This window comes from Talpa europaea (assembly GCF_964194135.1).
Source record: "Talpa europaea genome assembly, chromosome: 2".
In the NCBI taxonomy this organism is placed as follows: domain Eukaryota; kingdom Metazoa; phylum Chordata; class Mammalia; order Eulipotyphla; family Talpidae; genus Talpa; species Talpa europaea.
In genome coordinates, this window is record NC_140068.1 from 90,679,876 (window position 1) to 90,751,565 (window position 71,690).

General features: G+C 47.8%; 1 protein-coding gene across 1 annotated transcript; it reads left to right on the forward strand.

The window, feature by feature from the left end:
• Positions 1-5,475: 5,475 nt before the first annotated feature.
• On the forward strand, positions 5,476-43,866 carry LRFN2 (leucine rich repeat and fibronectin type III domain containing 2). Its single transcript, XM_084227850.1, has 2 exons — positions 5,476-6,887; positions 42,765-43,866. Exons 1-2 carry the CDS (start codon positions 5,488-5,490, stop codon positions 43,759-43,761), a joined length of 2,397 nt encoding a protein of 798 aa, XP_084083976.1. The 5' UTR covers positions 5,476-5,487; the 3' UTR covers positions 43,762-43,866.
• The last annotated feature ends 27,824 nt before the right edge of the window (positions 43,867-71,690 follow it).

Genomic DNA, 71,690 nt, shown 5'->3' on the forward strand with positions numbered 1-71,690 from the left:
GGGCCATTTCTTTTTACCTGAAGAGGAGACAGCCTTCTCACTTGATTTACAGGCTCCAGGGGCAGATGGCTCCTTGGCTGGTTGCTAAGGTATCTTTTAAATGGAAATCAGGGTGGGGAGATATCATATATATTGTGCCAGTCATCTGCTAAATGTTGCCTCTTCTGTCTGGAATAGCTCCAGGTGGTTCTGACTGGGAAGCAAGGCCCAGGGACTGAGGGGTGTGAGGGGGAATCTGTGGTCTTAACATCAAGTGAAGGAAGGGAACTTTCCTTTTTCTGCCACCATGTCCACTTATTTTCCACTCTGTCCTCATCTTTTTTTTTTTTTAACTTTTGTTTTAAATATAAAATCCCATCTGGACATTCAGATTACAAACCATCATCCTAGTTCCACAACTCTATATTTATTGCCAGTATATTTAAGAGTGTGTGTGTGTGTGTGTGTGTGTGTGTGTGTGTGAGGGCGGGGGCTGGGGGCAGAGAAAGACTCACCATCAAGTTTTTCTGAGCCAATTAGGCCTCTAGTTCTGAGAATACCAGTGTTTCTTCCAGGTTCATCCTCAAATAGGAAATACAAGTGTCCAAATTTAGTGGAACAGTTGAGCTGTCACAGGTTACTAAGCAATCCCATAGTGGAGGCAGTGAGTTTTTGAATACAAAGGCACATGGAAGCTTCCGGAGGGCCTCCTCTATTCCAAAGATGGGCTGGAATTAGCCAACTCTCATTTGAAATTGTGGGTTCTTCTCCTGGGGGAGTGGGGAGAATTAGAGCAGGTCCAAGCCTCTTTACTCACTTCCTAGTGGCTAAAATGGGAATAGCAGGAGATGGGGCCACAAGGAATGGGGGTGCAAGTTGCTCACTGCACCAGGTTGTTCAGCTAGAAGTTCTTCCACATCTTTCTACTTGCACGAGAGCCCCTGATGGCCTAGTGGCAGCACTCACCTTGCAGAGTGAAGGCCACATGAAAAACCTGGGGACTGGCCCTCCCTAGGTAAGCTCCCAGCACTGCTCTGATTCTCTGGTCACTGCAGATTCAGGGAGAGAGTGCTCCTTCCTCTCCCAGTGCCTGGTTTCTTCCTCTCCCAGCAATGCCTCCCTCTCCCTGCCCCAGACCGGCTCATAGACATTCTGAGCAGACAAGCTCTTGCTCCTTTGCAGATGGATTCCTCCTCTGAAGGCTGATCCTGACATTTGATACCAGCATCCATTTCACAGCCATGCTCCTGATCCCCACACACCTCTCTCAGTTTTGCCCACAAATAAATAATCCTGTGGCCCCTCCTGCCTGCTTTCATCGGTTTCTTTGTTCCCAATGCCAGCCCTCTCCTCCTAGTTGTCCCCTCGCCTTGCTCCCCCCCCCCCCCAGCACCTACACCATTCCAAGATGCTCACAGGGACCCAGAATGCTCCTTCCAGGATTTTTTCAAATCCCTGCTCAAACCGGAGAGCCCCCTTCACTTTGCGTATGCAGTAATTACATGTATCCACCAGCCCCTCTCCTCCCCTCGCTTAAACTTGGGGTTTAAGCAGCTTTTTGTTTGGCTGTTAGAGTAATATATTAAGTGACAGTTCTCAGAATACAATTTTAATTAAGATTCGATAGTCACTTCTCTGTCAGTAATCTTCCATGCTGATTGCTTAAAATATATTTACCCAGCTCTATTATGTCACAGATTTGAATTCATTAGACGTTTGTTAATCCTCAACAAACTATTTTTTTTTTAAACGTGATTTGTTTAGCAAAATTCACAAGGACAAAAACTGTTGGAAACAATGGGCCCTTTAGGATGGGTAGCGTACAGTGCATGGGTCTTCCCCTGGGGTGCTGCCATCACCCGTCTCCCAGGGGGCAGATGACAGAGCCAAGGACTGAAAGGCCTAAAGGTTGACTGCCCTAAGTTGGGGCAGACTGTCCACACCAAGCTGAGGCAGCCCCTGTAGGGCAGCCTTGATTGAAGGACACATGGCAGGAGGATGGGAGGGAGAGTGGAGAGGGCATGTAAAGGGATAAAGGGACAATTTCCAGCACAGCCACCAAAGCCTGGCCCTGGGCTTGGGTGCACCCTGCAAGTCTGACCATTTGTCTTGTGTGCCATGTTGTGAGGATATGGGGAAGTTCCGCTGAGCCCAGGGGCACTGCAGTGTTTCCATAAGGAAGACACCTTTCTCTTAGGCCTGTCAGCTTTCAAAACTCTCTCCCTCTTACACACATCATGCATACTTTCACACAGCCACCTCCAGCTTACTGAGCAAGGGACATCCTTGGTCCTTGTGTCCTCCCCTCTACTTAAATCATTACCACGTGGGTCATGCTGGAAAGCATGGTTGATGGTTGCCAAAATACTTTTCTGCTATGAGCAGGCCACTGTGTAAAGATGGTCTTTTCAACTGATTAGCTAAATGAACCCTGGACATTGTTGGTACAGAGCTCATAATCTCAGGGCCAATGCCAGAAACTGACTTTGCTCCGGGCCATATTTCATCATGCATTCATTCATCCAATTAGTATTCATTGGGCACTTGTGATGAGTCAGGAGTGGTGCTGGGAAGAGAGTGATGGGTGGACAAGACTTTTAGAGTTAGAGTTTATAGTCTAGGAAGGCAGACAGGGATATAACTAAGGAATTACATTAATGGTAAATGAGCAATTGTGCTCAGTAGGGCAGAGCTGGTGGACCTAATTTGATCTAGGTTATAGAGGCACTTCCTGGAGTAGGCAGTGTTTAATAGACTAAGAGCTTAGTGAAGTGGGAGTGAGGGCGGGGGAAAAGCTAGGAAGAAACCAGAGAATGTGGGAACCTGGGAGGAAGCTCAATCAAGCATGGCAGTTATAAACGGGAGAGGCTGGATATGCCTATGCCTGGGACATGAGGACAGGGGGAGGAGAAGGGGAAGAGAGAAACTGGGGTAGTGGCAGGACCAGCTCTTGCAAGGATTTATTTTTGTGATGAAAAAGAAGAGGGTCAGTGCAGATGGAGAAGATTCCTGCTCATTTGATCAGGCCCCAACTAAGGATGGACCTAGAAAACCAAAGCACATGGGAGCAGGGAAAAGGTGGCAGGTAGAAAGTTGCCACATATAGACACCTCTGAGGTGGACATTCTGGATGGGTCGGGTTGGGGGAGTGCCCAAGAGGTTGGGACATCAGGGACTGACTCACGGGGATCCCAGAGTAGAACTTATGTGGCAGAGGTATTTAACAAGGGTGACCACAATGAAGAAGATGAAAAGGAAAAAAAAGAATCCTTTAGAACAAAGTTCAGCAAGCTTTTACTGCAAACAACAAGAAAGACAGTAAATAATTTAGACTTTGCTGGCCATGTTTCTGCTGCAGTTACACACCTCTGCCAATGTAGCATGAAAAAAAAAAAGTCATACAATATGTAAATGATGTGCATGACTGTGTCCTAATAAAACTTTATTTATAAAAACAGGTGGCAGGCTGGATTTGGCCCTCTGGCTATAGTTAACTAACACCTGTTCTAACAGCCACGTCCAATATGGTAGCTAACAGCCACATATGGCCAGTGAGCACTTGAAATGCACTCTAAGTGCTAAATACACACCAGATTTGAAGACTTAGTACAAATAAAAGAAACTCAAACATCTCATTAATAATTGTATCGATTACATGTTGAAAAATATTTTGTATATAGTGGATTAAATAAAATATATTATCAAAATTGAGTTCACCTGTTTGTTTTAATGATTTTTAATATGGCCACATGTAAAGTTCAATTTTATATTTATATTGGACAGTGGTGCTCAAGAATATCACTGTGTCCAAATGAAATATAGGATAAATCTCTTCCCTCAAGGGTCTTGGTTGGGAGATTAACCCTTAAAGAAACATAATAATGGAATTCAAATCTTCAAAGTAAAGTAATATGTGATTGGTTTGGGTTTTTAAATGTATTATCTATGGTCTTTTAATCAGCTAGTTGTCTTGTCTGTATCTGTGTTCCTTAAACTGGGAGCTATAGAACTCTATTTCCTCAAGCTATTAATAGGCTTTACTTTTTTTTTTTTTTTCAAAAAAGGGAGCAATTCAGTTTTAACATTCATCCAGTTTCTTTACTGCAGCAAAATTTCTCGACCTTGTGAACTTGCTAATGTGTGTAGAGCTTTTGCAAGAGCAAGCAAGAGGAGGCAGTGATTCCCCATCTCTTTGGCCTTAGAAGCCTCCTTGCAGAACCCTAATTAGTGCTCTTCGAAGGCAATTTGAGAGCTGCTGGGCTGAGTGATGCTACACAACCAGTATGCTTGATTTTCTAAAAGTCCAACTCCATGGAGGTTTTTAGCGCTACATAAACAGAGCCACCGTGAGTACAATGCGGAATAGAGGGAAAACTGTAGGATTGGGAGGCACCGAGACCTGAGCCAAAGTCTTGTTCTTTCCTTTCCTAGATATTCATTCATGTAAAACTACTATGTTCCAAGCAGAACTTTAGGCTTTGCATATATAAGGGTGAGTAACGAGTCCCTACTTCTTGGGTCTCTGTTGCTGGTGCAGACGACAAAGAACAAACAAGTAGGTGAAACTTACAGTAAGTTTGAGAGTGATCAATTTCAAGGAGACAAACACAAATTGGGGAAGAGGGAGATGTACAGTCTGGGAACTTGGTGAGAAGGTGACTTTGGAATAAAAACCTGAGGGAGGGAATAAGGCCAAGCATAACCCTCATCTATTTACAGAGAAACCTTTCTTGGGAAGGGTGTTCCCAAAGCCCTAATGACATGGGGTCTTGAAGTTCCAGGCAGAAAACCCAGCGATTACTAAATGCACAAAAGTTCATGCTTTCGCTTTTGATTTCACTCATTTCTCCACTTCCCTAAACTCCCATAGATTCAACTACTATGTGGGTTCTCCACAGTGAAGAATTTATCCAAAGCCAGTTTTCTGGTAATCCTGGTGTTTCTTGGGGCCAGCTCTCTCCTTGTCCACACCCTTTTTCTTAAGGAATGCTGGTCCCATTTAATTTCATGCTGAATTTAAAGCAATTAAGTAAAACTACTTCAAAATAAAGCCACAATGTGCTTTTTAAACCCAATGATTTTTAAGATGAGCCACTGGAAAGGAATTACCCACCCATTCAACAAACATTTCTTGAGCACCTACTGTGTCCCAGACATTGCACTTGAAGGTTGGGACACAGCAATTAACAAAACAGGTAAAATTACCTGCCCTCTTGGGGTTGACATTCCAGTGGGGAAGAGAGGGAATATTCCATATACATAGTCACTATGTAAATTAATCTGTTATAAAATGAGAACTAAAAAACTAAAAAGTGGAATTGTATTGGAGGGGCTGGGAGAAGAGATTACACCTGGCAGGAGCAGGTGCCCTTCTTTGCTGCTCCTCAAGGCAGGGGGTTAGTGTGAGTGAGGGAGGAAGCTCTGGGTGAGCAAGTTAGGAAGTCACCTCCTGACCCCGATCTTGTGTTCCTTCCTTCCAGGCACCTCGGCGGCCTGAGTGACCAGACCATGGAGACCCTGCTTGGTGGTCTGCTGGCGTTTGGCATGGCGTTTGCCGTGGTCGACGCCTGCCCCAAGTACTGTGTCTGTCAGAATCTGTCTGAGTCACTGGGAACCCTGTGCCCCTCCAAGGGGCTTCTCTTTGTGCCTCCTGACATCGACAGGAGGACAGTGGAGCTGCGTCTGGGTGGCAACTTCATCATCCACATTGGTCGCCAGGACTTCGCCAACATGACGGGGCTGGTGGACCTGACCCTTTCCAGAAACACCATCAGCCACATCCAGCCCTTCTCCTTCCTAGACCTAGAGAGCCTGCGCTCCCTGCACCTGGACAGTAACCGGCTGCCCAGCCTTGGGGAGGATACCCTGAGGGGCCTGGTCAACCTGCAGCACCTCATCGTGAACAACAACCAGCTGGGCGGCATCGCCAACGAGGCCTTTGAGGACTTTCTGCTTACGCTGGAGGACCTGGACCTGTCCTACAACAACCTCCATGGCCTGCCCTGGGGCTCTGTGAGGCGCATGGTCAACCTCCACCAGCTGAGCCTGGACCACAACCTGCTGGACCACATTGCTGAGGGCACCTTTGCCGACTTGCAGAAGCTGGCCCGCCTCGATCTCACCTCCAACCGGCTGCAGAAGCTGCCCCCAGACCCCATCTTTGCCCGCTCCCAGGCCTCTGTTCTGACTGCAACACCCTTTGCTCCACCCCTGTCCTTCAGTTTTGGGGGGAACCCACTGCACTGTAATTGTGAGCTTCTCTGGCTGCGGAGGCTTGAGCGGGATGATGACCTGGAAACCTGTGGCTCTCCCGGGGGGCTCAAGGGGCGCTACTTCTGGCATGTGCGAGAGGAGGAGTTTGTGTGTGAGCCACCGCTCATCACCCAGCACACACACAAGCTGCTGGTTCTGGAGGGCCAGGCAGCCACGCTCAAGTGCAAGGCCATTGGGGACCCAAGCCCCCTCATCCACTGGGTGGCCCCTGATGACCGCCTGGTGGGGAACTCCTCACGGACCGCAGTGTATGACAATGGCACCCTGGACATCCTCATCACCACATCTCAGGACAGTGGGGCCTTCACCTGCATCGCTGCCAACGCCGCAGGGGAGGCCACAGCCACCGTGGAGGTCTCCATCGTGCAGCTGCCACACCTCAGCAACAGCACCAGCCGCACTGCACCCCCCAAGTCCCGCCTCTCAGATATCACTGGCTCCAGCAAGACCAGTCGAGGAGGTGGAGGCAGTGGGGCTGGGGAGCCTCCCAAAAGCTCCCCAGAAAGGGCTGTGCTGGTGTCAGATGTGACCACCACCTCAGCCCTGGTCAAGTGGTCAGTCAGCAAGTCAGCGCCCAGAGTGAAGATGTACCAGCTGCAGTACAACTGCTCCGACGATGAGGTACTGATTTACAGGTGAGCCGGGGCTGCGGCACAGGCAGGGAGGTGACTGGCTGGGGAAGGAGGAGGTGATGGGAGGGCTTTGAGTTATTCCCACCTGTACCCCTCCTCCCTGAAGATGCCTGTGCAGGTAAGAGAAATAGAACAGCAACCACAAGTTTACAAAAAAGGAACCCTCACATATGTAGACACTATGCCTCCACAGGTGTGGCTGTGGGAGGGGTTCTTGTGGCATTGAACCCCCAACTTCTTGTTTGATCCCCACTGGAGGACACATCAGAACAATGAACAGACCTCTTGGTCAGATGATCTGACTCCTCCAGGGAGAAGGGAATCTGCCTTTATCTGCTTGATTTTGCAGTCTGGTTAAGGTGTCGGGGTCAGGAAGTATAGAACTCCGTTCACGGGACTGCCAAGATCTGGCCTGCCTCAGATTTCCTGCTCAGTCAAATGGACATAATCCATTCTGGACACTTAGCTGTAGGTAACTGAACCCAACTCAAACTGGCTGAATAAAGAAAAAGGGAGAGGTGGTGGGCAGGTTTACATAACTGGAAAGTCAGGAACTGGCCTCAGCCTCAGAATTTCTTGCCTTCGCTAAAGTTCCATTTCTTTCTGGATTGGCCACATCCCCAGGCAGTGTCTTTCCTCTGAGCACACCTAGAGGAAGAAGAGCCTTCCTTCCCCATTTGTTCCCAGGGAAGTCTTGGGTGAGGTCTGATTAGCCAGAGTGGTCACGTGAGCCTCCCAATACTAAGGGTGGGGTCATCCTGCCCACCTGTACTGACCTCTTGGGGCTTCAAGAGTCACCTCATCTGGAATGGTAACATGACATGGACCTTGTAAATGTACTGTGAAGATCTAGGGATCCTTCCCTAGGTCATGTGGAAAGGGAGGTTTGAGACTGAAAAGCTGCAGTAGGATTGCATTTGCCATTCAGAGGGAGGGATAGGCAGAGGCCAGAGGGCTGGACCATCTGCCCTGAGATGAGAGCCTTTTCAGCCAGCCTCAAAAATAATTCAAATCAGGTTTGGTTAAACATGGGGGGCATGGCCTAGAATCTTCCCATAGCTCAAGGAATGCATGGTTTCCCCTGAAATCCTTTGCATTTTATACATTTAAAATGATTTTTCTGAGAGGGAATCCAAGACTTCACCAGACAGTGAAGGGTCCATGGTGCATGAGAGGTCAAGGCCCTGATTCATCCACAAGTTTCCTTCCAGCTCCAGCCTGAGCTAATGAGTCTGAATGGGAAGCTGTAGCGGAGAAGAGCACATAAAAAAGGTATTTATTCACCAATCAAAGTGCATGAGCTTGGGGCTGGATCACATGGAAGCTGGTGGAGACAGGGAAATACCCTTACCTGGGCAGCAGCTTGGCTAATCTGGAGATCAATGTCATTTCTCAGGCTGTAGAGAGAGCCACGTTAGAATTTAACATACATGGATGGATACACACAGACAGAGCTACTTCGATATAGATACATAATGAAACCTAAACGCATTAAGTATTCTCATCATAAAAGTCATAAATAGTCTTTGTAGAAAGTTTGGAACATAGAGAAAATGATAAAGAGGAGAATAAAACATACCTATAACTCTACCACCCAAAGTTAACCAGAAGCATTTGGTCTCTCCGTTTTCTTTCCATTCAAAACAATATTTATAATCAACCTAGTGTGTTATTTTGTTTTTACTGTTTTGTTTCTTAATTCCTTCCATTCAACATTATAGCTTGCTTAGTTCTCATGGGATGAAAGTATGTTTTCATTTGGCTGCAGATTAGTTTATGTAACCCGTCTTCTACTATTGGACATTTAGGTTGTTTTCCATTTTTCAGTACTTGAAGTCATGCAGCAATGGATCTCTTTGTACAAAGGATATTTGTGTGACTTCAGTGATCTCCTTAGCATATTCGCTGAGGAGTTTGAGTTATGGATTTAATGAGTAAATTATCATGTTCACATTTTGCATATATTTGTCTATCTTCTGGCAAGTGGAAGGTGACGACAGAGTCCGTGTTGACCACACCTTGGCCAATTATTGAATAGATGATGAGTTTCATCTTTGCCAGTTTTATTGGTGAAAAATGGAACTTGTTTTCATTTGCATTTCTCTGATAACTTGCGAGGTTGACCTTTAGAAAAAGAAATATATTTCTTCTTGTGAATTTATTATATGGTTTTGACTTTGATTTAAAAAGTGTAAAGGTGAAAAGCTACCACCTCCTCAGAGGCTTGCATAGGCCAGGGTGAAGGAAAATACAGTCTGTGAGAGAAAGAGGTGCTGGCATCATGGAGGAAGAGCAAGGAGGTTGCCAAAGTGGCAAACTCCATGGGTGGGGGTGAGGAGGCCAGGGGGCTTGGGTCTGTACTTCTGATCACTCAAGGTGGGAGTTATTTGGTGATTGACAGCTTGGAGCTAGCAGGTTTCTGAATATAAATAAAATGGAGGCACCAAAAAGCTTGGAATCAAAATCAGCAGATAACATTGCTGCCTTCCTCTTAGGACTGTCATGAGAATAAGAGGCACAGCATGGAAAGTTCTCCAGACAGCCTGGCACAAGGGAGGTGTTCAAGGAATACAAAGTACTCTGGGTGGCAGTGGTAATAGTAAGAATGATGATGAGAGTAAGACCATCATCTAGGAAGGTTAGATATGCAATGCAAATTTCCAAAATTCTAAATTAAAAAATCGGTGTGAATCTGTAGCCAGATCACTAATCCACATGATTGCCAGCTTCCGAGGTGTTTGACACTTGGCTTCATGGGCAGTATCTCATTTAATTCTCCTGGTCATACATAAAAGGGACTACACAGCTCTTCCAAGTTCACAAAGCCAGGAAGAGGCAGGACTTACTTGAATCCTGGCCTTCTGCCCTCCACGCCTACACTCAGCTCTGTGCCTGGTGTCTTATCAGTGCATTCAGCTTGGGAGAAACAGGAGATCAGAGAAAGAAACTGGGTGTTTAGAAAATGAATGGTCCCTTGAGAAAGCAAAGACACCAGCAGGCTGTACAGTGGCTCTCTGATGCTCGACAACTTTATAAAAATAAGGGAAGAAAGACATATGTCCAAAGATGAATATTAAAGAGGCGCAGACACCATACAGAGAGCAAGCTAACGACAGCCAAAAAAGGCTTTTAAATCCATGTTCATAGCAAGAAGTAAAAAACAACAAAGTTCTGCTGGTGGAAAAGAGGTTGCAATGAATTCAGACCAGAGCCAGTCGGCAAAGCCTGGAAGTTTCGTTTGCCTCCACCTTCCCCAGCAAGAAAAGCAGCAGCAGCGACAATCATATAAACCTGTACAGAAAGCTTACCTATGCAGGGTGTTATTCTCAGGGCCTTGTGTGTGCTGACTCATTTAGTGTCCTCAAAATGCCAGGAAGTAAGGATTCCACTTGCCGTATGAGAAACTTGCCCATAGTGGTACAATGGGGTTAGTAGCAGCAGTGACAGGATTTGAACCCAGGCAATCTGGAAAGGACCTGATCAATAATGTAGCAAGGGAACCACAGCCCAGCTGCTGAGAAGGGATCTCATAGACTTCCCAGGACGTTGAGTCCTGGGCCCCAGGCCCAGAAGTCATGCCCCAGAATGTCCAAGCTAGTGAGTATGATCATGACACAGCATGGATGGAAAGAGAATTGCCGAAAATCCAAAGGGGAAGTTTCCAGTTTGCCTCCATTTAAAAGATGCCTCTATTCAAAGAATAGACCCAATAAAATAGGCTGCTAGGCTGGGGATGGGCATTCCAAATTCTAGAAAGGATTTCTCAATTGATGGCTGAAAGGCTGAAAGGCAAATCACACTGATTGCCACAACCCTACATGGGTTCACGGGGTGAGGGGTGGCAAATCCTGCCCAATTATTGTCATTAGGAGACACCACAGACCTGTTGTTTTCAACCTTCTCATCGGCCTCCTTGTCATTCACGATGCAACGCTCCCCAGTGACATCCCTCCTGGCATGGCGATTCTCCCCCTGCCCATCTCCCCAGGGAAGTGAATCAGAAGCTGAGGGTTCTAGGACCCTTGGAGAGCATCTTGGAGTTCCCTTGGGCTGTGAGTCACTACATAAACAGATACATCACAACTGTGTGGCACTGTTAGTTAAAATCTCACTTAGTTGGGTACAAAGTGAAAAAATGGGAACTGGCAAGGTGGACCTGTAACTGTCCACTGTATCGACCAATAAAGTGATGTTAATGTGGAAGAAAGTCTCTGTCTTGTGCCTCAACATCTGTCTCCATTTCTGTACTGCTTGATGTGTTTTCTTATTTAGTTGGATAAGAGCATAAATATGCATGTCTTCTGGTTCAAGGACTCAATTCCATGAGATGGATGTGAGGGAAATCTGGCTTACTAGTTTTTTGTGTGACATGGGCTTAAAATGTTGGTTTAACTCAAGGACATCAGGGTCATAAAGTGATGGAAGTGTAAAAGTCTCTTACAGTTTTTGGTTTTATTAATTGTAGTATAGTACTCAGATCATGGGAGGTTACAAGTCTACTGACTCATTGAAATTGGTCAGAGCACAATTATAATATGTTTAATCAAGATGGCAAAGTTTTAAGAGTCATTTTTGCAAGCTGCAAAATTAATTGATTAATTGATTAATTGATCCAGAGATCAATTAATGGAAATGGATCTGGAAGATCACTTGCGATTGGCAAAGTTTACCTTGGAGGTGAGAGGACTTAGAAAAGAAGTTCAAGTTTCCTTATTCAAAGAACTGACTTATAGAAGAGAGAGAAACACACACATACACACAAAGGCACACATACACACATATGAAAGTAGGCATTAGTCCATTACAAGAAAAGATTCCAAAAGCAACAGCTTTACATACCTCTCTCATTGCTCTCCATCTGGACACCCATGGTTTGGCTTGTATTTTTCTTTCTCTCCAATGTGTGTTATTCATGCATCCTCATCTCTGTACCCCAGCTCCTAGTAAGTCCTGGCCCACAACAGCTGTTGAGTCAACATTTGGTAAACCAAACAGAATAGAAATGAGCAACAGAGGCACCCAACAACAGAATAAGTAAGAGTTGCCACCAAGCAGCGTGCTCACCATCAGAGAAGGGTTGGAACAGAATCTGAGTGACGCTGTGCCAGGGATGCCATGTGGGCAGCCTGACTTCAGGTGGAGGGTGTTACCTTTGACCTAACTGATCACTGCCCTGATAGTCTATGATGCCATTTAAGATAGTTATTATCCTATGACCAAGACAATATGATTACCACTTGCTAAATCCATCTGCTTGCTAAATCCATCTGGGGTCACTCTGGCATCTTCCCTCCCCCCCCCCCAGGCCCTAGGGCTCAAGCCCTGATAGATAGGCCACCATAAAGGCTATTAGGGCTTGAGCCCTAGGGCCTGGGGTCACAGACAGACTTTGGTGAGGTTCTTTTGGTCCAACCAGGTCTGGACACAAGTCCTTTATGGGTCACCACTGACCCATGCTAAAGCCCTGCAGAAGCCCCAGGGGTTGTGAGTGTGAACATATCAGGTTCTGTTCTTCATAGCAAGAAACTGGAGCAGCAGCATGGGTAATTCCAAGTCATGGATAACTCAGGATCTGAGTTTGGCTAAGAAATAGCATCTTGCTCTTTTATCAGATAATTAGTCCCCTAATTATTTACTGGTTTCCGCTGACCTCCCAAGGCATTTGCCTTCGCTGAGGACACAAAAGTGAGCCCTGCAGGCAGATCTGGGATATGCTGGACACAGACAGCACACAAATGGGGCCTTTGACCAGGGAGGGGTTTACTGTCTCATTTCTCAGCCCCAGTACCTGCCATTTCACCAAGTACCTAATATTTGTGGGGAGAGTGTTGGGGTGGTGGCAGTCAGCAAGGGGAAGAGGAAGGGTAGTGAGAGGGGCATCAAAAAGAAGGGGTTCTCTGCTCCCCCTGGAAAAAGCAGGAGCTCATCCCAGCTTGCTTTCATCCCTGGTATGACATGGAAAGTTAAGTGCCCTGCATGTCATTATCAGCCCAAGTGACATTCACAAACACTTGTCTCCAAGAATCATCAAGAACATCTGTCACCAGGCGTGATGTTGGAACGGTCCCCAGGAGGGCCAGGGGAGCAGCAAGCATACTTCTAAAACAGAGTGTGGAATTAGGCAGGATGCAGCCTCTCCTCCGTGTTGCTTGTTATGCAGCCATCATCTCCATGTAGGGGAAGCGAGGGATGGTGAGGAGAGACCCTGAAGGTGTGGAGATAGCAGCATTTCCTGCCCCACCCTTGCTCTATCTGTAGGCTCTCCTTTCCATGCCATATTTTCCCATGATTGTCAGACACACTCCCCTTTCTGGAAAGTCTGGAACAGCCCACTGGGTTTTGCAGTGTGGGGGTTCGGCGTCTTTCTCTATTGCTCTGTTATCCATCTGGGGAAAGGATAAGAGGGCAGATTCAATCAATTCCCAACCCATCAGGATCTTATCAACCAACACTTGAGTGAAGATCTCCTTCCCCATGAAAATACAACCATCTCTACCACAGTTGGAGGGAAATTTATTAATGAACCTGGGGTCTTGTGGCTATGCGGAGAAACTGGCAGGACAGGTGCTCCCTAAAGGAAAAGGCGTGTCAGGTACAGACCTGCCACCTATGCAGGGGGATGCTTCCTTGACTCAGCTGCTTCTCTACATAGCCCACCAGCTCATGAAAGGTTGGACTGAACCCCCACAGGCATAAGAGGGAAAAATGAAAAGGAAGAAATTGGGGTAGATGGAGGAGGGCATGAAGATTCCCCCAGCAGTTCACTGCTCAGGGCCAAACTCTACATCAGCCTGCCTTGAATTTTATTTTTTACCTAAATCTATTTATTAAATGCTTCATTTCTCCTTTCTTTTAAATATTTTTCTAATATCTTTAAGGTATCCCCTTCCCCCAAACCATGTCTTGGATTTTATATTTTTTTCTAAATTTCTTTTACACTGCTTGACTATTGAACTCTAACAACCACGAGTGGGTTGGTCAGGACAAAGATTATGCCCATTTTGTAGCTGGTAAAACTAAGCCTTAGACTCATTGAGTAGATTTCACAGGATTCCACAGTGCAAAAAACTAGAAATGTGGTCTTCCACATCCAGTGCCAGGGATCACGCTCACTAACACCCCAGGGAGTTTTCTTAAGACTGGAGATTTGGCCCAAGGGTCACCAACTTTGATTTTTTTTGTGGGGGAAGGATGGGTGATCCCCCCCCCCCCAAGAGTCTGCTTGGGATTTTCTCTGTCAGGTTTAGTTACTTCTTTCACCTTTCTTTCTTTCTTTTTTATTTTTTAAAGATTTATTTATTTATTTATGCATGTAAGAACTGGGGTACAGGCCAGAGGCATGGAGGGTTAGAGGGGTCACCAGAGACAGAGAGTGGGGTGCAGAACAGGCACATTGACTGAAATACACTGCTGAGAGGAGCAGTGGACAAGTCAGGAGAGGTCTGCTGTGCCATGTGGGTAGCTCCCTGGCCGGGGATTGAATTTGAGATCTTCATAGGCTGCGTCTTAACCCTTTGTGCCACCAGGGAGGCCCAACTTCTTTCACCTTTCTAAAGGCTAACAATGTCAAAACGAAAGGGAAACAATGAGAACCTCAGGTGCCACTCAAAAATATGCATCTGGGATCAACTAACAGAACATATGGGCACAGTGAGGATTTCTGCCTCCTGACCTCACCACGTGAGTCACCGTGAAGTGACAGGTTGCTAGAGGCATCATAAAGAAAAGGGAGTTTGGAGTCAGAAGCCCAGAGTAGCAGTTAGTATGAATAGAAAACTCAACATTGTTAGAGGGCTAGTGTGAGGGGCACCCCAGGGCCCCCAACTCTGCACACTTTAAAATGGTTTCTGCCCTATGCCATATAAAGACAAACATACTCTTAGTGCATAAGACCTGCAACAGAAAATAACAGCCGCCAGGCGAGGGTCCCACATGGAGCGCAGACCTCTCCTGCCGTGCCCGCTGCTCCCCTCAGTAGTGTATTTCATCAGTCTGCCTGTTCTGTTCCCCGCTCTGGCTCTGGTGAATTCTCTCACCTCCCCCCCCCAATTTATTTATTGTATAAATAAATAAATAAATCTTGAAAAAAAAAAGAAAATAACTTTATTACAATTTATGTGCAATAAAGAGAAGAGACAGAATATAGTTACCAAATGAGACACCCAAAGTTACCCATCCCCTTGTGGGTAAATGCCCAGCCAAACCAGGCTGGCCCAAAGTAGAGACACTGAGCCGCCAAAGCCTGCCATAATCCGAGGCATTTTCTGGTCCAGGGAACCATAGGAAAGGGGCAGAAGGGGCCAGGCAAGTCTGGGATGAAAGGAGAAATATAAAAATACCAGTCAAGGTAAAAGCTGCCATTGTCAACCTCCCCATAGTTCTCTCACCACGAAAGACACCTCTTTTAAATGTCTCCTTTCATGTCCGCCAGTCCCTGGTACAAGTCCAAGGCCAAGAAGCAAGCGCAGCTTCTTTGCGTGTCTCTTAGCTCCAAGTGCCACCTCCAGGTCTCCTTGATCTCCCTCCTTCCTTCTCCCCGTCTTCTCTAGCTCCTCCTCTCTGGCCAGCTCCACCCTCCCTAGGGTGGAGCAGGGAAACTGGAACCTTCCCTTTCCCTGGGGACACCCTATTACAATATGGCTTAACCCCCTAGGGCTTATGTATTTATCATGTAAAGGAAGACCAGTGGCGAGGATTTAGGTCTGGTTCTCTGGGCATCATAGTGCCCAGGGACCCAGATTCTTCTATCTTTCCGCTCTGCAGTCCTTAGCACACAGTTCCTGTTCTTAAGGTCACCTCATGGTGGATGAGGTCACCTCAAAATGGATGCTGGGGGGCCTCCCCTGGTGGCACAGCGGTTGAGCGCTGGGCTGTGAGGCTGCCCGCAGCCTCTGCAGCACTGGTTCCTTCCCCAGCTGCCTGTGAGGGTCCCACAAAAAAAAAAAAAAAAAAAAAAAAAAAAAAAAGGATGCTGGGGCTCTGCCTATCACATCTCCATTCTATATACCAGGAAACATAAAAAGCAGACGGGCAAGAGACCAAAGGTGGTGGGGTTGAGGGGTGTTCTCAGAGGCCCCAGCCAATAATACACTTACACTTACATTTCATTGGGCCTGCTGGGGAATGTACTGTTTTCATTTATGATTATTTGTTTGCTAGCCGGGCACAACACAGTCCCTACATGTAAACAGAAGATAATGAGCCAGCACTTCCAGAATCGGAGTTTGTACTCTAACGCCACCATTTATTACTCCTCCGACCACGGGCAAGTCACGTCAGGGCTTTCAGCCTCTATTTCCTCATCTGTAAAATGGAAACAGAGATTCCTGTCTGCATATTTCACAGGACTGTGGTATGGACTCATTGAGACCACGTACAGGAAAGTGCGTCTTTCATAGTCAACTCTAAAGTCCCAGACACATACACACACATATAACTACTTAGTGTTTTTAGAAGCCTGCCCTCTTTTCCTTCCTGGCTCCCTCTTCTTGTCATCGTTCTCCAGACTGCCTCTTACAGCTTCATTCTTCAAACCTTATTCCTTCCTGGTGAGAACTGTAAGCCTGGGAAATGATCTGATAGGATTTTAAGAGATCAAGGTGTAACGTGTAACCTCTTTTAGAAATCTTTGTATTTCGATTGGGAACTCTGAAAGACCCAAAGGAGTGAATTTCTAATGGTGGAATTTAAAACCTAGAGCAGGTTTGCATTTAGGAGAAGCATTTCTCAGGGATGCCTTCCATAAGTGTCTCAAATCATATCGGTGCCTCCTCATCCTGCCCTTCTTGCTCTGCTCAAGAAGATGACACCACTCAGATTCCAAAACCTTCAGGGCATCTGTTCAGAGGTGACTAATTTCTCCACTTGTCATTTCCTCTTCATTCTCAAAAAAGCTCTGGCTAGAGACATCCCCAAAGATAGAAATAATTAGCAAGAGTAAAGGGATTATAGTGTGCATTCGGTCTGTCTGGTGTTCTAAATTTTGACTTTTTTTCCCCTCTAGTAAGGGAGAACAAGAGAAGCAGCCCCTTGTTAATTTTATGTTTGGTTAGTTTGGAAGTGGGGCGGGATATTGTTTATATTACACCAGTAAAACACTCAAGAAGGTTTACAGAGGGAGGGTTAGGCTGGGAGGAATGTCTGGGGCTCAGGGGTCAGAGCTAGTGGTGGCAGTAATCAGGATGACTCCAAACCCTCTTTGACAGCGAGGTTTTCCCCAGCTTGTTCACAGCACTCATCTTCCAGTCTCAATACAGCCCTGGGTAGACTGGCGTGAGTTTCCCACCACCCCAGTGTGCCCCAGCCCTAGCTTGGGAAGTTGGATCCTTCCCGCCAGAGATCCTGAGTCAGCTAAGGGTGGTCCTAGGTCATCAGTGATTTAAAAGTGCCCCCTCCCCACCATGACTTTGATGTGTCTTTATTACATGCATGTGACTGTACCCAGTGAAATCAGGGGTATGGCCAGAACTGGTGGACAGAGTTGCTTAAAATCCATGGCTGGGGACTTGGTGTCTGAACTCCTGGTGAGGGAAGGTGCCAGGAGAGGTGGGATGCAAACCCCACACTACCAGGCACTAGGCATTCCACTTCTTTGAGGCTTTGCTTCATCTGTAACATTGAAATAAAAAATCCCTTCAAACAGGGTTATATCCAAAGAGATAATGTATATGAGACATGCAGGTAACAAGAGCACCTCGTGGATTGTGGTTGCTGGAGTTATCTTTCTAACCCCTTGATGGGGCCTGAGTGATTGCTACAAGGATGGAAATGGGGGGTCCCCAGGCATGAGCTCTTGTCATTTTCCCACCTTTCTTTCTCTCAGCCTCAGACTACTCATCTGCAGAATGGGGATAAGGCTGACTGCCCTACCCAACTACCCTGGCTATTGTGAAATGGACAATGTCAGGCATAAAAGAACAGCACCTTGACAAAGTGTGAATCATTTCTAGTAGCACTGACCTGACCACGTGGCTTCACAGAATCTGGGGTTTGTTTCCAAAGGGGGGGCACTCAGGACTTGTTTGGAAGCCCCCTGGATTCAAGGGCCTGAGATGCCTTCTGCAGGTCAGTTGCATTATCTCTAGCCAATGGCTCTCTGCTTCTGTCCTTGCTGGCAGTTCCCATTGCGTGTGTGATAACAGTGGGCACCCTGTGGGTGATGGAAGGGTGTTCAGGAGGTGGGGTCAAATTAAAGAAGCTCCCCAGAAGCAGCCCTGCCTGTGACAGAGGTCAGTGGGGAGTCAATACCCCAGCCTCTTTCCCTTTGAGGACTGTAGGAGGAGGACACTGGGTATCTTCTAAACTGTCTCTCAGAGGGTTAGGATTAAGCTCCAGTTGCCCAAAAGTGGTACTTTGCTTAGTAAGACATTTATGAGAAGACTTCCTTCCCATTTCCTTGCCAGAGCATCTTGGGTGCACCTCCCAAATAAACTACTGGTACTTGAAATCTCAACTCAGGGTCTGCTTCAGTGGAAGCCAAACTAAGACACCAACCCTCTCTCACCCAAAGACTTCAGCTTCTATCTTCTATATTATTTCTTGCAATGGACACCGGAGCCTGAGAAAGGTAGCAATTTGCTTGGGCACATTTGCTTCCCCAAATAAATCAGGGTTCTGCTGGGAAGTTAGGTGAGGAGAATGGGTGTTGGGAAGTGTATGCTGTCCAGGAAAAGCATTGAGGTCATTAGCATTTCTTGGCACTTGCCCACACAACCCCAGAGCCAGTTGCCACGTGTCACTGAGGCCAGGTTGGGAAGGGAGAGGATCCAGGCTGCTTTTCTGCCTGGCAGTGAGCACTCTTCTCTCATCTCTGGAGACACTGAGACACAGAGAAGCAAAGAGGGATGTCTTAGTTCTTGCCAATTAGGCTGATGATCTGGCCTGTGCGTGTGTGATGGCAGCGGGCACCCTGTGGGTGACGGAAGGGTTCAGGAGGTGGGGTCAAATTAAAGCCCATTAACTTCAGAGTCTTCAGGGTGTGTGTGTGGGTGGGGGTGTGGGGGGTAGGGGTGAGCAGGCAGAATCACACAAAACCACACACTGTGCCGTGCCTGGCTGGGTGAGAGTCGGGCCCGGAGATGCGCAATGGGGATGGAGGAGCTCATTAACTATTTACAAAGGAGAGCTATTTCTAGCTGGGGTGGGCTCCAGAGATAGACAGTGACTTGTTCTGTGGCTGTGGTGCTGATGCCGTGGGTGGGCATGCTGATCCAGATGTGGGAACCAACTTCTATTGCAGCAGGAAGAAGATAAGTGTTTGGAAAGCAAACATCGCAAAGAACTATTAAACACTTAACCTTCTAACTAGCTAATTAGTCAGTGATGGTACTAAGTGAAGGGGCTTTTCAGCTTCATAATTAGTCACCCAAAAGGAATTATTTGGTGAACTCTATTCACTAGAGCTTTCTCAATGGCTAGATGAAGTGAATCCAGGTGCCAGGGTCAGGAGGGGTGTATTCTGGTGGTGATTGGGGGAAGTCGTTCTGGTGGGGGTTGGGGGGTGGGGAGTATAACCCACATCTCGGTAGATAGGTGGGGTTTAGGAAGTAGAGGAGAGAGGGACCAATGAAGAAAGAGGCAGGGGCAGGAATGATCAGCCTGGTCAAGGGCCTTAGTGTATTAGTCAGTGGCTGCAGCAATAATGACTCCTGACAAGCAACCTCAAAGTCTAGGTGGTTTCCAATCACTTAGAAATAATTTTCTTACATCTGAGTTTGCAAGCTGATTGGAGGTTGACTGGACTCAACTGGCCAGGCTGGGTTGGGCTGAGCTGGGGTTCAGGTCCAGTTCAGATCTTTTCTATGTATCTCTTTCTGGAACCCAGGCAGAGGGGCAGTGACTATTTGGCATTTTTGTGATAAGAGCAGAAATGCAGGATGGAGGGCCTCCCTGGTGGTACAAGGGGTTAAGATGCAACTTATGAAGCTATCTGCAGCCTCTGGAGCACGAGTTCAATCCCCGGCCGTCCAGGGAGCTACCCACATGGTGCAGCAGACCTCTCCTAACTCCCTCGCTGCTTCCCTCAGCAGTTTACTTCAGTCAATCTGTCTGTTCTGCTCCCGACTCTGTCACTGGTGAATCCTCTCACCGCCCCCCAACTCTGGCCTGTACCCCAGTTCCTGTATGTATAAATAAATAAATCTTTAAAAAAGAGAGAGAGAGAAATGCAGGGTGGCAAACCCAGTTGAAGAAGCTTAATATCATTGGCCAAGGCAAGTAACAGGGCGAAGCCCAAAGTCAAGGGGCAGGGCATGAACTTCAACCCCTGTCCAGCCATGACAAGGCTGTGGGGTTAGCATTTTATTGCAGGGGAGTAAGCAAACAGGACCAACCTTTAAATCTACCACTGCTGGCTCACCTGGTGAAAAGGGCTACTTCTGGGGCAGTGGGTCTCAAACTTGAGCACACATCAGAGCCACCTGGAAGAATTGTTAGCACACAGATGCAGAAATGCAAGGACTTAACCCCCTTCCAACCTCCCTTCTAAGTTTCTGATCCATCAGTCTGGAGTGTGGTCTGACAACCTGCAGTGGGGTCTGACAACCTGCAGTCCTAGAACACTTTCCTAGTGATGCTGATGCTGTGGGACTGGGGACCACACTTTGAAAACATCTGGTCTGGAGAAATCACAGGAGCTTTGTTCAGAGGGGATGGGAGAGGGCATCCTGTGGGTAGCCTTGAATGTCACACATGATAGCTGTGTTTGCTGAGCCCTTACTACATCCAGTGCTGTGCTAGAGTCTTCCATGAGTTCTGTTCTCTAGGTTGGTACATAAACCCTAGGAAGCATGATATTGATATTTGACAGAAGATGAGCCATCATCTAATTTACAAGATATAATTTACAAGATCCCACAGCTTGGAAGTGGTGGAACTGAAGCTCATAGTCAGAGCTTTGTCCTAACTTCAGGCTTTCTCCTGTTGGTAGTGGGAAGCCAGGGTCAAGGTCTGGAATGCTGAGGAATGACCTATGCTAGAGAAAGCTATGAATTTGGAACTGGTTGGTCTAAACACAAACCACACTGACGTCCAGTAGATTTTTATTTATTCAGTCAACAGGTACTCAGTGAGTGTCTGCTTTGTGGTCAGGATTCTAGGGTTAGCATAAGATAGAGAAAATGTTTGCCCTTGAGGAACTTACATTTTCATAGGGGAGAGGGACAAAGATTTTTAGATGTGCACTAGGAAGAAAAACAAGTATGAGGTGAATATTATTTCATATGGGTGGTCAAGGACAGTCTTACACTGGCATGGAGACCTGAATGGAGTGAGAGGAAGAGCCAGGCAGGGAGAACAGCACACACAAAGGGGCGGGAGCCCCTAGTCCTGCTAGAAACAGGACTCTAGTGCATCTGGAGGAAAAAATGACAGTGAATGAGGCTAGAGGACTGGGCAGGGCTGGTTCTTGCAGGGCCTCATAGACTGTTGAGACCTTGGATTTTTGTCCTGAATGAGGTAGGAGCAATTGGGGGGGCAGTGGAAAGGGGTGAAATTGAAGGCAGGAAAGTGGCCTAATGTGATTATGAAAGAAGATTCTGGCTACTGCATGGAGAATAGACTAGAGGGGGCAGAGGTGGAAGCAGGGAGGCCTGCTGTTGTAGGGCAATTGGGGAAGTCTTTGTCATGTCTTGAGACCTTCCTGCTCCTCAGTGCTCACATCCTTAAGATGGGAGAAGGACACCTCCCATCTCTTCCTCTCTGCCCAGAGAGCAGAAGGAGATCAGGAGTGGGCTGGGAGTGAGCAGGAAATACTCAAGTAGGGAGCAAAGCAGCGTTTTGGGGTGGCTTCTCTGCAGAATTCTTGGGCCTGCATCTGCCTCCCCAGGCACCTGGCCAAGGCCCAGCCCACGGCCTCGAGTGGAGCCGGGCTTCCTCCTCTCTCTCCAGAACTGAGCGTCACCCATCACTGCCTCAGCTCTCAGTGAGCACCCCACCTCCGCCTGCGTCCTCTTACTCTGATAGGGAGTAATTATTTATGTTCTTGTTTAATTAGCTCATTAGGCATGTGCTGCAGGATTTCTGATAATAAATCTCCTCTCTAGTGCCTCTTAATATGTTTTTGCTGGGCCTGGATGTGGCGATGGAGACAGTCGTTGTGGGTGTGAGGGTGGTGGGTGGCGGGAGCTTGGTGACCTGTGTTCCTTCTGCTGGGTATGTGTGGACAGGTGGAGAGGCTGCAGAGGCCCTGGGCATGGTGACGGGATCTTGGAAGCTGAGATGGTGGCAGCAGCCGGCACTAAACACTAGAGAGATATTTTTACCACTCGTCAAAATGCCACTGTGTGTGAGCCAGTGCCAAGGGCTGCTTCCCAAGGCTGCTTTGCTCTCTTCCCCCAAGCTTTGATTGTCACTCAAAAGGTCTGAGAGGAACAAGGGAGGCTTTGAAAATTCCCAGTTTGCTAGGCTGGTGCTTGGTGGTCCTTTCTCTCAAGCAGGGTCTGGAAAGAAGCTTCTGCCTAATAGCAAAATTAAGAGGGGAGACTGCCTCCCCAAGTCAGGAAAACAAGAGTGCCTAGCTTCAGACCCAAATCCCAGTGTCCCCCATCTTGCCTAGAGTAGGCCTTGGAACAGAACCCTGTCCAAAAATACTTCCTTCACAAAAGATTAAAGGACGTGAGGTTTCACCATTAGAGATCTATTTCTTTGTGCCTGTCATGAGCAGAAACCTGGGAGATGCTGAAGTGGGTTCTTCTGGCGCTGACCGACGGAGGAGGTAGCTATGGTGGAGGGCACAGTGGAGCATCTGGCAGCATGAGAGGAAGGGGGTCCCCAAGGGGTCATAAGGCTACCGACTGGGTCAAAGCCCAGTTTCTCTGTGTGGAATTTTGCCAAGGACTTAAGAGTTCAGGCAGAAAGAGGGGAAGGTCAAGGGCTTGGGAATGATCCAGCTGTTTATTTGTCACAAATGTCTTGGATTCTATATTCTTTAAAATGAGCCTGGTTTTTGCTACTTTCATAGATTAAAAAAAAGCCGAAAGTGAAAGTCAGGCCATTCACGATCATCCAGGCCAGCCCTCCCTCTTCTTCAGGAATTTTTGTGTTGTCCCCTCCCCTTTCCACTACGACTCCCACTTTGCCCCTTACCTGGGACATTGACAGACCCCATGAGGGAACACTTTCCAGACACAAGAAACCCCTCCCTCCTTTTTCTTCAAGACCTTACAACACTATTGGGTTCCTTCATCTAAAATGTTTTTCCTTATTACAGAGCCCCAAATCCATCTCTCTCCACCTTCTACCTCCTACTTTTTGTTCTCACCAGGAATAACATTACTTCTTCAGTAGTATGACCATTTAACTTTTGCAGATACTTTTAAAGATTCATCTAATGCTATATATTTTTTCAAATTCAACATCCTCCCTCATGCCTTCCTATATACTTGCCTTTCACCTTGAATCATTCAAAAAGTACTTATTTTGTGGTTAGGAGGTTGGGTCTAGGTCACTCATGGGGAATATGGCCACTGTGAATAGGACCCTCCTGTCTTCCTGCAACTTGAAATCCTCAGGGAGAGACATTAAAGAATTATATGCTGGCTTCGCAATTGATTCAGTCACCATAGCTATGGATGTTAGGGAATGTTAGGATGTCAGGGAAGGCTTCCTGGAGGAGGTGACCCATTAAGTCAAGTAGAAGCTTAACAAGTGAAAAGACCTGGAAGGTATTGCTGGTAAAGGGCTGCCATATTGATCTCTGAAGCAGGAAGGGCCTGGGGCATGTCCTATGGTATGTTTTCTGGTCCCTTGCCTCCAACATGTGCCCGTTGTGCCATCCCGCCGCATGTGTGGAGTTCAGCAGGCATATTGGACATGTCTTGGCTAAAGCAGAGTGGACTGAGCAGTCTCTTCTGAACAATACCCCCCCTTCCTTTGGCCTCTTCCGGTCTAAGTCCCACACAGGAAGAGCGCCTCTAAAAGGTCTCACTCTTGCATTGTCTGGGACAGCATGTTCCTCCTTCCTAAGGCTGTTTGCAAGATAAAGTGGCCCGGTCTGTACAGCAGCATTATGAGCACATGGGGGTTAGAGCTGAAGGTGGTGTTGGATGTCACCATGTACCATTCCGGGGGCCAGAGTCACTAAGTCAAACCTTTTAACTCACTGCTGATCTGCCATGAAGCATTAACAAAATGTACTTGCTTCGTTTTATAAGTGTTTTCATGTTGAAAGACATCTCATGTCTTTGGTTGGAAGTAAGTGGATTATAAATCACAAAACCATGGATGGAAATTAGGTCAATAGTGCAAAGTAAGTGCTCGTACTTTCTTGCCCGGTAATGACGACAATGAGGGTCAGCCTTCCTGAGCAAGTGTGATGTGCCAGGTACAGTTCCAAGTGGTTTACATTTACTAGCTCACTTAATTCTTTCAACATCCTGATGAGCAAGGTTCTATTATTATCTTCATTTTACAGATGACCGAGCGGAGGCACAGAGAGGTTGGAAGAAGCTGGCCTTGAGGTGCCTCACCTGGGACTCAGGCCGGCTGGCCCCAGGGTCTGCACCTCAATGCCTTGAAAAGAGCTAGCATTTGAATGTTTGCTGTTCGCCCCACTTTGCTGAGCCCTCACACAGCCACCCTGGCAGGCAGCTGTTACTATTATACCCACTTTACTGGGTAGGCATCTCCGGAATCAGAGAGGGTAGGTAAGCTGCCCGAGGTCTCCCAGTTTGGACATGATAGTGCCAGAATTCCAACCCAGGCCCACTGTGTTCTTGAGTGCTCCTGACCACTCCTCCTAGCACAGGAGTTGGAATAGAGAAGGGGTTTTAAGGCCACAAGGGGTTCATTCAAAATAGAGGCCCATTTCTCTTCTAGAGTTCCCCTTTCCAGCTGCCTAATCTATTAACAAGCCCAGGCCTTGAGCCCCTTGTCACTCAGAACCACTTGAAGGAAACAGGGGGAGTGAAAACCAGACCACCACCCACCCTCCTTCAGGAGGAGGAAAGAGTTGGGTGCCACAGGGGTGGGGTCTTGGTTAGACAAGTGGAAGAGCTTCTCGGCAGCTGGTGCTGTCTCACAAACCAAGGCATCTTTGAAAACAGCGGAGGCCTCTACCCTCAGAGGATTCAATCTGAGGCTGTCAGGCAGGCTGCTGCACGCCTTTCCCTCTTCTCCAAGCGGAGAAAACTGATGGCCCTGCCCTGGAACATTCTAACTTATAGCTTGCCATTTGAACCATGGCCACTCTGCTTCCCGTTGCTGCTTCCTCCCTGGACTGAAATGAAACCAGGTCATGGGTTCAACCCTAGTGATGGGTGTGCTCGTGGGAGAAGGAGATTTATGGCTTAGTCTCTGCCCCTCCATGAGCAGTCACCCCAGAGCCACTGTGGCTGCCACCTCCGGCCGAGCGAGGCCCAGGCCCAGTGCCAAGGGACAGGCGGGTGTGCGGGGCTGGAGGATGGAGCCATGAATCTCTGACAGCTCTGGGCGCCCTGGCTCACAGACACCCGGCCAAGGGAGGAGCCGATGGATCACAACTGGGCTGTTGACCTTGAGTCTTAAGCAAAGTGAAGAATAAAAGGTCATATTTATTCCATCAGAACCATGGGGGCCATGAAATATCAGAGTGTGAATACAGACAGTAGTAAATCACTCACACTCTGGGGGAATGGATGGATCTGTCTTACAGACCTGTCGTCTGTTGGGCAAGCTGGGGGCTGGTGTGCTCAGAGCTAGAGGAAAAGATGACATGGAGGACTCCAGGGAAGCCCAAAGGGTGCTTGCTCTGAAATACAGCAGCGCCAGACAAGAAGGCTTGAGATTTATAGGTTCAGAGAACGTGAGACATCCCTCACCTCAGATATCACCATCACCTTCTTGAAAGGTGGCTGCCCTGCTTAGAGCTGAGCCTACCTTATTGACCCCCTACATGTTTGACCTTCCAACATACTAAATAATGTACCGGTTATTGTGTTTATCTTCACTGTCTGCCTTCTCCCTGCCCAGAAAGTCAACTTCCCAGGGCAGGGCCCATGTCATTTGTGGTCACTTCTAAGCCTCCAGGACTTAGAGCCCTGAATGAACAAGGCTGAAAAGATTTAAGAAGTGGACTAACCCCTTTTCCAGGGGAGAGCAGAGACCCAGAGGGTAGACAAGGCTTGCTCATTGTCCTGCAGCCTGCTTGGGGCTGCAGAGCTGGGCAGAAAATGGAGCGCCAGCTCCCAGACAGAGCACAGGCCCTGCAGAGCCTGAGATGCTCTCACCCACCAAGTGTGTGCTTGTGGGTCCCCTAAGGCTCAGGAGATGCACTGCCCAGCATGGTGCAGGGTGAGACTTGTTCAGTTTATCCTTTAACTGGGGCAGGGAGGGGTGTGGAGCCTGGGGAGGGAGGCAATACATTTACCAATAACTCCCTTCTTAACCCAAAGTGGGTTGGGTTAACTCATGGGGCCCATTACTGGGGAAGGCCAGGGGGATTTTCCTTTCTGGAAATTTGTAAAGGGTGGGTTGGGAGTGAGACAAGTGTGTTTACAAAGCACCTTCGCCAGCATCCTAGATTCTTTACGTGGTCACTCACTGAAGCCTCACTCACAAGCCATGATGGGGTGTAATAATAATAGCTAATGTTTATTGAACTGTGTGCCAAGCAATGTTCTTGGTGCTTTTAGGTGCTCGTTCATTTAATCTGCCCAACTACTTTATGAAGTAGATAACTTCTATTATCGTTCCCATGTTACAAATGGGAAACCAGAGGCAGATATGCCATAAAATAAATGCTACCGTTTTGGGTGCTTGGTATGCATCAGTGAACAGAACAACTGGAGATCCTTGTCCTCATGGGAAAGCGGGCAATGAGCACAATAAATGAGTAAACTATATGGGTGAGGGAGGCTGTGAGTGCTATGCACGAAGAAAGCACAAAGCAGGTTAAGGGGCTTGGGGTGGTAGGCAAAGTGCAACAATAAGTAGGGTAACCAGGGCAGGCCTCCCTGAGAAGGTGAGATTCAGCAGAGACTCGAAGGAGGTGAACCACATATAAGTCAGCAGGAAGTTTGCTCCAGGAAGAGGGACCAACCAGGATGAGGTCTGAGGCTGGAGCAATGCAGGACCAGGGTGACCGGAGCAGAAACGGGGTAGAGTGTGGGAAATGTGGCAGAAGGGATGGGGACCATAGGAGCTTGGAGGCTTCTGCAAAGACATTTTCTCACGTGCTCTGACTCATTCCAAACTCACCTCATTTACATGCTTACAGTGCCAACACCCTCCTCTCACCTCTGCTCACACACAGAGGATGTCTATCAGCCAATAGACAAGTCAGTCTCACACACACAGGCCAAAGGACACACATACACATATGCTCACACTGGCCCATCGACATGTACTCATGCCAACATACACACACTCTCACACACACACACACACACACACACACACTCAATTCCCCTATAGGCTCTATCCTCCATCCCATCAGTACGTGTAGGCAAAGGGTAGAGGAAGCTCCTCAACAATTTTGCTCCTTATCTGCAGCCCAACCTGCTCTCTCCCCATCTAGACTAGGCAAGGGAGAATAGGCAAGGCCTCAGACCCTGTACCCCAATAAACAGTGCTGGAGAGAATCCCAGAAGTTACAGATGTAAGACTATGATTTACTCATGTGATTACTTCCATACTTAGAAGATCACAGACCCACGTGGCCATCCTCCAGAGACACTGAAATGTCCTGAGTGGCTCTATTCCATGCTCTGTGTTTCCACAGGAGCTGCTGCCCCCAGACTTGGCGGGGAGGTCCGGAAGGGGGAAGGTAATAATACTCCTGCTATGAGTTGCTTCCAGTTAAATCCATGTGTGCACTTCTAGGCCAAGCCAGCTTCACATGAAGCTCCAGGCTTTTGAATAATTCTCATATTGAACCTTTTGTTCTTACTCAGCACAGAAGTCCCCAACCCCCAAAACAACTTACAGGTGCCCCCAGATGATTTACCTTCTGCCTCCACAGTAGGTCAGTAGGTTTGGCTAGGAAACAGGTGGGTTGGACAGTGTTAGTGTTTGTTGTGAAAAAGATGAAGATAGAAAGTTAAATGATAGATAGATAGATAGATAGATAGATAGATAGATAGATAGATGGATAGATATGAAAAAATAGGTAAGCATGCACTATTTACATATATGGTATATTAAGCATATATTGAATGCTACTGCTTTACATACATTATTTAACTTTCATATGACTGCAAATTAGGTTTGTAAACTGCTTTTACAAACAAGAAGACTGAAGTTCTGGAAAATCAAGTAATGGGGTAAAAAGATGCAGTCAGTAAGTTGTGAATTGATATTTGAGCTCAGGGTCCAGGCAGCTCTGATCAAATCCTGTGTGCTTTCGGATTTGGGTGCCCACAATCCCAACAGGCTTTTTATACCTGTGCCCTCCAGCCCTCGTCCTTGCTCCTCTTGTCCCTCTTCTAGCGATGTTTCTGTGGAATAGTCTAGAAAGTCAGAATGTTGAACATTGAAGCACAGAGAATGAAAGTAACTTGCCCAAGACTACACAGCAAGTCTACAAAATAACTGAGCCAGGCTTATTCCCTCATCTGACCACCCAAGTGTTTTTGGTGGGTTGGACAGGTCTATTCACACATCCTCCCTCCCACTGGCTCCAGAGTTGGGAATGTGTCAGGGTCTCTCACTCATCTGGACAGAGTGGCCTCTCTGCTATTCACCTGAGATCCCCTGCCAGAAGCTGTTTCTCCCCCATCCCTGGCTATCTGATTCCTGGCCAGCTTGCTCCTTAAAGGCCAAGTGCATGGGGGAGGAACAGCAGAAATGCATCCCGAGAAGTGCTGAGTTGAGAAGTGCTGAACACAGGCTGGCAAGGGCTGTTCTCCCTGGGGCAGCGCAGCACAGAGTGACAGGAAGACACTGCAGCTCAGCAAGCAGATGTCCTGCAGACAGCCCGAGGTGGGGTCCATAACCCTGGCACACAGCTTAAAGCAGCCCTCAAGCAGGTGTTCCTCAGTTTTTGGCCATTTGTTCACGCAAGGGAGCTAAGTGTCCCCATTATTAAAAACCACACCTCCCATCTGTGAATGCTTTGCCACTCACCACCAAGTCCAAAGGGACTTAGGGGGTCTTCCCAGCAATCCTAAGGGGTAGGTGCCAGCATTGTCATTCCCATTTAGCTCTGAGGAGTGAGTGAGATCTTCCTGTTCAAGACTGCTGAGCTAGCATGCGGTGCACAGGATTTGAACCTTATCTCCAGGCACCAAATCAAGCATCACTCTGACTGCTTTTTATTGCATAAACATTTTTTTAAAGATTTATTTATAGACTCAGATCAACATAGCAGCAAGGAAATGCTGTAAGACCTCCCATTAAAAAAAAAAAAAAGTTAATAGGGAGGAAAAGCGGCAGGTCCCCGTGGGAACTGGGACAGAGAAGATAAATGGGCGACTCTGGCAAACTACCTGAAGAAGAAAGTTGCCATAAAAGAGGACAAGAAGGGAGGAAAGCTCAGAACCCTTCCCCCACCCACAAAGTCGGCACTCTCCAACCAACAGAAAAGAGGAATAAAGATTTATTTATTTTTATACAAGAACCAGGGTACAGGCCAGATGCGCAGGAGGGTGAGAGGATTCACCGGAGACAGAGTGGGGAGCAGAACAGGCAGACTGAAGAAATACACTGCTGAGGCGAGCAGCGGGCGAGACAGGAGAGGTCTGCTTTGCCATGTGGGATTCTTGCTGGCTGGCAGGGATCGAACCTGCACTGCAGAGGCTTCGGACAGCTTCACAGTGTGGCACTCAACCTCCTGCGCCACCAGGCAGGCCCTGCACAAACATTTTTTTAAAGATTTATTTTATTTATTTATGCATACAAGAACTGGGGTACAGGCCAGAGGTGCAGGGGGTAAGAGGATTCACCAGAGACAGAGGAGGGAGCAGAACAGGTAGATTGACTGAAATACACTGCGGAGGGGAGCAGCGGGCGAGACAGGTGGAGTCTGCTGTGCCATGTGGGTCACATCCCTGGCTGGGGATCAATCTTGTGCTGCAGTGGCTGCAGATAGCTTCATAGCACTGAGACTTAACCCCTTGCGCCACCAGGGAGGCCCCGTTATGCAAACATTTTAAGCACAAGAGTCAGTACTGAACAAATATCATCATCTTTATTTTTCACAAAAATACCATATGATCAATATTATTCACCCATTTTACAGGCAAGAAAACTAAGTGAGGCTCAGCAAGGTGGGGGGCGACTTGCCTGCATTGCAGTCAGTGAGCTGGTTTCAACACAGCACTAATCCAGCCTGGGGCTTGACACAGTTCTCTTCTTTAGGGAATGCCTAATCTGTCACAGGGAGGGGATTAGAAGTGGGGGGAAAGAAAAGACCCCCAAACCCATCCATGAAATAACTGAGGACTCACTTCACCTTAATTTCTTCTATCAAGGATCACTGTTGGCTTCACCAGAGTCCTTAAAACCAAACCTAGAACTTGTTGTTCACTCATTTATGGCTAGGCCTTAAGCACTTACTTAAGCACTTACACTTTACTGAATTCTGACAGTATTCCTACAAATTAGACACACAAATAGGAATTAGCATTCCTATTGAACAACAGAGAGGGTCAGATAACACACCTCTGACTGCTTGTCAGTGGCTGAGGGGATTTGAATCCAGGCCCTGCTGATGACACCACGGCCACTGTCAACACCGGGCTTTATCTTCAGCAATCTCTTTTGCATATTTGATATATGCCAAATTCCACACTACAGCGGCCCTGTTCTTTAACCATCAGGACAGATGTAGAAGAGCAAGCAGATGGCGAGGGGGCCACTCCACCCCACTGTACCTCTCCCCAAATGCCTCCCTGCCAGTTCTGACAGGGTCACCAGCACCAAGCCTCCCCTCCACCTTGGTGGAGACTGCCACCAAGGTGCCACCACCATGCCCACTGCAGTGACAAATGTTTTCAACAACCTCTCTTCTTGCTACCTACCCAGCAGAATTTTCTTTGTGAGAACATTTATTTTGGCACCTTTTAAAATTATGGTAAATTAGACAGCATATAAAATGTACTATTTGAACCATTTTAAGTGGGCAGTTTAGTGGCATGAAGTACCTTCACCTTGTTGTATGACTGTCACCACCAGCCATTTCCAGAACTTTTTCATCTTTCCAAACTGCAATTCTACCCCTATAAACACTACCTCCCCAATTACCTACCTCCAGCCCCTGGCAACCTCCATTCCACATTCTGTCTCTATGAATTTGATCACTGTGGGTAGCTCATGTAAGTGTAATCATACATTATTTGTCCCTTTGCCTGGCTTATTTCACTCGGCATAATGACCTCAAGGTTCCTCCATGTTATCACATGTATCAGGATTTCATGCAAATATGGACAGCTTTTTGTTATCTGTGAGCAAGGGTCATGCTAATCTCTTTATCATCCCCATCTTAGTACATGTCCAGCCCATGTGAGGACAGTGAAGCATTTTTAAAGAGGTTGGTATTGTGGGTTCCTATGTCCCTGGGCAGTTTGGTGAATCCTCTTACCCCCTGCACCTCTGGCCTGTACCCCAGTTCTTGTATGTCCCTGGGCAGTGCCCCATGAGGTTATGGATCTGCCGGCTGGGGATGACTATCTGGCCAGGTTCATCAGCAGATGACATCTACTTGGGGCTGTCAGCCACTCTAGTATGTTTGGATTCAACTGGTGAGAATATTCCTTTCGCACACTCCTGTGTTTACATGGGTGTAATTGGTCTGACACCTTCCGTGTTTTTGTCTGTAAGTGATGAATTGTCATCAAGCAAGCTTATGAGCAAGCTTTTCTCAGCTCCTCAAGGAGATAAACGGCAGCTAGCATCGTCTTCATGGCCACTGGAACCAAATGACTCTGGGAAGGGAACGAGGGGGCAGCTATGTTTTCCCTCCTTGAACTTAATTTCTCACCCTCACCATAGGAGATTGGAAATGCTGCCCCATTTCACATGTGAGCAAAGTAAGGTTCAGAGAGAAATAAAAATGACCTAGAGTTGCACAGTGAGGGCAGAACTGGCCTTCACAGAAACATTTCTCTGATTCCAAAGCCCACACTTTCTGCTCTGAAACATGTTGACCCATCCTTGAGGCCTGGGAGTAAAGGACAATTTACTACAGAGAAAAGGTCTACATTCATTGCATGTGTCCAGAAAGTGAGGGAGGAGAAAGACAGACAGACAGAGAGAGAGAGAGAGAGAGAGAGATCGACCTGGCCTGGGCTAGGGAGCCCAATTGCTGCCTCCAGGAAATCACAAGATGTTTCTATTGGCTGCTACATGTGAGCCAGCAATGGGTGCAGCTTCCAGAAAGTCCAACATACTCTTGGAAGGGGGACCTCACAAGAGTGTGATATCCAGTTGGGGGAATTTGGGGTCTGACTCTGTTCTCTGTGGTCAAACTTCCCCCAAAGAGGAAGCCAAAGACCATGATCAGAGGGGAGCAGATGGGATATAAGCTAGAAATTGTGTCCCCAGGAATGGAAGTGTTCATTCTGGAGAAGCAAAAACTCAGGTGGGACCAGTGGACTCCAGCTCAAATTGGGAAGCACTAACAAATGCTGCAGAGAGAACTGCCTTGTGGTGGGTGGTCCGTGGGGCTAACTTGGGGCCTGTGGGGAGGAAGCAGCAGCTGTCAGACCAAAGCTTGGCATGAGTAGGGATGCTGGGCCAGCCCTGGAAGTGTGTGAGCAGAATGACCACAGAAGAGGAGCCAGATACAGGGAAGGTGATGAACTGGGTGACTTTCAGGGCCCCTCTCAACCCAGAGTTTTGTGGTCTGTGCCTAGAGATGGTGGTGGGAGAACTAGAAAGAGCCAGCAAACCTCTTGGTGAGTCACTAGAGAAGCCCCTGGGCCAGCAGGCAGGCTGTGACCAGCCACCGCATAAGAACAGCAGCCAGATTTCAGCAGACTCACCCCCGGCTGGGCTGGGCAACTGTGCAGCCGCCTCACTGGCCCATATCTAATTTCATGCTCACTGATTTCATCTAGGTCCTCACTGGGGCCTGACAATTCCTTCAGTCCCCATAGCAACTCTGTGAGGTGGGGCTCAGTCATCTGCACCATTTACAGAGAGGTTAAGTGGCTTGTTCAAGGTCACAGAGCTGGTAAGTGATGGTGCTAAGCTTTGAAACCACATGGGCCCCTACTAGTGTTCATACCATGACCTCCTGGCTTCCTCCTCCCCAGGCTCCTCGTCCTTGGAGCCCTCCCTGAGTCAAGATAGTCACCAGCTCCATGATGATCCTGTTTTACAGGGCACCCATGTGTCTTATCACTCAGGGCTGTGGGATGGCCCTGAGTGATAAGGGCACACGCACATGCACACACACATACACACTGGAAAAGGAGATGATGCAATTTGGACTGGGGATCTCAGTAATTCTACCTACTTTCTGATCCCTAGGCCAGAAATAAATATGAGACACAAATTCTTCTAGAGCACTCTGTCCCTCTGAGTTTGTACACAGCCTCCAAATACTCAACACTGGTACCCAGCAGATTCTCAGAAATGGAGCACAAGACTGAATGTATTTGCAAGCCCTTCAGAACCTGGCTCCTGACTCTTACCTTGGGAACCTCATTTTCTACCACTCTCTGTTCTAGCCACACCCGTCTCCTCATAGTTCCTGTCTCAGTGCCTTTGCCCTCAGAGCCTTTGCTCCCTTTGCCAGGAAACTGCCCACTGATATCCCTGTGGCTTCCTCACTTCCTTCGAACCCTCCATGAGCATTCTGAAATAGCAAGACAACTCTCATCACTCATTGGAATCCCATCTCTGCCCCTGATTAGCTACATGGCATCAGAGCAATTAATTTAATCACTGTCTCTACACTGGGGAAAGTTCCTTCCCAGTCTAATCATAAGCATTGATTGAGGTAATGTAAGAGTGTTGGGTTCAAATATTGGCTAGACACAAATGGTCCATGAGACCTTGGGCAAATCCCTTAAAATCTCTGAGCTTCAATTCTTCACCTGTAACATGGGGATAATAGCATCTGCCTCACAGAATTGCTACAAATTTTAAATTACTTGATATATGTGGAGTGCTCAGAACAGTGCTTGGCATACAATAACTGTTCAATAAATGTTGTCACTGTAGAAATATCTTTTAAAATTGTTGTCAAACAGCCGGCCTTTTAGTTTTGCTTCCTGCTAAAATCTGATTCTGCTCCATCAGTTCAAGGTAAGATGGTATCAAGAAAATCATGTCAGTGACTGATTCAGCCAATTTCCAGCAGGGTGAACTTGAGCTGGTGGCCTATGTGCCTGAGCCTCAGCTTCTTCATCTACAAGGAGTAACTATTCCTGCCTATATGAGAATCAGCATACACAACCAGAGACCTGCCTGTCAAGTGCAGGCATCTGGTGAGCACTCCCTAATTTGGATGGAAGCTAGAATCAACATGTCTCCTCTACCCCCTTGTAATCCGTGCAGGGAAGCACACAGAGACCTTTGGGGCTTGTAGGAAAAAGGAGAGATGGGAGAACTGGTGCCGCTCTCCTCTGTCTAATGAGGCCCTTTCATGTGCCCTGAGACCTGGCGGCCGGCCGAAGAGGTTGGCAGGATGGTGGGTCTGTGAAGAGCCAGTAATGAGGGCGCAGAGCTGGGAAGTGGAGTGGGAAAAGCTTGCCGTGCTGTCTCTAAATTAGTGCTGGAGTCCAGCAGGCTGGCATCAGGATGCATCATTGACAGGGGAGGGAAGAGCACCTCAAAAGTGGTGGTGCTAGGAGGAGCAGAGAGAGGCTGGGGGCTGGAAATAAAAGAGATGACATTTGCTGTCAACTCCAGGGAAGAAGGACTCCATCTCGTGTAGACACCGGTACCAACCTCTTCCTCTCACACAAACACAAGCACCCTTCAGGTACCTACACATAACCAACTCCCCGGGCTCCCCTCCTCCTGTTCACAGGGCACTGTACCAGTCAGGAGATGCTGACTTCTGTTTTGAAGTGTTAGAAACATGTAAAGCTTCAAACACAACAGAGTTTGATTCCTCCTCTCCTGAGAGTCCAGGGCCATTACTGGGTCAGTCAGGGAGCCTCCTTCACATGGACATTCACACACCTGTTTTCACCAGCCTGGGGCCAACTTGCCATCTACAGAGTCAAGCGGGTCACTGCATCCAGGATCCAGTCAGCAGAAGGGGTGTAGAATGTGGGACAGGCCCTGTTCTTTAAGGCCTGTTCCAGAGTCTCTGCCACCACATTCCAAGAGCCAGAACTCACCCCTGGCCTCCCTTACCTGTGGAGATGGGGGAGTGTGGCTTGGAGTGAGCCCAGGAAAGGGGTTGGATGTCAGCTCACAGGCTGTGCCCCAGGCCCAGGCAGGTCTCTTAGAACCCCTAGCATCCCCATTCTCATGTGCCCTCCATGATAGGGCGTCCTTAGGAAAGGTCAGGCTTGACCCTGAGAAGAGGTCACAGGGTAGTCACTACCCAAGAGTAAGGAGATGTATGGGAGCCTCTGTGGTAGTTGGGGGCCTGGGCATTGGGTAGAGGGGCAGAGCAGGTCACTTTAGAGACCATGTGTAAGTGCACACCTTCTCTGTAACACACACACACACACACACACACACACACACATGCTCCCAAACACCCCCATTCAGGTCTCACACGATGCTTGGACACAGACACACCCACAAGTTGCTTCACACACCCGCATTCACACTTCCCAAACACATACCTACACACACACATCCATGAAAGGTGGTCTGGAGCACATGTGTTGATCTCCCAGGGTGTTCTCCTTGGGACCAGCCAGTGTGAAGTGTTGCCATTAGTCAGCATCATACTTAAGTAAAAATCCCTTGCATTTGTACAGGCCTTAGCATTTAACAAAGCACTCTTAAATTCACTGCTCAATCGTAGGGTAAATATTTACTCAGCAGAGACTCTAGGCCAGATATCCTGATTGGCAGTGTAGACACAAGGATGAATAACACACAGCAGTGTCCTCGAGGGAGACACAGGCACATCAGCAGAGACGGGCATTAGCAGTGGAAGGTGGAGGGGCTGTGGGAGCCTTGAGAACATCTGGGTGGGGTCAGAGGTGACAGGAGTCAGGCCTTAAAGGGTGAGGTTACCAGGTAGGAAAGAGGTAAGAGGTTTCTAGGAAGATGAGCTGTATAGGCAAAGGGTGGTGCAAGGGGCTTAGCTGGGCAGTGACAAGCAAGTCCCAGAAGGTGCAAGGTGCTTCGAGAGCTGCGTTTCGATAGGGAAGCCAACTGTGTTGCTGCAGACAAGAAGTCATGACAGCCTCTTAGCAAAGTGCAGGAAAAAGTGATATTAGTAGGTAGAATATTCTAGTCATGGAAAGGTTTATCTACTGTGTCAATCAGGATTCCCTCAGAAAAAAAAAAGAAAAAAGAAAACCTAGATCTAAGAGGGAATCATGCAAGGATTTGGTTCTGTGGCTGATGAAACTGTGTAGGGGTCAACCAGGAGACAGTGAGACATCATAAGACCAGCTCCAGCCGGGAGCCACCCACCATCTCCAAGGATGGGGGAACATAAGAGGAGGTGCTGTGGCTGGAATCCAAGATCCAAATCTGTCTGGCAGGAACTTGAAGCCTGGGAAGCTGGGATTAGAGAGAAGAGGCCCAGAGGCTGACAGGCAGACAGTGGCTTGAAGCAGGAAAAGAGGAAGAATTACCTGGCAGTACCCCCTCCTGTTGCCTCCAGTCTTCCTCTAGTATCTCCATTGGCCAACTGTGCCTGGAAGCCCAACAACAGAGGAGCCTGGGAAAAGACAAGGGACCCTGGGAAATGTAGTTCCCCTTGATGAAGCACAGGCTGGAGAAAGGGAAGACAGATCTGAGTGCAAACAGCATAACCAGTGTGCTCTGTGATTCCTTCTTCGACCTCTGGTATCAGCCAGAGTTATCAGCTGTAGATTTGTTTGCTAGAGTTTAGCTGAAGGAACAAAAACCCAACAAATATTAATAGGAACAAAAGAAAAAAAAAAGGAAAGAAAAACAATTCAGGAGCAGCCACTTACGCTCGTTTTGTTTTTCCCGGGTAAGTGCTTGGGGTTGCAATTTTAAATTGTGTTTTAGAGCGTGTGAGCTTAATTAGATTTAACACATTGGTGAAACTTAAAATAGCAATTCATGCTTTCTGCTAGCAGAGATGTCGGTAGCTTATGTGATGGAAAGAAATCAGAATTTCAGGAAGCATCTTTCACAAAGAGGGCTGATCCCAGTGCCAGCTAGCATCTCAGTTTTTGTCTCTCCAGATTCACTCACCCCCTCCTCCCTGTTGCTGTGTGCCCTGGAAGGCTGTCCAGAGTGTACCCCTGATTCTTGCTTTCCACTGGACTCAGTGATGGGGAGCAGGAAGCCAACTGGGATGAGAGAGAGTGTGGTCAGGGCACTACTTGTGTGTTTGGTTCTCATCCTGTCAGTTTGCCCCTGGATGCCTCTGTCCCTCAACCAAATTTTGGAAACTGATGTTTCTCAACTGAGGGTAGTTTCCCTCCTCCCCCAGAGGACATGTGGCAATATCTGGAAACATGTGTGATTATCACAACTGCAGGGACTCCTGGTATCCAGGAGTAGGGGCACGGACACTGCCTAGAGCTCACAGGACAGCGCACCCCACCCCGCCCTCTGTCCATCCTGAGCTTTAGCCAACTCAGGGTGTCAGCAGCACTGAGACCAAGTACCCCCGACCGAGATCATGCTTCTGAAGCTACTCACGGTGAAGGGCTGATTTTGGTTTTGCCCAGGCCGTTGCAGACCAGTGCTTTTGCAAAACAGCAATAGAGGGCCTCCCCTGTGGCGCAGCGGTTGAGCGCTGGGTTGCGAAGCTGCCTGTCAGCCTCTGCAGCGCCTCGCTGGTTCGATCCCCGGCCTCCGGGCGAGGGTCCCACATGACGCACAGACCTCTCCTGTCGCGCCCACTGCTTCCTTTAGCAGTGTACTTCGGTCCTTCTGCCTGTTCTGCTCCCTGCTCTGGTGAATTCTCTCACCCTCCCGTGCTTCTGACTGTACCCAGTGCTTGTATAAATAAATAAATCTTAAAAAAAAAACAGCAATAGAAACAAATTATCGCAAAAAATGATCACACACTTGGATGTCTGATGTGTGACAACAAGTTGCTGTAAAATACCTTTCTCCCTCCCTCCCTGTCCGGAGCATGCACAGTGTTGCACAACACCACGTGCCATCAATTAAGTTTCGCTTTACCGATTCACCTGCTGAGAAACCACAGGTTTTTCCTGTTAATCAAATGAGACTGGGAGGTACGATGGGAGGAGCTCCCAGGATATAAGAAGAGAACCACGAGAAGGTCAGGAGGTTATTGCCAGAGGTTAGCGCGAGAGGAGCAGAGAGAAGGTCAGGGAAGGTAGAAAGACAGGGAAAAGTAAAAGAAAGGTAAAGGAAAAATAAAGAAGCAAATGCTAACGTCAAGTTGTCTCAAGCCCCTCATTTCAATTCTCAGCCCTTCTCTTTTCGTGCCTACGAATCCCTTGGGTCGGGACACCTCCCCCCTTCCCCTTCCCTCTCCTTCCACCTCCCTCTCTTTTTTGTGTTCAGAAGGACAGGTTTGTTAGGAAAAAGAAAAAAAAGGAGCAAGAAAGTGCCTATTAGACGCAGGCAGTCTTGAGAAGAGAGCTGCCTGCAGAACTTTCTTAATACTTATTCTCAATGTCCTGATCATGGGCGAGGAACGAGCAGCTCATGGGCCAAGAACCCACCTGTGGGCCTCCCCGGTGTCGCAGCGGTTGAGCGCTGGGTTGCGAAGCTGCCCGCAGCCTCTGCAGCGCCAGTTCGATCCCCGGCTGCTCCCCGGCCACCGGAGGAGGGTCCCACATGGCGCGCAGACCTCTCTTGCCGCCCGCTGCTCCCCTCAGCAGTGTACTTCGGTCCTTCTGCCTGCTCTGCTCCCCGCTCTGGCTCTGGTGAATTCTCTCACCCTCCCGCGCTTCTGACTGTACCCAGTGCATGTACAAATAAATTAAAAAAAAAAAAAAGAATGATAGAATGGTCTATAAAAAAAAAAAAAGAACCCACCTGTGGGTGCCCTCTGAGCAGAGCTCTCTCCTGCCTGGGTGACCGCCCCTGGTACCTCATGCCTAGATGGGTAACAGTCTGACTGCTACCAACCTTGGGATACTATATGTTCCTTTGCATCCCCCATTCCATCTACCTTCTTGCAATGAGTCCCTTGGTAAAGTTGTAAGGTTTTTAATTATCTCTCTGCCAGTGTGCCTTCTGTCCCCCAAAGACCCCATTGATTCTGAGATGTTTTCACTAAGAATGTGGACAAGTGGGTCGAAGATGCAGGAGGCCTGACTTAGGAGCCAGGTGTCCCTGCATGTCACGGTGGCCCTGGAAGGGCTTTTCAGTGGGTGGGGCCATGGCCAGAGCTCGGAACTTAGGGGAACATGAACAGAGGTAGGAAGTCTGTTTGGAGGCCGCTGCATTCATCCAGAATTGGGGGCCCAAGCAAAAGCATGAACAGGGAGCTAGAAGGCAAGGAGAAATCCTACCAGCCAGAGTGCCAGTGGGGAATGGATAGGTATAAGGGGGTGTGGAGGGGTTCAGCTTTCAAGATCTATCCTGAAGGTGCAGTGGTTGGTCTTTTTGGGCAGCGGGCTGGTGGACAGGGCCATGTGGGTGAGAGGTGAGCTGGATTCTGTCATTGGAGTTAGAATAGTGCCCCCTCCACATGACTCCTGTGTGACTAGTCGGTCCTTTGGCTGCCTGGATAGGGAAGGCGTTTGCTTGTGGCTAAGAGTGTGGGCTCAGGAGCCTGGTGGCTCCAGATATGGTCTAAGCTCCCCAAGGAAAAGGAAGACATGCTCAGCTTCCTCTGTCCATAAATGGAAATGATAATAACAGAACTTCCTCTGGTGGGGGTGGTCCTGTGAACAGGAGGTTAGATGAGATAGTGCGTGCAAACTCCCCACACAGGCCTATCACAGCAAACGCTGTTACTGTTACTGGCAAAGGCCAAGCTGACTGTTGTGGCTGTTTTGAGCCTGCTGGCTCTGCCTCTTCTGTAAGTCCCCTCAATTCCTCCTGCAGCCATGCTGCATTCTCATTTTTCCTGACGGGAAGCAAATAGGAGAGAGAAGCCTGGCAGGAGTTCACATGAAGTCTCTGGGAGGACAGCAAGACAGGACAACTCTGAGAGGCGGTGTGTGCAGCAGTCAGGCACAGAAGCTCTGGGACAGACTGCCTGGCGCCCATCCCAACTCTGCCACTCACTAGCTGGCCCCGTTGGGCAGGTAGTTAAACCTCTCTGGGCCTCCGGTTCTTATCTGTAAAATCGACAGGAGCAATAGTAACTTCCTCCCAATAATTGTTATGAGTATCGATCCCTTTAAAGAGCTCAGGCCTGCCTCTGGCTCTGTCCTGCCTGGAACAGCGTGAGCCTCAGTGTTAGCTTTATTTCTTTCTTATTGTTGTTAGTAGCCATTCTATTATTACTAGAAGTACTAGAAGGGTATGTTTCCCAGCAGGTGGTGATGAAACACTGAGATGGATTCTGGGCCCAGAGTTCATCCCTTGTGTCCTGGGACTGTCATGAAAGTTAAATACAACATTGAATGGGACACCCTTGTTCCATAACAGGCGTTCCTCAAACCAGCCAGCCCATCCTCTTCTCAAGTGGATGTGCCTTTACATTGTTCCTGGCCCAGAGCACAGTGCTGCAGAATAGACAGGGCATGCCTGGCTGGGTTCAAACCCCAGACCTGCCATGTTAGATCTGCTCACTACCTCTGCACCTGTTTCCCCACCTGCAGAATGAGGACCATGCAAGTGGCTGCCTCAGGGACATGCTATAAGCTATAAGGTGTAGGTCACTTACGACAGGGTCTGACACACAGCTGCCACTGGGGGTTTCTCTTACTATTGTCACTGTTTGAGATGACACTGTTCCAGGCTCCTACCTCTCAACCTACTTCATGAGCCCTGAGTGGGAGGGCATGGGCCCTTGGGGCACTGGCTACATGGTAGCCTCATGGGCTCTGCACAGAGACAGTCCAGCAAGAGTGCAGGTCACAGCAGACTCTCAGCATTGCTCCAGGGAAGAGGTTGGCAGCCCTGCTTTGGGCCAGGGTGGGCTTTTCAGAGAGAGGGCGAAAACTGCCTCCATGTTAGCCACATGTAAGGAGCAGGCCCAGATTGTAGACCTGGAGGCTAGTGTTAAAGTCCCAAGCACCCTCTCTTAGCAGATCTCTCTGACTCTTCACTGTTCCTCTTCTGTGACACAGGAGCACCAACCGCTGCCCTCATGGGATCGCCACGATGCCCAGGTGAAACAAAAAGGCCCTGCCTCTTCTGGCCCAAGCACTGTAGCTCTGGGCGGGTATAGAATAGAAGAAGGAAACAGTTTCCTCTGCTGTGACTTCCGCAGCTGCAGAGTCGATCTGGAAGGGAAGCAAGGCAGCAGCTCGGGCTGCCCATGACGGGACGTCAATATCTGCCTGTCATTTCCAGCCCTCCATGTGGAGTCCCGGGTGGGAGCTTTGCTCTGCAGTATTTCATATTTGAGATCTCAATTAAGCTGCCTGGGCCTGGGGTTGAGGGATTTTGATGGGTGCTGAGGGTGCCCTGAGCCCTAGGGCACAGGAGAGTAGAGAACTCTCTGGGCTGAGGGGACCTTCAGGCCCAAGAGAATGTGGCAGACTCAGAGCGAGGGGAGGATTTCAGCAGAACTGTTTACAGGGTGACAGGACATCATCTCTGTGACAGCAGAAGACACGACACCTCGACAAGGACCTTAGAGATAAGGGTGTGTCTGTGGGTGTCCTAACTGTCCAGGCAGGAGACGCCCAGGCTACAGGGGATGGGACCTAGTGTGGGGAGATTGCTGCCCCACGAGCTCCTCCCCTGAGCTAGAGGAACTAATCAAGATCTCCAGGCCAGAGAAATTCTTTCCCTGGGTGTCTTTGGAAAAGCCTGGCCTGCTCTACCAGCACAAAGGAATTTTCCCTTCCTCCTTCCAGTCTTCAACCCACACTGTTCCCTCACCTCCAAGCAGCATCTGCCACTCCTGCCTCTGGCTCTGTCCTGCTTAGGCCCCTGTCCCTCTCAAGGCTCAAGAAAGCCACGGACGTGAGAATGGTCTGGCTCCTGAGGGCTGGCCCTTGTGCGTGACTCAGTATAGAGCCTGATGAATCTGAGGACACAACAGAGGTGGATCCCCTCTCGGGGTGTGGCTGAATGGGGTCACGGCCCATCTGACCCTCCCCTCCACTCCTCAGAGGCTGATGGAACACTTGTAGCAGACATGGCAGAAGTGGGGGTGTGGTGGGTTGTCCCTTTGCTTAATTTTTGCTTCTTCAAGCCTTTAACCTGTCTGCTCTCTGTGTCCCCCCCTTTGCTCCAACCTGTGTTTCCTCTCCCCTCTCTGCCTGAGTGCCGTCTCTCTTCTCTGCACCTCCCTCGCTAAATAAACTCCTTTCCTTTATCTCTGCTCTCCACTCTCGCTGCCCCCTTCCTTTCATCTGTGTCCTCGCTGTCTTTCTATTTCCACGCCTCTGGGTGCATGCCCTCGCCTGATCTCTGCGGGTCTTTCTCTGTGGGCATCTTTCTGACATCCCCCTCCCCGAATCTTGCTCTGTGACTTCCCTTCTCTCCCTCTCTCCATTTTCTTGCCTGGACACCTCTGCTCACGTCTCTGGCTCTTTCCCTGTTTCCTGGGCCCTGTTCCTGTCATTTTCCTTCATCCTCTCCCACCAACCCCTCATCTCTCTTTCTCCATCTCTCCCCATTCCTGTCTCTTCACCTGTCACCCATTTTTCTGCTTTGTCTGATTCTCTGTGTGCTGGTGTCTGTCTCCCTCCACCTCCCCACCTCACCTGTCTTTGTCATCCCTTCTGTCCCCCATCACTCTACTGCCCCTCACTATCTCTGCCTCCCTGTGTCTATCCCCACCCACCCCAGGATGATCCCAGCTTCCAACAAAGCCTTCGTGGTCAACAACCTGGTGTCAGGGACTGGCTATGACCTGTGTGTGTTGGCCATGTGGGATGACACGGCCACGACGCTCACAGCCACCAACATCGTGGGCTGCGCCCAGTTCTTCACCAAGGCCGACTACCCGCAGTGCCAGTCGATGCACAGCCAGATCCTGGGCGGCACCATGATCCTGGTCATTGGCGGCATCATCGTGGCCACGCTGCTGGTCTTCATTGTCATCCTCATGGTGCGCTACAAGGTCTGCAACCACGAGTCCCCGGGCAAGATGGTGGCCGCCACGGTCAGCAACATGCACTCGCAGACCAACGGCTCCCAGCCGCCTCCTCTGACTCTGGCACCAGGCAGTGCACCCAGTGGGGCTTCCAGCGGGGTCCCTGCGCCAGGGCCGCCCAAGGTGGTGGTCCGCAACGAGCTGGTGGAATTCAGTGCCAGCCTGGCCCGTGGCAGCGACTCCTCTTCCTCCAGCTCCCTGGGCAGCGGGGAGGCTGCGGGGCTGGGAAGGGGCCCCTGGAGGCTCCCACACCCTGGCCCCCGCCCCAAGCCCAACCTTGACCGCCTGATGGGGGCCTTTGCCTCCCTGGACCTCAAGAGTCAGAGAAAGGAGGAGCTGCTGGACTCCAGGACTCCAGGCGGGAGAGGGTCTGGGACCTCCGCCAGGGGCCAACCCTCGGACCGAGAGCCACTGCTGGGACCGCCCGCGGCCCGGGCCAGGAGCCTGCTCCCCTTACCCCTGGAGGGCAAGGCCAAACGCAGCCACTCTTTTGACATGGGGGACTTTGCTGCTGCGGCAGCTGGAGGGGTGGCCCCCGGTGGCTACAGCCCCCCTCGGCGGGTCTCGAACATCTGGACAAAGCGCAGCCTCTCTGTCAATGGCATGCTATTGCCTTTTGAGGAGAGTGACTTGGTGGGGGCCCGGGGGACCTTTGGCAGCTCAGAGTGGGTGATGGAGAGCACGGTGTAGGCCTGGGGGATGGGCATCCTCCCTCCCACCCTTGCAGGATGGAAGGAGGGGAAAGAATCTTTTCTGGCAAGTCTTTGTGGAGTTTCCATGGTGATGTTTACATCCAGGGACAGTTTCATCTCCCTGTCAATGCCCCCCCCCCAACCACCCACACCACCTTCCCAGGCCCGTCCCCCACCACCCATTGGGTGTGCTCAGGGAAAGCGGACTTGATCACTAAAATGTTGGACTGAGCCCTGAGTGTTTGGAAAGGCGGCCTCCTGCCTTTCTAATCACAAATGTAGCGTATAAGCAAGTGGCTTTGGATTGTTTCTGGTTCCACTGTTGTTTTTATTTTCTAATTTATTTTTTCCACTTCCCAGACTCCTCCTCTTCATTCACACAGATGATGGAGAGTTTGTGTGTGAAAGCAAAGTGTGTCCCAGCAGTCCTGGTAGTGGATGATTATTGCCAATTCACAAGAGAAGGGAATGATTCTGGTTCCACACTTGTTCGGGGGAAGACTGTGGAGGTCCCTGCTCAGACCCTCATATTCCCAGTTGCCCTACACCTGGGAGGGATGAGAGACCCCCTGAGACCTGGCCCAAGCTCCTTTGCTTCTCAAACATGACATCCACACCCACCAAATTGGCTAAACCACCAGGGTAATTTCCAGAACTTCTTATATGAGGGGAGCAGGGAGGGAGAAGAGCTTTATGGGGCATAAGGGATCTTAACTTTTGGAATTGCTATGGAATTTTTGCCTCTTTTTTTGAAATTGGAACTGAAAGTCCCTATGAACATATGGTGAACCAAGAAGGCTTCTTTTAAGGAAAGCAGGATGGGTGGCAAGAAGAGCACTGCACCTGCAGTCGATACTTGGAGTTTGGGTTCCAGGGCCGCCACCGAATAGTCAGTTGAATCCCTTGGACAAGACCCCTTCTCTTTGTATCTCAGGCTTCTGGTTCTCAAAATCCTTGGATTGTGGTATGTCTCCAATTTCCTTCCAGTTCTAAGGATTAATGAAAACTCCGACCCTAAATGTTATGGTTTATCATTCAACAGTACTAGGAACACAGTGTTAGAATAGTCCCTGGCCTTCCCACTGGACACACGGGAAGAATTCTAGAAGCTTTGGACGGGGAAAGATGAATCTTTTTAGAATCATAGAGTTTTGAAGCTTGAAAAGTTGTTTGTAATCATCTCATCCTCAGCCCTCTCTCCTCTTGACTCCCAGAGTTTCAGAGACTTGTCCCCAAGGTCACAAAGTGAGTTAGCGACTAAGTCTTCGGAGGGTCAAGACCACCTACCTCCTAAGGGTGGTGTTTGGGATCTGTTTCTCTGGCCTTCACATTCCTAAACCAGGGCATTTCTATGTCCAAAGTCTTATCCCTGTTTGTTCAAGAAAGTGGCTCAGGGTGGGACACGGGGGATGCCTTCCATGGATGTCATTCATGAGGAGGATCCACTCATGGAAATGACAGTGTGGCATGGTTGGGGCCCTTGTGCTCCGTGCCATCTAGGGATTATAACCCCCACACTCCCCGACAGTGCCAAGAGGGGGCAGAGGAGATGTGGCCAGGGAGAAATCGCTGAATCTGAACAACTTCCCTCTTCATCTCTGTCTCTCCTGGTCCCTATCTGTTCCTGGTCTTTCCTCACTGCCAACACACTACCTCTCCATCTCCCCAGCTCATTCTTTCTTCCCCCAAGCCTCTGCCATAGATCTGAGCCTTTCTCTTTCTTTCTTATGCTTGCCAACCACACAGCAACAAAGCCTACAGGTGAGTCTACCAGACTTTAGAGTTCTGGTGGACTTAGCCCTGGAGTTGAGCTGGTTGTCCCCAGTCATACCCAGAGCACATAAGGAGCAGATGAGGAACTATCCACGCAGGATTGCCTTCTGGCCTCAGCCCAGGAGCCAGTTCTCTGTCTTCATCTTTCTTTGCTCCCTCCCTTTTTTGTTCCCCCTCTCACTTTCTCTTAACTCTCCTACCTTCATTCTTTTTCTCCTGTGACACTCTGCCTCCCCCATCCCCTTTCTGATCCTGACAAGGTGACTAACAGACCAGGTGAGTCCCTTCCTGGGATCACAAGTTAATTTCCCAGGCCAGCCCCAGCGGCAGAGCTCAGGCCTTTGCTAATCATGGTGGCGCCCACAGAACTGGGGAACTTGAGAGGAAATCTCTCCCGCTAGCCAGCCCTCTTTCTCTGTCCTCTTCTCTCCTCTCCTTTTTCTCTCTGCTCTTTTCCCATTCAGACTTTTTAAATGTAGCCATTGAGGAAGAGACCCCAAATACCACTTTTCTTTTTGTCTTTGGGTTCAAACACCCAGAACGAAAGTGGTGGACATGGAAAGGAAGGAGCCGTCTGTTCTCATCGGTGGCCGTGAGCTCTGTCGTGACACGATATGTACTTGGCTTGTGTTTGTCATGTTCCTGACTTGGAGTTTTGGAAAGCAGCATCCCTGTGGTCAGTATATAAATGCCAATCTTTTCCGTTGCTAAAAAATGTACAGTAAAATGTACAGTTTAAAAAAACAACCACCAACCACACTTCTTGGGAGGGAGAAAAAAAAAAACATTCTCATGCCTGTAAATGTCTGATGTTCATTTCTCTGGAAACTGGTTTTCTAAAGGTGGCTTTGGAGTGGCATTTTCCTTTGCATCCATGTTCGTACCTGCCTAGTGGGAGCCTGCTGCCTGCCAAGTTCATATACATGATGGGCCTTCTAAAATAAGAGAACGGGCATCTTCCTGGAGTAAAGAACAGTAGAAGAATCTGGAGTCCTAAGGAGGACTAATACCTCCCCAGCTACCCTGACTATCCCACCTGATACCTTGATACTCTGATGCACCAGCCCTGCTACTATTTCCTGGACTGAGGCCACTACCACACTTACTCACGAAGGGCACACGGGTACCTTCCATCCATTGGTTGAGCCCTGGGCAGCACTTTTTCAAAGGGGTCTTTTACTGGGGGATGGGGACAACCAACAAAAACATAACCCCAAGGTACAGAAACAAATGAACTTCCGGAACACAGTTTCCCAACTTTGTCTTCATCTAATGTCTAGATCTGCTCTGTCCAATGGGAATGAAGTATGAGCCAGGCTGCAATTTATAATTTTCTAGTAGCCTCATTCAACCACGTACAAAGAAACAGGTGAAATTTATTTTAATAATGTTATTTAACCCAATATATCTAAAACATTATCATTTCAACATTTTACACCACAACATTCTGAAGATGACATTTTTCCTTTTTTTTCTTATTTTAAAGATTTATTGATTTATTTATACAAGCACTGGGTATAGTCAGAAGCGCGGGAGGGTGAGAGAATTCACCAGAGCCAGAGTGGGGAGCAGAGCAGGCAGAAGGACCGAAGTACACTGCTGAGGGGAGCAGTGGGCGGCAGGAGAGGTCTGCGCACCATGTGGGACCCTCGCCAGGTGGCCCAGGATCGAACCGGTGCTGCAGAGGCTGCAGGCAGCTTCGCAACCCAGTGCTCAACCGCTGTGCCACCGGGGAGGCCCACCATTTTTCCCTTTTTCTTATGAAGCTTTGGAACTCTAGTGCACGTTTTACACTTAAGTCACATCTCTATGCAGACAAGTCACCTTTAAAGCACTTGAGCGCTGCCTGTGGTGAGTACTGTGTTGGACAGCGCAGCTCTAGACATCCATTGGCTGCAAATGTAGCTTTTTAAAAAAATATTTATTTTATTTATTTATGCATACAAGAGCTAGGGTGTAGGCCAGAGGTGTGGGGGGTGAGAGGGCTCACCAGAGACAGAGTGGGGAACAGAACAGGCAGACTGACTGAAATACACCACTGAGGGGAGCAGCGGTTGAGACAGGAGAGGTCTGCTGCACCATGTGGGTCATCTCCATGGTCGGGGATCAGACTCATGCTGCAGTGGCTGGAAATAGCTTGAGAGCACTGAGACTTTAACCCCTGCACCACCAGGGAGGCCCACAAGTGTAGCTTTTGGCAGGGATGAGAACTAAGTTATAGAACACCTGCCATTTCTAGGTATGGTGTTGGTGCTTCACATGCTCTTCTCACTGAATTCTTAACTGCAGCCTCTCAAGGGTGATTTTACAAATGAAAGACTGAACCTCAGAGGGGTCAAGTTACTCACCCAAGGTCACACAACAAGTTTGGCTGCAAAGCCTTAACTCTTTCCATGACTCGGTATTGCCTTCCCTCTCTTTCTTCTTTCGGCCATTTAGAAATTATATTTGATACTGAGCGAAATGCTCCAACATATAACCTGACCTGGCAGCCCTTGTCTAGCTTCATTCAGGTCTGATGAACTTCTCAAGTGTTGGCTCCAGGCAGGGGCCTCTATGTTTAGTGGTTTCTTCTGATCTGTCATGGCCCTTTTTGGCCCTTCTTGGCTAGGAAGATTACCCTAGGATTCAGACAGTTCCTTCTCCCCCAGATCACCCTTGTGATCACCCCTTCTTGCCTGGTGACCTCTACATTTAATAGCCTTCTGCCTCCACCCTCATCTGGTCTCCTCTGCCCTGAAAGCCTGTAACTCCATCCCCTAAAGATAGGAAGCCTCCTACCAGCTTCTGCCAATGACCAAACCCACATTCCTACCTCTCCTAATATAAAACCCTGGTCCCTAGCAGGGGCAGCGGGCGGGGGCCATGTGCCCACCCAGATCTGCTGATGACAGCGGAAGCCTTCAACTCTCAGGGCCCGAGCAGAGCAGAGGTAGCTGATGCGCTCTGAGCCTGTTTGAATTATGAAGCTTTCTGACAAACAGGTCAACACCCTTTCTCCAACTCCTTCATAATGACACATCACTCAGGGTTCCACTCAAAGGAGATGCTTTTCATTTGGCCATCATTATACAGTTGAAATTTCAAAAGAGCTACAGCTTGCCTTTGTTTATTTATTTTTTTAAAAGATATCATTGCCAGCCAGGTTAGGAGCAAGGTCACTCCTCTTCCAAAATGGACGGTGATTTTTCTTTCTTTAAGATTTATTTATTTATTTATACAAGCACTGGGTACAGTCAGAAGTGCAGGAGGGTGAGAGAATTCACCAGAGCCAGAGTGGGGAGCAGAGCAGGCAGAAGGACCACAGTACACTGCTGAGGGGAGCAGCGGGCGGCAGGAGAGGTCTGCGCGCCATGTGGGACCCTCCTCGGTGGCCGGGGAGCAGCCGGGGATCGAACCGGCGCTGCAGAGGCTGCGGGCAGCTTCGCAACCCAGCGTTCAACCGCTGCGCCACAGGGGAGGCCCAATGGATGGTGATTTTTCAACTAAAGTCTGTGGGTATGATTTTCTTAAGTACAGCTGGAGGACTTCTGTGTCTTCAGTTCTCTGTTCTCTGTGTCTGCAGGGAAGGGGTCAGGGCTTCCTAAGCTGGGTGGGTGGGACTTCCTCTGGTCTTCCCGCCATTGGGGTTTTGGAAAACTATTGCTGATAAAATAGTCTCACTTATTCAAAAGAAAAGACAAGACTGTTGGCAGGCAGGAGTCAAAACCTGAACACAGAGTTTGAAATAGCACACCTACATTCCCAAACCCAGCAATGTACCACATGATGTAGTTGGCAGAGAAGTTTGTGGTGACAAGAAGGCTTCTTAAAGATAGATACCTGAGGTCTCTACCTGACAATATGAGTCTAATAGCTTCAGACCTGTCCAGGTTGCTCTCCCAACATCTAACAGGAACATGACCCCCTTCACAATTTAAATTGATCTATTTGCGCTGTCAACCTTTAAACCAAAGAGCTTAGCTTCTCAGCTTCCATGATCTCATCTAAACTTCCCTACCTCACAGCCTGTCAATATTTATCGCAAAGCTCATGGGTTTCCTGGGTCTCAGCCTCCAGCAGAGGGAAATTGACATGCCTCCTAGCAGACCACAGAGGGGAGCTGTGGAGCTAAACATTCAAGCCAACCTGCAATCCCATCATAAGCATTTAGCATCTTCTGTCCGGTGTGAGGATCTTGCCTCATGTACTCGTTCTGGACAATGCTTGGCATTTCTGTTCTACTCGCCAACTCTAGGAAAATGGGCCCCAATTACAGGCTCTTGTCTGGTTATGCTCCTGTGCTGTGTTGGGATAATTGGTCTTCTGGTCTCTTTAGGTAACAGTTGATGAATATGCTCCTGGTGAATCAGAGCCAGCATTCTCCTCCATTGTCTCACTCTGAAGTCTCTCTGGGGCTGGGTTAAGGTAGATCTCATCATCATCACCAAGTCTCTTCCTTAGACAGTCAATGAAACCTGTAGTTACCCCCTTGGTTCCCTGCTGGTAAGAAGGTGAAGCTGGAATTTCACCCATCTCCATAGGATCCCCTAATCCATCTGGTCCACAGCCAGTCAGCCCACTGACCAGCCTCCCACAGCCCAGCCCCTCCATCCAGGCACCCATCTGGTTAGGTGATGATGAACACACCCCCTCTTCTTTTGTCACCTCCTCTGTAACATGTGTTCACGGGTGCTCCCTGGCACACCCAACAACAACTCTAGCATTTATATATTTTGCAAGAGTGGGTTTTCTTTCCTTTGAGCACTAGATCCAAGATGTTCCCTAAACTGTGGTTACCTCTGTGATCTGGCCTTTCTCATACTGTTCCCACTTTTTCATGAAGAACTCTTCCATCACCAGCTTGGCATGTCCTGATAGCAAGCAGGTATCTGGAGAGGGAGTATCATCGAGATGAAGGGACTTAAGTCATTGGCTACACTAAGTTATCCTGAATGTTTCCCTACTGGCTTCCCTTTCTGTTCTCTCAAGAATCTGTCTACAAGAATCTGCCTGTCCATCAAGGATGGGCTGGTTGCCTTACCTACCCAGACTAATTATGGGAAAGTTCTTATCCCTTCATTAGATTGACATAGGTTGGCCTTTTGCAAGTGGATATTGAACTGAAAAATTGATAATGAGAACTGACATTCCTTGAGAGTCTTCTGTGTGCCAAGCGCTGTTCTAAGAGCTTTATACAGATTATTTTGGCTCATCATCAAACAACATAATGAAGTAGGTATTATTATTATCATCCCCACTGGGGAAGATAAAGTAAAGAGGAGCTAAGTAATTGCCCAAGGTCACACAACTAGTGACTGGCAGACTTGTCTGAACATTCAGTAAATGGATTTGCCCTATGGAGTTGCAGCAATGGTTAGAAACACAGTTTTCTGACTTTGATGTCTAAGACCTGAATCCTGGCACAGAAACCTTGCATTTAGGAAGATGGGGTCCAGTAGAAAAAGTGAGAGAGTTGGAGACATCGATGCTGCACATGTTCAGTATGCAATTGCTGACCTACTGTTAGGTGATGATAGACACTGTTAGGTGTCTCCCTGGTATGGGGAGACAGTAAAATAAAAGTGAAAGACACTGCGCATGCCTTAGATGTTACTCCATGTTCCCCTGGGGGGCAAGGACATAAGTTGGCCTCTAAATCTCTGAGTTTCCCAGGATGGGTCTGTTTTCACTCATTTCCATATAACTTGGAGCTCTGGGGAATTTACTGCAATTAAAAGGAGCCAGATGGATGGATTAACCAGGGTCACAGCATAAGGTAGCTCCTTTGAATGGAAGAATTCACTAGATTTTAAGCTCCAAGGGGGTCTTGACTCATCTTACAGAAGAGGAAATTAAGACCTGTCATGAGGAAGTGGATGACTCGGGTCAAAAGGTGGCTGGAATCCTGGACCAGATGCAGGTCAGTAGGAGGCACCTCTAGCTGTTCCAGGAGTTTTGGGGTGGGGTGGGGTGGGGTGGGTGGGATGGAGAGAACAAAGCAAGTCTGGAAGAGCAGGGAACTGGAGGGTTCTGAGTAACCCAAGGCAGATGCAGATGCTCTTGGGGGTGAGGGGCTATTTAGTGGGAGGAGCCCTGTTCTTGGGCTCAATTTCCTTTTTGATACAGTATCAGTGATAAGTACTGACTTAACAGTAAAGGTAAGTATGTCTGAAGAGAACTAAGCAATTATATAGATCACACATCAGATTAGAAAAGGCAGAGTGATAACATTCATTATTATTAATGATATGCATCATTGCAAACATTATTATAAATGATAGCACATTAGCGATAATATCAGTTATCTCAGGCTCTGAGAATATCAGAGCTGGCAAAGCTATCAGAGGTCACACAGTCTAGTCTCCCTCTGCGGGTATTTGAAACCCCTGTTCAATACCCATGGAAACTCTTATTCATCTCATTAGAAGCAAAACAGTGCAAGATGAACTTCAGGATTCCTTCTAGGCAAAGAGTGATTCCCTGTACTACTCCAATCAGCCAAGGCCTGATGGTTATGGCTTCTTACTCCTGGGAGCCCTTGCCAGGAGACCATTTCTACCTTCATAGGAAGGCCAGAGTCCTGAGAGAAAGCAACCCCCAGAGACTGCTGTGGCTGAAAAGTGTTAGGAAACTAGGTACAGATCCAGGACCCCAGTTGGAAAAACTTCAGGGCAATTGTTGCTCCTTTTGCAAGTCAGCTTTGGTCTCCATGACAATAAGATAAGGAAGAAACTGGGCAATACAAAGGAACCTCTTAATCCTCTGGTGCTCTTTTATGTTCTTTGGTCCCAGAAGCTGCTGAAGGATCTGGTCCATTGCCAGAACTTACCCCTGGGCTCCCTCACTCATTGGCTCTCCATCCCTGCTCATTTTTCACCCTTGGTCAAGGTCTGGCCTAACAGCCAAAATCTAGCAAGCAGAGTTCTGTAATGACATACTTACTGCCATTGGGACCTCCACTGGTTTTCCTTATTCCTTTGGGTTCTACCCCAAACAAACAAATGAAGGGGGCTCAGGCAAGAGTATCTGGTAAGGTTATGGACTTTTGCCTTCTTATGGAGATGTAAATGCTCATGGGAAGCATCTGCCAAGGGCCAGTTAAATCACCCAATGAAAGGCGACCTCTGTTTAGAGGACCGAGAGTAGGTCAGAGGGTCCCTGCTTGAGGTAGTAGGTGAGCATTTCCCAAGAGGCTGTGGGGAGGACCCTGGCAGGTCTCTGACCAGCCCTCGCTACCTCTATCTGGGTTAATTCTAGTCCAAACACCATCCACCTGTTTGAGATGGGAAGATTAAAACTGACTCCTACTTTGGTCTTTACTTCTGAATCATCGTAGTCATCCCTACTTGACTGAAGAAGGAATATTATAGAAATGGGAGGTCTGAGGGGTTGATTACAGTTTGGGTAGAGCAGAGGCTTCACACACTCTGCTTGAAGGAGACCTGGGGTGTCTCAGGACATATTGCTGGGGGTACAAGACCCATGAATAGGAAACATTTGGCTTCCATCTTGAAGGTAAATAGAGACAGCAGAGGGTAGGTAAATGGAGACACTCTAGAGATCAGGGGTAGGATGGGAAAGAACACGGGAAGCCTCAACAAGGATCAAGTAAAAAAGCTCAAGTCTTTTCTTGGTCTTCATGCCTTTTTTTTTTTTTTTTAAGATTTATTTATTTATTTATGAAAGCACTGGGTACAGTCAGAAGAAGCATGGGAGGGTGAGAGAATTCACCAGAGCCAGAGCAGGGAACAGAACATGCAGACTGACGAAGTACACTGCTGAGGGGAGCAGCGAGTGTGGCAGGAGAGGTCTGTCGCGCCATGTGGGACCCTCACCGGAGGCTGGGGATCGAACCACCGCTGCAGAGGCTGTGGCAGCTTCACAGCCCAGTGCTCAACCACTGCACCACCAGGGGAGGCCCTTGGTCTTCATGCTTTTAAGAGAGCTGCTGAGATTCCACCTTCTGAGGAATCCAACAGACTACTTTGGTTAGTTCAACCTTGACGTATTTGGAAACAGAGGCTAGTACTTTTCTCTTGAGTCCTACAGTCTCCCATCCTCTTTAAGTTTACAAAATGGGTCCGTGCTAAGCATGAGGAAACAAGATACCTTTGCCTGAGCCCCCTTCATTTCTTTGTTTGGGTTAGAAAAAAAGATGGAGAGCCTCATTCAAAGAGGGTCTGATTCCAAGGGTGATAAATTGGGGTTCCTTTTGTCCAGCCAGCTTTCTCTGCAGAATAGTGGATAAGAATCATAGCTAGTGACATTGGAGAAGCACCAAAAGCAGCAGCAGAGTTAGATTCAGCATCAAGCTATTCCCAAGAAATTCTTCCATGTGGATCACATTTTTCTGTTTCTTACCCAAAAGCTCCTCTCAATTTACACATTACAACTTTCCCTATTTTACAGATTTTCCAAACTGAGGATCAAAGGTGTTTTCTTTCTTTCTTTTTTTGTAACATTTGTATACAGCTCATGAAGCAGAAGTGGGTCTTAAACTTAAAATCTTCAAACCCCAGAACTGTAGTCCCCCTCTGACTCTCAGCCATCAAGGATGGCTGGCTGCCACGGTGGGAAAGTGGGTGAGAAATGAGGCTGAGCAGGCAGCCAGAGGTAAGCAAGCAAATATCCACACACACAAGAGGTGACTCAGGCATGGAAGAGGTGGAAAAGAATATAGGGCCCTCGAGAGCTGAGACCTAGAGCCAAGAAGGGCAGGTCTGCCAAGTGGCTGTCCAAGCACAAGAGGTTCTGACAGTCCTGCAGGGCCAAGCCAGCTGAGACAAGGGTCAGAGAACCTTGTCCACAGTGGACTCAGTAAAAAAGGGACGTGAGAATCATAGCAGGAATCCAGAAAACTTAAATAAGGGACCAGGAAAAAGAATAACTATAAGAAAGAAAATATCAAAATCAACAAACAACTATGAACCAGAGACACTCTATGGGGGGGGGGATTGGGGTCAAAATAAGGGGGTTGTAATTGTATGGGGAATATAAAAATAAAATTAAAATAATAAAAAAAAAAGGGACGTGAGAAGCATCCAGGTAAGGGTGAGTAGGGAAGGGGTTAGGGGCACAATCAGATGAATGGTTTGAAGGACTATCTGTGTAGGTCCAGGGTGTAGGCCCAGCCCACCCAGCACCCCACATCTACAAGGAAGGGATGGAACAGAGGGTTGGGGTGGGCTTTCTACCTAGCAAAAAGGCAAGCAGGCCCACCTAGAAATGAGATCCTTTTCAAGATTCAAGTGTCTCTCCCATACTCTCTGAGGCTCTCATTCCTTCCTGTGGGAAGGCTAAGATCCCTGATCCCATGTAGGAAGAGAGGCACATTGGGAAATCTGACCATGTCTACATCTGTGTTTCAAAGTCTAGGGAAAGAAGAGAGGGCTGGTTTCTTCAGGAACACCGGCACCTTTAGGGCATAGCTCCACCCATCAGATCCTATTGTCTCTTCCTGATCTCCTTGAGGGGATAATTGGAGACTAAATGAGAGGGGGAAAAATTGAGGTGATGGCTCCTAGACCTTCCAGATTTTTTCCAGGGTATATTAATCTGTCATATCTAATCTGTCTGGTTGATAGTTTGTTACACAGAAGGGTGGAAGTCTTTCAGAAAGTTGTGTGGAATCTGAATGGAAGCTATGCAAGGGAGGATCTAGAATTCTTCCCTGTTGATTGGGAGGCACCATGGACCAGAAAGCTCTTAGCGACTACCCAGCCCTGTCCAGGCAGGGGAGAGGTAACTTCTGGCAAGCATCTCATATACTTTATGCATCATTCCTATAATCCTCACCTATCCCTGTGATATAAGGTGGGTTATCCACCTGGCACTGAAAAACAGACACAGAGAGATACCTGAATTGCAGAAAATCACACAACTAGTTAAAGGACTGGGAAATCAATAACTAGAGTGCCCCAAAGTCACTTAAGATACAGCAAAGGATATTAGAATTTCCGTGAATTTTCTGAAAGTTGTCATAACCTGTAAGCAATCAGGGTTAAAAGGATGTGACACTAAAAGGTGAAAGACATGGGAGACTTGAATTGAGCAAATATTTAGCTACTTCTCTATGCCTGTCCCTTGCCTCACATGGTGAGAAATAAAAGGCTTCTCCAAAGATGGTTAAACTTAGTCCTGACACGCTAAGCATTAAATAATCCCTTTTTAAGGGAATTATTTCTTTTTTTGTTTTGCTTTTTAAGGCGTGGGGATTGGAGAGCAGTGAGAAGTAACAGAGCACATCCGTCAGGGCAAAGGCACTGCAAACTAACCCCTCTTCCAAGGGAGTTGAGTCTTTTTCCTGGCTTCTGTTTTTTCATCTGTAAAATAGCCATGGCATCTACCCCTAAGGATGATTGTGTTTATAAATGATAGAAACCTATACAGCTAGAAAAATAACACAGTGAGCCTGAGAAGTCACCAGTTCAGAATAATGCCATGGGGCAATGCTAACATAAGAGCATTTGTGAGTTCAGAGCTGCAAAGATTAGAGGTCTTCAAACCAACCCTCTGCTCAATATCCCTACCGGGTAGTGTTCCTCCGATTACAAATGAGCCCATGCTTTCAATTTGCAAGTCCCCCAGCAAGAGAACAGAAAGAGCTCCTGAAGAAATGCTCCAGAGGTGTGCAAACTTACCGTTCTTGCTTCTTAGAAAAACCCAGAGCCACCAGACTTCCAGAATCATCTTCTTATGGTCATCCTCAGGGCAGAACTCAGAGGCAGAACCCTAGCTTGGACACTTAGGGATGTCTGTCCTCTTGCCAAGTCAGCTCTGGTCTTCTGCACACAGGGAAAACAAGAGGGGCCAGGGGGATAGTGGGCAACTGCTGAGGTCACAATAAGTGGGTGTGATGACTTGTGTTCCGCTAGGACTTTCACTACCACTGAGATCCAGGAGCATTGGCCACACCTCCAAGGTGCACAGCACAGGCCAATGAGGAGAGGGCTACCAGGGTCCTGAGTCCCCTCTAATAAGGACAAACCCTCCCACCAGTAACTTGTTCCTTAGTCATTCATCCTCAAGCAAGGATTAGAAGAACAAAGTCATAAAAATAGTAATTCCAGAACCTCAATATGAATCACTATTTGCCTCCCCTCCCCATCCTTCCTAATGGCCTGACTGGGGGGCAGGGGGATTGTGCTTTCCTTCTTGCCTTGTTACCATGACTAGTAAACCAACTGCTGTGAGTCCCTGCCTGCCATAGAGAGGAGCATGCTGCAAGGGGGAGGTGGGAGGTAGGGGCGCCTCCCAGAAAGCCCCCCTCACCCTTATTGTCATTTCCCCCACAGCACAAACACCATCCACCTGGTTTGGGTGGGGAGAAAGCGGCGCAGCTTCTGAGCCAGCACACCAATCACCAGTCCAGGCTGTTCAGAACATGAAGCCTTTATTAAATTTCCCACTGGAGCTGAGGGCTGAGGGGCTTTATTGGGGCTTGGCTGACAGACCAGGCTCCCTGAGTCCCACAAGTCTCCTCCATGTAAGGGCAGTTTTGAGGAACAAGATAAATGCACAAAGAGGGAGAATATGCCCTCGTGCAGTTTCCATGTTGATGGTAAATGGAAAAGGCTTGGGGTCAGAGCTGAGCGCGGGGACTAAAAGGGGCGCGCGAGGAGGGGCAGGGGTCCTGTCTCTTCTCTCTTCTCGTGAGGCCCCACCAGCCCACAGCCCCGCCCTTCCCCCCCGGGCACCCGCGTGACCCTTTGAGGGAATATCCACCTGGAAGGGCCCGCTCTCCTCCTATTGCCTAGGCGCAAATCTCCCGCCGGAGCGCACTGTTCTATTGGGAGGGGAAAGGGGTGCGTGTGTGGTTCTGGGAACAAAAGCCCCTGGTGTCACCCGCCGAGACTTTTTTCAAATAAAGCCTCACGAGGGAGGCTGAGAAGGAAGGTGGCTGGGGCAGGGTCCCCCCTCGACGGGCACCCCTGGAATGTGGCTTCCTAGCTCCTAGAAAGCGTCCGGGCGGACTGTTGGGAACCTCCATTCTCTCCCTTAGCTTGACTGGTGATCACGGGCAGTGACCAATCCTGCGGACACAAAAAGAAATGAGAGACACACGCTGGGCTCCGCCGCCCGCAGCAGAGTGGGGACGCCGCCAAAGCCGAAATCCCAGGAAATAATCCCCGGCACAGCCGTCATCGAAGGCCGCCCGCGCCATCGCCCCGGCCTCCCCAGATGCTGGCCGGGCCTGCTGGGCCTGTCCCTTTCCAGGTGAGAGGACACACCACCAGCCCCCGGGGGGCCCGAGCTGCAGCTGCCCTGACCCCACGTCTGGGCCTCAGACCCCCCTCAGCCGGCACCCCCTCGGGAAGGGGGTCCAGACAGGGAGGCTCGGAGGGGGCGCCGCACACCTTGAGAGTCAGGCCTGGGCAGGGCCGGGCTGGGCGGCTCCACCGGGCATGGACCTGTCCTCAGAGTCCCAGGCTGCTTCACTCAGCAGGCGCTGCTCCTTGGCCATGGAGAACAGGGTACTGCCGCGAGAGAAGGGAGAGAAATGGCGAGAACGGCCGGTGAGGCCCGCCGTCAGGGGCAAGGCTGAGGGGGTTCGCCACCCCGCCCCCCCCAACCTCCCCGCCCCCCCAACCTCCCCGCCCCCCCCCACCCCCCCCCGCCTGCCAGGAGCACCCAAGGCAACTTCTGCTACCAACCCTGGACTCCCCAGTTGGCCTCCTCCTGGGCCTCAGGGGTTTTCCTGCATCTTTATAGCAGTTCTGTTCTTCCTGGGGAGAAGGGAAGACGCCACCTAAACTCTAAGAGATCAGTTCAGAGTCATTCGGAGAAATGAGCCGAGTACTGGCTGAAAATAACGGTTAACAGCTTTTCCCCCTGCCGTTGGCCACACCCCCAGATCTCCTCCAATCAGAGGCCTAGCTCCGCCTTCAGTGCCTCCAGGCCGCATAGGGAGGGGGTGGAGCCCTGGGTCTTCCAGAAGGTTCCATAGTCTCTGAGTGGGCCTATACTGGTCTTTCCCTGAGGGAGGTGCCACCTGGGTTCCTGGGGGTTACAGGGGCTTCAGAGTAACGGCAGGGTCCTTGATAGTCGGGCCTGGCACAGCCTGTTGGAGAAGGGTGTTGGGCTGTCCCAGTGTGCGCATGTCAGGCACGGCCTCTGACGCCATGCTGAGGCCAGAGTGCAGGCTGTGCTGGCAGTGCCTCTCCGTTTACACTTAGCGGTCCATCGGATAGATTCCTTGTTTACCTGGGATCCCGAGTCTTCCAGAGGGCACCTGGTCTGATATGTCAATTGTTAGGGACAGAGTTGCAATGCAAACCCACCTTCTGCCAACTTTTGATATAAATATATATTTTAAGATTTATTTATTTTACACAAGAACCGGGGTACAGGCCAGACGTGTGGGAGGGTGAGAGAATTCACCAGAGCCAGAGCGGGGAACAGAACAGGCAGACCAACAAAATACACTGCTGAGGGGAGCAGCGGGTGAGGCAGGAGAGGTCTGCGCGCCATGTGGGACCCTCGCCGGCCTGCCGGGATCGAACCGGCGCTGCAGAGGCTGCAGGCAGCCTCACAGCGCTGCGCTCAATGCCTGTGCCACCAGGGGAGGCCCTGCCAACTTTTGATATTTTCCCCCAACCAAAAACTTCTCACTAGGAATAAAACTTGTTTATTCAGTCTCAAATTATGGGGACCCATACCTCGTAAGGAAGGTGTGCTCGTCATCCCTGCTGCTGCTTGACCCCTGAGGCAGGGCTTGGGGTACCCAGTTCTCAGAGCCCTAGCATCAAGGATCCAAGCAAAGGAACCAGGTAGCCAAGCAGATGAGGATGCCCCTGAGCAATGCCAAGAGCAGGATGTGTGAGAAGCTAGTTGGGAGAAGCTAGTTGGTAATATTGGTTGCACTCTTATTTTGAAGACCCTGTCCTGAATCAAAGTTACAAATACATGATCACATTTGACCATATTTCATATTCTTTTTTTTAAAAGTTGATGTAGAATGTCAAGTTCACTATTTTAACCATTTTTGAGTGTGTTATAGAATGTCTTATAGTACATTCACAATGTTGTGTAACCATTACGGTATTTAACTCCAGAAAATTTTATCACCACTACCTGTGTGCCCCCCCCCTCCACCAAAAAAGATGTCCCAAACACAGTAAGCAGTCACTCACCATTCCTCCACACCTTACCCCTTGGCAGCAACTAATTCACTTCTGGATTTGATGCTTATGCCTATTCTAGGCATTTCATATAAAGGGATCACAATATTTGACCTTTTGTGTCTGGCTTCTTTTCCTTCATTGAATGTTTTCAAATTTATCCATGTTATAGATGTATCAATGTGTTATTCTTTTTAAGGGCTAAATAATATTCACCATATGGATATAACGTGTTTAGTTTAGCCATTTATTTTCATGGACATTTGGATTGTTTCCACTCTTTGATCATTACAAATTATTCTGCTATAAACATTTGTGTACACATATTTTTGTGTGCACATGTGTTTTCAGTTCTCTTGGATATACACTTAGGAGTGGAATTGCTGGGTCACAGGGTGATTCAATCCTTAACTTTTTGAGGAACTGCCAAAATGCCTTCCATAGTTGATGTACCATTTCACATTTCTACCAGCATTGTAAGAGTTCCAGTGTTTCTGCATCCTCAGCAACACTTGTTATTTTCATATTAATATATATATATATAAAAAAATCCTAGTAAGTATGAAGTGGTATCTCATTGTGATTTGGATTTGCATTTCCATTGTTGCTGTTTCTTTGGTTTGTCACTTTTTAGACTAGTTTTATAATGTTTATATCCTTTGTCATGAGTGCTTATTAAAGTCTGTTCTGCTAGATCAACAGCTAGTGATTTGAGAATAGTTTCCTTAAACATTTGGAAACTAAGAACAAAATTTTCTTGTCTTTGCAGAGAGACTCTGGGTACACTGGGACATGTATTGAACACTTAGCCAGGCCACTTACAACTTTACTTTAGCCTTCACTTCCTGCTTATGCAGAGCTGAAAGATCAGCCAGAATTAAGAGCTTAGAGCCTTCTCAGATTTTCTGAGTTTGTGCCCAACCCTGGGTATATGCATAGACTTCTAGGTTCCCAGAAATATGTGGCAACTTTTCAAAGTCCTTCTTCCCTGAAACATCTCATTTCCCAGCCTTTCCTTCCAGACTTTTAGAGTTATCTTTTTCTGTCTTTGCATGCCAAGTAACTTATTGGATGCCAAACATGGTGAATTCTACTTATTGAGTGTTGGATATTTTTGTATTCTTTTAAATATTCCTGAGTATTTTTCCTGCGGTGCAGTTAAGTTACTTGGAAACAGTTAATTTCCTCAAGGTCTTATTTTAAAGATTTTTCAGATAGAGCCATAGCAACATTTAATCTGGGACTAATTATTCTCTTCTTCTGAAGCAAAATCTTCTCGGCACTCTATACAGTTCTGCACAAATTATGAGTTTTTGAGATAAGCTGATTGGACCATACACTATTCTTGCCCCTATGTATATCTGACAGTATTTCCTCTTATCCTTCCAAGAAGCTCTTCCTGTGGCTTTGGGTAGCACTATGATCTGAATATTTGTGCCCCCTCCTCAAATTCAGATTTCCAATCCAAACTTCCAAAGGTGATGATATTAGTAAGAGGGACCTTCAGGAGATAGTTATTAAATCATGAAGGCAGAATTCTCATGAATGGGAGTCATGGCTTATAAAAGAGTTCCCAGAGAGCTCCCTAATCCCCTCCATAGTGTGAGGATACAATGAGAAGTCTGTGACCGCAAGATGACTCTCACCAAAGCAATGCTGGCACCCAGAGGTCAGACATTTAGCTGCCAGAACTATAAGAGATGCATTTCTATTGTTGATTGGCCACCAGTTCATGATATTTTGTTTAGTAACCCAAATGGACGAAGGCAAATAATTTCCTTAAATGTATGTTCTGAATTGCATTCTGAATGCTTGAGGAGGGTCCTCTATAGCTCCTCTCTTTTTCATCCTCTATGCTATACGCTCTCACCACTGTGATCTCGCCAGACTCTCACCTTCTCAAATCAGGGCATTCACTGGTCTCTGCCTGGGTACCCCACTCCCTGCACAGTGACCTGGAATTATTCCAGGCACTGCACTGGCAGAAGTGTAGAACTCATCTTATTTGTTTCCCAGGTTGCAAACTCACTGTCTTTCATGACTTAATGTCTGAAATCTTGAAACACCTGCTTATTATATTTTGCTCAGATTTTTTTTTTGTTTTAAGTGAGAGAGTGAATTTAGTCCTTTTTTCCTCAATTTTTTGAAGGGCATTTATATATTTTTTGCTTTTAATTTCTACTTTACTACATTATGATCATAGAAGTATGCTTATAATCTTCCTATTATCCCTACTTTTCTTACTTATGTTCCTTTGTAACATAATAACTGATTAATTTCAATGAAAGTCTCATGTCTACTTGAGAAGAAGAATATTCTTTACTAAAGGGTGCAGTATTTGGTACATATTTATGAAATTTAATTTACCAATGATGTTGGGTAAGCCTTCTCTAGCCATTTTTTTTTGTTGTTGTTGTTCCTTTCTTGTGCTGGGAGTGGTGTGTCAAACTCATCATTATTGTTTCTATTTCTCCTTGCATTACTTTCATTTCTTTTTAATATATAGTTAATTCCTGTGTAATCTGGTATATAACATTAATAACTGACATATTTTATTGTAGATTTATGCATTATACTATGATTTTATGTGTTTTGTTTAATACTTTTTGTATTTAATTCTGCATTTCCTGGTAGTAGGCTTGTTACCATTGTTTTAGAGCTGTTCTTATTTAGTTGACGTAAATAACTTTTCCCATCCTTTTTTGTATTTTGAGTCACTTTGAATCACTTTGCTTTAAATGTGTCTCCTGTATTTAGAAGAGACCATGTTTTGCTTTGTAAGTTATTTTGAAAATCTTTTTCTCTTACTAGGAAAGTTAATCTCATTCACACTTATGGATATGACTAATATATTGGACGTCAATTCCTTATGTCACTTTATAATTAGCCAATGTATTATGTTATGTTTCTTTGTTTCTCGGTATGTCTCTTTTGCTCTTTTTTAAAAAAGTATTTTGGTATTGACAAAAAAATGTACATGTTTGCTCTAGTAGTGACTTTTGCATTGATATCTTTTAAAATATCCTGATCAATTTGTATTATCCTTTATGATTTGGGTTATCAAATCCAGATGTCATCATTTGATTTCTACCTGTACCCTCTTCAGCTTTGACCTGATTCTATTTTCCTTTTCTGTGTTCCTTCTCAGTTCAAATTTTAAGTTGTGTTCTTTCTACTTTGTCAGAACATATGACATTTATGGATAATTTTCTATACTTGTCTCTGATCCTTGTTTAAATTTTAGCTCTACACTTAATCCACTACAAGCTTACTATCATGCTCTTGCCAAAGTTTCTCCAGTCATCTCTTGATTGATTAAAATTCACCCTCTAGCAGGTTATCCAAGGATTCATATATACAGAGTTGTCTCACTGTGCATGTATAATTTGTTTTTCTATAGCCTTGATAATTGAATGATGGCTTTCCCACAGATAAAGTCCTTGACTCACGACTTAATTCCTTTATTTTTGTTACTTGAAAATAATGTTCTATTCTTACCTTGCTTTGCAGGTTGCTCTTGAATATCTTTATGTCAACATAATTTTTGTAGTTTATCAGTATTTGGTATTTTGTATGAAGTCCTTGAATATTATTTCTTGGTCTTTAAACTCTAATAATTATATGGGATATATCTCTGAGTTGATTATGCTCAGTCAATTTTCCCAGGGACATGTTTGGCCCTTTCATAAATTTAAATTTTCTGTTATTTTTGTAAGAATTCTTGTATTCCATTAAAAAACATTATTCATTGTTCTCTCCAATTTTCAGGGACATGTGAGAATGGGTGGAATATAGTAGAAAGCTGGAAGGACTAGTGTTATGTAGGAGCACAGACAGTCCCACTATGAAGGGTAAGAGAACAGAGTGTAGACACTGATGCTGACAAGTGGGGTGGTAATGTCTAAGGAAATACTCTTGTAATTGCTTTGGTTTTCTTGGTGGTGAAGAAGCAAGATCTAAGTTAACTAATTCTCCCACCTGGAAAAAAGGATGGAGAAGGGGATGAGTATATTTGCCAAGTTAAGATTCATGGTCTGAGTATGAATCATTTACCAAAAATTTGTAAGTTTTAGAGCCAAGTTCTAAAGAAGCTTGACCCAGAGATGTTTCCTCCTGGATCTGTTCATGTCCAGAGGGATGAAAAACAGCTTTGATGTGGAATATGAACCAAGGGAGAGGCCAGGCATATCTCTATCAGGGACTAGAGGATTGTGTAGCAGGTGACCTGCCCTGTAAGTGCTGCTTTAGGAGCAAGAGAGAAAGACAAGGGGACATGGATTTGAATGAGTGTAATAACTTGAAGGGACTGGATAAGGCTATTGTGTGAGATGGTGTATCATCTCTCCCAAGTTCATTCTGTGGCTGAATATCATGATGTCATGGATGTTGGGCCAGAGATTCCTGGGTCAGCACAGTGATTACCAGATGGGCTCCATAGCAACTCGAAATGGAGGGTTTGCTGTCCCTCTGTGTCCCAAACCCCTCTGTCAATAACTCTTATTGATTCTACTTTAAACATAAATTCAGTCCCCACTTATCCTACTTATTTTTAACACCTGCCATCTGCATTATCCTGGAGCAATACAGTTTCTCTCTCCTGAATGAATCCAATAGCCTTCTAGATGACTTCTCTGCCTCCTTCTTGGCCCCCATTCTCCTACCCCAATCTATTCTTTTTTTTTTTTTAGAAAGATTTATTTATTTATGCATACAAGAACTGGAGTACAGGCCAGAGGTTTGGGGAGGGGGGTCCTGAGAGGATTCACCAGGATCAGAGCGAGGAACAGAACAGGCAGATTGACTGAAATACACTGCTGAGGGGAGCAGCGGGCCAGTCAGGAGAGGTCTGCTGCGCCATGTGGGCAACTCCCTGGCTGGGGATCGAACTCGTGCTACAGTGGCTGTGGATAGCTTCATAGGTTGCATCTTAACACCTTGTGCCACCAGGGATCCCTCCCCCCAATCTATTCTTAATACAAAGGTTAGATTGATAACATAAGATAACATGATTCCTCTGTGTCAAACATTAATTCTTTTTTTTTTTTTTAAGAGACTGGAACTTTAAAGATTTATTTATTTATTTATTTATACAAGCACTGGGTACAGTCAGAAGCGTGGGAGGGTGAGAGAATTCACCAGAGCCAGAGCAGGGCGGAGAGCAGAGCAGGCAGAAGGACCGAAGTACACTGCTGAGGAGAGCAGCGGGTGGCAGGAAGAGGTCTGTGCGCCATGTGGGACCCTCCTCTGGTGGCCAGGGAGCAGCCGGGGAGGAGCCGGGGATCGAACCGGCGCTGCAGAGGCTGCAGGCAGCTTCGCAACCCAGCGCTCAACAGCTGCGCCACCGGGGAGGCCCAAACATTAATTCTTATAGATTCTACAAAGACCCACATGCCACGTGGTTACATGTGATATACCTCCCACATCCCCAGCACTCCTGCCAAGCTTGCTGCTTACACAGGTCAACTTGCTATTCTTCAGACTTGCTAGACACAGCTCTCTGCCCTCGAAGGCCTTGGTAATTTCTTCTTTCAGGAATGTTTCTACCGCGTTTAGAGAGCTCACTTTTTTCTGTTTTCTCCTCAGATTTCATTACCTATTCAAAAAGGCTCTGCTTGTCCACCCTTTATAAAAAAGCACTCCTATCCTTCTAAGTTCCTTTCTTTTTCACAATAGTACTTATCACCTACATATTATATATTTAATTGTTTATATCTGGACTGACTTGTCCGACAGTGGCTTTGTCTGTTTTTTTTTTTTTTTTTCCCCTTCCTGTCCTCAATGTCTGGAAGGTGCCTAACACATAACTGGTACTCAAGATATATTTGTTAAATGAATGAATATGTGAGTAGGTGTGATTGTGTTTTCATGGGGAGACAGGACAATATGATGATCAATCAGGACTTGTCTCCCTTCTCCTGGAGGAATGAAAAGGAATGAAAGTTTTGTAACCTGATGGGACTTTATGATTTATTGTGATCCAGTTCCAGGTAAGATGGTGTGAACACAGGGTGGCCTCTCTTTCCCACTGACTATAGAGTCTGGCAGATCATGCTGTGCAGCTATCTGAAGTCTTTGAACAACAGGTACCAGAAGTGGATTGGGGATGGGGGGAACCAAGATGCCAAGTACCTCCAAACTGGTGGTGGTGTGCTGAGCATGTTTTTCCCTCCAACAGTCTGAGCAGAACTCAGTGCCATCTGAAACCCGGAAGCGAGTGCTTGGTGTAGATGAGACACAGAAGAAACCCCTGGGTTCTGATGATAGCTGTGGAATAGGGAATTTCCAAAACTCAGAACATTGGGGGGGGGGTCCCCATATTGTTTTCCTTTCTTTTATCTTCTCTCTCATGTCTGCTACCAGGGAGTCTGTGGCAAGAGAGGTAACTGCAACAAATGTGACTGGCAACTTCAAATGGCAGGGCTAGGGCTCTAAGGGAAGGTAGCCAATGTTCTGGCCTCAGGACACTCCCTCTTCCTGCTTTGGGGCCCCATCTCACTGTTGGGAGCCTCAAAGTTCTTGGTTCCCATCACTCTTACCTGCCACTTTTTTTTTTTTTAAGATTTATTTATTTATTTATACAAGCACTGGGTACAGTCAGAAGTGTGGGAGGGTGAGAGAATTCACCAGAGCCAGAGCGGGGAGCAGAGCAGGCAGAAGGACCGAAGTACACTGCTGAGGGGAGCAGCGGGCGGCAGGAGAGGTCTGCGCACCATGCGGGACCCTCATCCGGTGGCCGGGGAGCAGCCGAGGATTGAACCGGCGCCGCAGAGGCTGCGGGCAGCTTTGCAACCCAGCGCTCAACCACTGTGCCACTTGGGAGGCCCTCTTACCTGCCACTTTTTAACTGAGATTGGTGAAGGGCACATGCTCTTGATACAGCAGTTGTCACATCTGGGGCAAGTCAACAAGTCTGGCTCCATAAATGTCCTTGGCTGGGCCTGGTCATCCCTCTGTCCAAGCCCTCAAATGAAGAGCTGAGTTTGACCCACTGGATCAAAGTGAAGCAGGAGAAGGCAATGAGCTACTCTAAAAAGGGTCATGGTCCCTGGGTCAACTGTGACATCCACGGGTAAAGCTAGAACTTGGGGGCAGGACTGGAGGGTGAAGCATAGGAGGAGGTCTGAGTTCTCGTCTTATGGAATGAAAGTTCCAAGGGCATTGGATGGACCAACCATGGCACCTGATATGAAAGGCTGGAGCCCAAGAGGTGGGGCTCCTGCTAATCTTACTTGACAGATCTGAGCCTCTATGAAGAGGATGGTTCTTAGCAACAAGACAAGGTTTTTGAGTAGGGAAGGGAGAAGCTCATGTTTCCTTGCACAGATCCTGCTAAGCACTTCACATGTATCATATCATTTAATCCTTCCTAAACCCACAATAGGGAGCAAGATGTCGATTTTCCAGATGAGTGAGCTATGGTACAAAGAAGTCAAACAAACTTTGTTTCAAAGGTCATGGTAAGTGACAACAGTGAGCATGCTTTTAATAAACACATTTGCTTATTTTGGAATTGATATTAAACCCAGAAAATTTCTTAATTCTTAAAGTCCTGAATCCTAACACACAGACCGTGAGCTAGCAGATGAGTGGTGCCAGCAGCAGAGTAAGGGAGATTAGAAATCAAAACGGTGCATGTTTAGTGACTTTGTGAACACAATACACCTTGCCCCTACGCATGAAAAATGGAAGGAAGTAAGCCCATCCCCTCAAGTTACTCACTAGCCTCCCTGAGGAACCAGCTCTGGCTCTCACAGACCAGGTTGTCTGTTACACAGCTGTCCCCTTTGTGTCTGAAGAACTCAAAGCCTGGACCAGGAGGGACCAGCTAGAGGGCATCCCAGTGCAGCAGTGCCACAGCTGGAATACTTCCTGGGGCTCTGGTACATTCCTGGAGAACCCCACACTTTTCCAGAGAAACAGTACAGGCCTTCAAAGGAGATAACATCTGCTTTCAGTCCAACCTAGAACCAGTTAATACTGGCTGATGCTTCTGAGTAAGAAGAGGCCAGAGGGTGCAGATCTCAGCTTTGGAGTTAGGGGGGACATTGTTCTGTGGGCTTGGGTGGTGGTGGGAAGAACAAACGTCACGACCAGAAGGTGGTGGAGCAGGAAGAATAGGAGGTCCTTTCAGTAGCCAACTTGAGGGAGGCCGCCCATCTCTGGATGAGTGAGGGGCATGGGGTGTTAGTTTGTGGCCTCAGTTCCTTCATTTACAAAGTGACAATGGAGAAAGATCTAGCTCAGGGGGCTGTGCATTTATAAACTGAGAAGCACTAAGTAATTAAATACATAACACATAGAACTGGAGAAGTGTTAAGTGCTAACAGTCTCCTTTATATTAATTTTATGCTTCATTGGGTACATTGTAATCAATTACATCATATTAATGACAATGCTGGGTATATGGGGTTCTAGCATCACTAGGCTGGCACAGAAATTGCCTCCCATCTAGCCTAGTTTTCCTTATCTGATATTAGAATTCTCCCAGCAATATTTGTGCCGGGAATACTGATAGCATCTGAGCCATAATGTGCATGTTGAACTTGAGACTTCAACCAGGGAGTGCAAGAGCAGTTCCCGTGCCCACGGACTGTCCCCCAGGAAGCACCAATTGAACAAGCTCATTCTTAGCATTTTGCCTCCCTAAGCACTGGTGGATATGCAGACAATCCAGGGTTGTCTGCCATCGTTTGGAGAGGAAAATCAGCCGAGGAGGAACTTGACTGGAAAGTCTTTGGTGGTGTCTGCTCTACCTTCTCCCCAGCCCTGAGGGGAGACAAGAAAGCTGGGTGGGTGCAGGATGGGGGACAGCCCCTAAATCCCCTATGTCCAGAACTCCAGAGATATCCATCACAAATGCAGGGTTCCAATTCCCTGTGAGTACATGCCCCCCAAATGAGGACATCACTGCTGCCCATGCACCTGTTACCTAGGGCTACCCTTTCACACACTGTTCTTGGAACTATCAACAATTCCCCAATTCTTGGGGAATCATGCTCCTGAGGAACACTGCCCAGCCCCAGCTTGGCGCAGTGTATGGCACCAGTGGATGCCATTTCTTCCTGCTAGCAGAACCCTTCCTCAAAAGGTAGCAATGGACAGGAAGTTGATGCCCCTCCTTGGAGTGGCCATCGCTCTGCTGTAGAGGCTCTGAGGCTGCAAGGGTGATGAGTACTAGGGGAGGCAGCCATGGGTCAGACCCCTGCTCTTTAATTCTCATTTCTATTCTGTCTCAAATCCAGTGCATCTTTGGGGTGGAAAGTAAAAGTAGACTCTTAATCTTCATTACCCTCAGCAAAACTCTACAGAATAAAATATAAAACTCCATTAAACCCATTTACACCAACCCAATGCAACAGGATTCTGTTGGAGCCTGGGAGCTGGATGGGGTGATACAGATGTTCTGTGGTTAGCTTCAAGGCAGGCTTGGAGTGTGCTGGTGTCAGAGGAGCCCCCTTCCTCCTCACAGCTCCTGGTGACTGTGCAACCTCAGTACCCACCTTTCAAACCTGATTGGTCCATTATATTTGATTGGCACCAGTATGAGCTCAAATCTGATTGGTGCCAATGGGTACTCAAACCTGATTTGTCCATTTTCAATATCATGCTTATGTCAAACCTTAAACTGCAGCAGGTGTCCAACCTGACCTGCAATGAGGTTGGGAGGTCACTAAGAGCCACCTGAGATGGCAGTGGGGTTGGGGAGACTCCTATGACAAACCCATCTCCCTGTTCTCCACCTTGGCCACTGCACAGAGCAACACTTACACTCAGGAGAACCTGAGGTGGGTGTAAGTCATGGCTCTTTTGATCATCTTTAAGGAGGGGAAACTGCCGCTCAGAAAGATTTGGGCATTTTCTTCCACATCATACAGGGCTTGAGTAGCAGAGTTAGGACTGGAAATCCTCTGACCCAGGTCTGCTGTTCCAAACACCCATGCCTTTTCATCACTCACAGCCACAGGAAGGGCCATGGGAAGAGGAACTGAGAAGGGGTCAGGCACGTCAACAGGGGAGGAAAATAGCCATAAACACTGAGTTAAGCCTGGGAGAGGTGTGAGCGGGCTGAGTCTGGTGGCCTTGGGCTGGAATGAAAGGTAGCTCTGCCAGACTTGGACTTGCCCTCAGAGTTCTGGGGTCCTTCATGACATATAGGTGACATTCCTCTTGGACGTGAGAAAATGGAGTCATTCCTCAAGAGATTAAATACAGAGGTGAAGGGAGAAATCTGAAGATGTGACCCAAGGTCAAGGAGAAGGGTCTCAAGTGCAATTATTGCAAACAGCCCAACACCCTCCTGGGCTGGGAGACCCAAGTTTTGGCATAGGAAGAGGAAAGAAATGGAAGGAGTTCCCTGGTTGAAGCAGCTGGCCAGCTACCCCATCCTGGGTGGGCTGCTGGGGGCGAGGGGAGGCCCCAGTTGCAGTGGTCATCCATCACCTGAACCCAGGCCTATGAGGGCAGCTGGTGCCAATGTGTATGGGTTGGGTGCATGGAGGTTCCACCAGAGGTAGAGTGGAGAAAGGGCTTGCCTTGGGTAGTTCGAGCAGGTAGGAAGCAATAACAACAAAATTTGGTCCCATTTTCTTTCTTTTTTTTTATTATTCAAATTTTTATTTAAAGCTTATTTTTTTAAAATAATAAATTTTATTTCTTCCAATAGGAAATGGCAACTTACATTTTTCAGAGTTAAGGAAATGAGAGAAAGAAAACATGGCAATAGCCACACACCTTTGTTGTTTTGGTTGATACATGGTGCTGAGTACTTTGCTGTCATTTCTCATTTCACCCTCATGACACCTCTGAAGAGGGCATTGTCGTCCCATTTTAGAAAGGACCCTGGTAGAGGCCTGGCAAGATGACTATTAGTGATGTTCTGAGCAAACTCTCCAACCACAAGGATGGGCTGGGCTGGGAACAGCGTGGCAGACCTAGGGAGCTGAGGGGAAAAGAGAGACCCCTTCAATGCTACCTGACCTCAGACTTGCCTCCTCAGTGCCCCAGACATGGAGAGGCTCTATTTAGCCAACTCGACTGGGTAAGTGAAGTGACTGGGTGGCCACAGCCCCTGCCCCTTCCAACAACCCTGGTGGGGAGGAACCGATTTCTCATACCTTTTAACCAAGTCTTCATTTCTCTAGGCACCCAACACAAAGGCCTCAACCAGGTGGTGGAGATGCTGGGCTCCTACACAGAGGTTCTATTTTCTGTTCTGCATTCTTCCGGGCCGGGTAATTATGGATCTGTCCTCAGAGGCATCTTGTCTCTTAGCATGGGCTGTTAGAAACCCATTTGTGTCAAGCTGGTTTCACCACTTCTATCTGGTGTTGCTGCAGAGCACTTCATCACAAGCACTAGGCTGTCTGCGCCTGGCATGACATGTTTACACGCATAGTTCAGTGATCAGGCAGAGTGTGTGTGGCGTGAGAGTGGGTGCATGTGTCAGTATGTGAATGGAGCACTCACTGACGGTCTGCATGAGTGGCCCCTGCACTCCATGCCAAGGTGGTCGAGGAGAGGGGCTCACCACATGAAGGAGAGGGAAAGATCATCGCTGCGCCTGGGGATTTACGTTTTAGTGGTGGAAACAGTAAAGAAGAAGTGGGATCATTTCAGGAAGTGAAATGCTGACGGAAATAAAACCAGTAGATGCATAGTGAATGAGGGTAGGTAGGTGACTATGAGTGACTCCTTCAGGTGCGGTCCTCAGGCCACAGAAAGGCCAAGGACAGAAGCCCTGCGAAGGAATGAATGTGGTGTTTGTATCTGGAGAGCTGTAGCAAGGTAAGGGCAGGGAACGTGAGATCAGAAATGTCAGCAGGGTGGAGTTCATAAAGGGGCCTGGAGTCACACCCTGGACTCTGCCGTCACATTTTCTTTCTTTCTTTTTTTTTTTCACTTTTCCTTTTTTTCTTTCTTTTTTTTATATGTTTTTTACATAATTTTTCATTTTTGCACAATGTGACCCCAGTTCCCTGCCACATACTAGCTGTGTAACCTTGAGAAGCTACTTAACCTCTCTGAGTCTCTGCAGGGTAATGACAATACCTGC

Excerpts from the sequence above, each read along its gene's own strand:
- LRFN2 (XM_084227850.1), top strand. The coding sequence starts at position 5,488 with ATGGAGACCCTGCTTGGTGGTCTGCTGGCGTTTGGCATGGCGTTTGCC. Across the intron at positions 6,888-42,764 it reads GATGAGGTACTGATTTACAG|GATGATCCCAGCTTCCAACA; the intron begins GTGAGCCGGGGC and ends CACCCACCCCAG.